The sequence below is a fragment of the Glandiceps talaboti genome, chromosome 20 (genome assembly GCF_964340395.1).
Source record: "Glandiceps talaboti chromosome 20, keGlaTala1.1, whole genome shotgun sequence".
In the NCBI taxonomy this organism is placed as follows: domain Eukaryota; kingdom Metazoa; phylum Hemichordata; class Enteropneusta; family Spengelidae; genus Glandiceps; species Glandiceps talaboti.
In genome coordinates, this window is record NC_135568.1 from 1,838,376 (window position 1) to 1,910,464 (window position 72,089).

Consider the following 72,089-nt stretch of genomic DNA (forward strand, 5'->3'; position numbering starts at 1 on the left):
TTCGTGTACCTGTTGACTTCGGCAATATCTATACCAATGTACTATTGGGGGTGCACAAAGTTTAATATATTACCAATTGATTAGTCACTAGGTACTATTTGTATAGTTCCGCAATTTCCATCAATTAGTCTAGCTACGGTACAGGTCAGTATAAGCTGCCAATACCGTGGCCTGCCCGCTCACAGACAGTTTGACTTCGCTATCTAACCAGGTACAACATCTTCGCACATGTGGGGTCATTTTAGTTCAGACGCGTGTGCTCGCTGTCAGTGGATCCGGTACGAAGCAACCTTTTAAGTTTTGTTTACAAGCGCGAATTCTTATAACCCTCCTCCCTATAATTACCCCAAACATCAAAATATGGGCCTATCTCTTTGATTTAGTGGTCATCTTTCGTTTACCTAATTTTGCCTCAAGCTGCATGGTGCCAAAACTTGTACGTCATTTCAGCGCTCTTCCCTTTGCACAAACTAGTAAAGGGAGTCTAACGACTGCAATACATTGTTATAAGGGTACACTTTCCATAACTTCTCGTCCAAGTGACATGCTAGGCAATATAAATATCGGATATAACCTGCAAGGTTGATATGTATTTCAAAAATTACAAAAAAGTTACAGATACATACATTTAGAAGTTTTCATGGTTATATCAAACATCTCTGAAAAACAACTAAAACTTGAATTTTTTGTCCATGAAAACGATAAATGTAACCAAACAAACACAGTGTACGTGTTTGTATAGAAGGGTATAATATAGAATCATATATATAATACAATATAATTATTATTTCAATAGTATACAGGCCGGCGTATACATGTATGTAAATACTATGTTATCCATGAGTTCAATATTATATTTTCACATACCCATGCCTATTTTGATTGTTTCTGTATGTTTATTATTTATTTATTTGTTTATTTTGGTGTTTGTTTGTTTGTTTGTTTGTTTGTTTGTTTGTTTGTCTGTCTGTCTGTCTGTCTGTCTGTCTGTTTGTTTGTTTGTTTGATTGTTTGTTTGTTTGTTTGTTTGTAAAACGTTTCCTGGGCTTCCCGTGCTTAGACTGTACAATCAGCCGTTGTGAGCGCTCTTCTCATCACTCTCCACCAACTAGGAGAGGGATGTAAATAGATGAATGAGTATTTATTACTTTAACCCAAAACAGAAGAAATAATAGCATCTAAGTTCGCTTTTTTTGTATAAAATGTGTCCATGTGACTAGTGTCCCAAACATGAAATAATCACTACCCATAGTAGTAGGAGGATAATATAATGGTTTCATACACAGACACTGACCACGTAACGAGTGCTATGCTTCAGACTAATAAATAATAAAAAAGACATATAGCCCATCATATGTTAAAGGGTTGAATATGATAATACTGGTGTCTAGAGTCATATAGTGGCATATATCGACCTGATGCAGTTGTTTTCTTTAACTGTGAAATTGTCGTGATCCCTTCTGTCATACATTGGATACATGATAATTTATTGCAACTTATAAACTTGTCACAGATACGTCACAAGTGTCTGTGATTTATAACATTATGCACACAAAATTATTATGATGTCTCTCTCTCTCTTTCTGCTTGTTTGTTTGTTTGTTTGTCTGTCTGTCTGTCTGTCTGTCTGTCTGTCTGTCTGTCTGTTTGTCTGTCTCTCTGTCTCTGTCTCTCTCTCTCTCTCTCTCTCTCTCTCTCTCTCTCTCTCTCTCTCTCTCTCTCTCTCTCTCTCTCTCTCTCTCTCTCTCTCTCTCTCTCTCTCTCTCAAAAGTAAGATATACATATCCATTTTCTTGTCTTTGAGGCCAGATTTTACTAGCAATATATAGCAAACAGTCAATCGTCGTGATGCCACTGCAATTAGATGTGTTCCGAACTTCGGACTCGTTAACGATTCTAACTATATCGTCACTGGGGGCGCTCCCACTTTCTTCCCTGACACGCACTGATGTTTTCTGTTTTCATCGCTAGGCACACTAGAAAAAGTAGGTTACATACACATCGCTGGGGTTATGGTGTCATTATAATAAGAAGGTCCCACCCATATTTGTACCGCTCCCAGTCATTTGCTGGTCTAAAAATTTGCATAGCCAAAACAACTTGTTTTTATCTTAGCAAATAAAATATGCATCAAATTATCATAGTTTGTTTAAAGCTGTAAGTGAGAGCGGTGGACAAAACCAGTATCCATCTGTATGAATTTCTTTTGTGAGCAGTAATAACGATACAAGTGCCATGTACGCTATAACTATCCGACCAATCAGGCACAGCGTTATAAATAACATTCTCTTCATTACTAGGTCAACGTACTAGCATGCAAATAGCTTTGTAACGGAGGCACTAGATTAGTAGGCCAATGTCACCGAAAGGTCGTTGCTTTGTTTCTAGTTCGATTGCCCTTAAAGTGATTCCAGCGAACTCAATGTGCTCTTTGCAGCGCATGTAGTGAGAAAAACTTTCCTCGTCGAAACAAACTTTCCCGTTGGAACGAAGTGTGACCGACATTTGTTCCCCCGGAAATCATAATTGCGTAGACATACCGTGTCCTTGTAGCTCAGTTCAGCCGCGCCGCGCCGCCGGTCGACCCACATAAACAGGCTACATAACTTACGAGAAAATATTCGTCCAGTGCCTTGCTCTCTGTAGCAAACCAGCCACAATTTGCAAGATAAAAAGGAAGACATTCAACAGAAGAAATTAAGACGAAAATGGAGCACATTCCATCAACCATAGGTATGTTTTCGTAATATTATTGCGACTTTTTTTTTTTATAGCGAAAACCTAACCAGTCACGTTCACGCAGAGCGTGCATGTTGTTTACTCACTCACTGGCTGACTTTGGATGAGATGTTCCCCCTCTGTCATATTATGTAACTTTTAGATGTTGTCGAAAGGTTTTAAAAGACGTCGATTTTATGATTTAAATTCGACATTCAACAATTAGAGAATTATTTTTCAACTGCATACATATATTTATATATATTTTGCGCTCCAAATGGCAGTAGTCCGGAGTTACTGTCGCATGTTTCTTTTGTTTTTTTTGCAACAATTTCTTTCACTTTGTCATTATTTTCACGAAATAAAGTAGTTCTGAAAATTTGTGATTCAGGTGTGAAACGTGTTGTTTTACTTTATTCAATTGGCATAATGAAAACCCATAAGCTATTCACAGATTTCCATGAGTCATGTGAATGTGTGTGTGTGTTTCGTTAGAGAAAGTAGGTGTTCATATGGCGCTGTGCCAGAACGTTGTTGAAATGCACCGCGTACCATGTCAAGGCCTGAATCTAGCTCGGTACATGAATCTCTGGATATGACAATTGATATATGGAATCGTACCTGTACAATTTGCGTAATAAATAAAAACAAACTTAAGACGCTGAACATAACAGTTGAAAGAATTAATTTATACTTGTTAGTTGTAACGAATTTATCATTTATGTACCACCGTGACTGGGCACCAGAAGACAGACGAGACAGATTTATCCGTATCGCTGCAGAATATTTAAATTGTCCAAAAGACCTTGGTCGAATCACTTTGCACCATGGTCCGAGACAAATTACTGAAAGCAAACCAGTGACTAAAAAGTGCAATTCTGAATGAGTTTGCGATCACCAAATTATCGAATCTGTTATCACCCTTCTTCAACTGTGCAACTCTGTGTAGCAAAATTTAGTGTGGCCAAAGTCGACAAATCATTCGCGCCAGTACAAGTGTCTGTAAAAATAGTACTAGTAGTAGCGTGTATGATAGCGTACACAGTTTAGTGTGTCGAATATCAGAAACAGTTACTGAAAGAACAAAACGTAAACGCTGTAGAATATTTTTCATAACAGTTACATTTTTCGGTTGTTGATATATCGTGTATATGTGACTGAAATAAATATGTTTTATGCCAACGCGAAATGGAATGGAAGTGAAATGACGTCACATATTGTTACTATACTGGGACGCACAGTCAGTATGGACCGCTCCTGATTTCGAGTAATATTTAGTTCGTCTATAATGGCGATAATAATGGAACCAAAGTTTTAAATGAAAGAAAAAGAACTTTTCTTTGAAAATTGTGGTGTCTTTAAATGTAAATTCTTAATGTAAGTATTTCTTGTGGTGGGGAATGAATTACTTATATTATAAAATCATGAATTAAAATATGCAGAATTAAAGCAAAATTTTGTCAGAATTCCTTACTGCTTTTAATAAAATATTTCAACATTAGCTCCCTCTTTTTATAAGAGAAAATTGTATTTTGATGAACCAAAGATAAAATTTTGAATGTTTGGGAATTAAAATGACTTGAAAATATCAGGAAAAATTTGCAAATTGAACAGAAATGGCTACTGCTTCTGATAAGCATGTAACATTTGTAATAAATACTATAGTTGTGAATGTGAATAAATATTTGTATTTTTAGCAGTGTCTATTTTTAACTTGATAGCCCATATTTACTTAAAAGCAGAAATCCATATGTTTTTGTACATTATTTTCACAATTGAGTGTTTTGATAATGTTTTGGTTGCCATGGAAATTGATGGGTGCAGGAAGATTTCTGTAAAAGTATTCATAGATTTTCATACCCTGTACATGTACTGTAATTTTGGTCTAAAAAACAGAACACTGGTAAATTTTCAAACACAACTTCCGTCCTTAACAGAAAAACAGCCATTGCCTTTGTTCAGTTTGAATTGTGTAACTGATACAAATTGACAAAAACTTGAAGTTAAATCTGTTTATAAAAAGACCCGTAGTGTAGAAAAAGTATAGAAATAAGGGTAATTTCAGACATTTGAGATGTTTTTAGTTTTGAACTTGATAGAAAATGTTCTTTATCTGCATTTTAGATTTCCAATATGACGGTCAAAATATACTGTGTCGTGTATGCGGTGACAAAGCCTCTGGATTCCATTATGGTGTTCATTCGTGTGAAGGCTGTAAGGTGGGTGGAGTCTATTGGTTATTTCCTGCAGGCATTTTAAACTCTCGTTTTATTTTCAAATCAGTTCTATTTCAGGCAACAAATTGCCATTGGTGACAGATTGTTTGTTTGTGTACCCTAGTTAAGTAAGAAATAGGAGAACATTCAGCCAGTCTGTTTTTTTCATTAAAAAATACTCTCTAAGATTTTTTCCTTATTTAAATTATTCAAATCTATCCTACCTGAAAGAGAAACAAAATCAATTTTGATCAGTTTGGATAATATCCTGGTTATCATTTCATTCACCACACTATCAGATATTGAGATAAATACATTGTGAGAATGACAGTAATCACATGTCAGTCATGTGACGTGTAATTTGCATCATGCTGTCAGGTCAAAATTTTAAAAAGCAAATCAAAAATAAATTTGAAAATTTCTTCTACGACTGTCTTGATTGAGATATAACAGTAATTTAGATGAAACCCAGGTACATAGTTTAAGTATCAATCAAATGTGTAAGTGCAAATTACAAATATGTACAGCAAAGGTAAGTTTTAATTTCTTCAAATTTGGGGTTGTTGTCATCTGAAAGACTAAAGTTGAGTTGATGTAATCTGGAAGACTGATGGAAAGGTGCGATGGTTGACTCCAGGAATAGGGCAAGACAATCAGAAGACAGGTAGTGTGTTGATTTATGTCTTTGGGTTTTGTGTGTTTTATGAATTAATTAAAAAAAATCACCAGAAATGCAACTTGTTTTTCCCGAAGTATTTTATGTACAGTGATTTTATTATACACATAATAATAGCTTAGTTTTTATCTACTGCTTTCTCACTCTTTGCAATCATTACCTCTGGTACAGACCCATAAAGCCACAATGACCATTTATACTTCCTCAATTACCTTGGGAGCATAAAATCTATTGCAGCCTGTAATAGTACTAAGGTTTAAAGAATTTACATTGCAAACTCTATCCTACCAGGTCCCCAATTATATACCTGAGTTTAATACCAAACCTTGACTTTAGCCTTTCTGAAGCAAACAGCAGCGGCAAGTCTCAAACACTCACCTTGCAGATTCATAGCCAGTCATTCTAACCATTTGACCATCATGAGTCCAGCAGTTTATCAGTATTTAATAGTAACTAAATTAAAAAAATATCATGGAATACAATGAAATTTGTCAATGTACAACATAACATAAAGTGGGATTGCTCATTGTAGAGATTTCTGTCAAAATGACTTCTGACTCATTTTCAGTTTATACTCTGATGATTGTAAAAAAAAATGACATGAAAACCAGTAATGTTTCTCATTAAAATGTATTATTTCTTGTCACTAAAGATATCCACTCAAATTTATGTTTGGCCACCTTATGTCTCAAATTGTCTACACCAGTTTCAATTATGAGAAAATAGAATTGTTTCTTCACCCTCCTTCCCCGAAAAACAAAAAACAAAAACAAAACAAAGCATGGTCTCGATCCTTTCTAAGTGCTGTTTTCATATTGCCATATTATCTGTATTTATGGCAAATAAAATGTCTCTCCGCCCACCAACTAAAAAGTTTTTCTTCTTGGATGTACATATTAGTTATTTTCATTATGCCATGTTTGCTAGATGTATAAGATATGCCCCCCCCCCCCTCTCAAAACAACTAAAGAAATTCTCCTCCATATTTTAAATTCCTTTTGGCATCCTGTTTACTACACGAATTGCATTCATGAAACACAATACATATACATTGAAAGGTGTGTACAGCTGTAAAGAAACCTAAGTGTTCACAAAGTGAATCACATAGGGGTGTATTGATTGCTGTGTTTGTTATGTTTATCAACTCCTATTGTCATACCTGAAATTTGTCAGGGGTTGACATTTACATATGCTAATATCTGCTGATATTTCTGTCTCGGATGCATACACTCGGGTTATATAAACAGCTCAGTGGAAAATGTCAAACGTACGTACGTGTTGCCACCTGTACACGTACTGGTGTTTACATACAGTTACATTTCATGAATTAATAATTTATTGTGACATTTGTTTGGCAGAACAGAATTATTTAATATGTCACCTTGTCATACAGATACTTACACAGTTTAATTAAAAGTATACTTAGTCAGTAATATAAGTATATCACAGTCAAAATGCACCGTCATTGTTGACCATTTTGAATATTAAGGCGTCCCCTCTGCTGAGATCTGGTCATGCTAACATTTCTGTATTTTTAATCTAGTCATGTATGAACCTCTCAATAAGCATGGAAGGGTCAATCAATTGTATATCTGAGTGTTGTATAGACATATAGTAAAAGCTGTACATCTGTCTGTCTGTCTGTCTGTCTGTCTGTGAGTGTATGTCTAACATATGACAAGTATTTTGGCCTTTTGAATATTTTTGGTACATTTGTAGATGTAGGAAAGTTACATGTAGATAATTTACATATATTCAAATTAGTAGTCCAGTTTAGCAAATTGAAATATTTCAGTAACTTTCTATTGAATTCTGTTGGTCTAACAGACTACAGGGCTTGAAATTAACAGTAGTCCCATGTCCACAGACTACCAATTCTGGTCATGGGGCTACCATAATTTGTAGCTCGTAGCCCACTCAGGCTACCACTGATTATGTGATGAGGATGGAATATTTATGGACATGAAAGTATTTTAGTAATACACATGAACTGTTTCATACAAACTTTCTATTGGTCTAACAGACTGTATTAACCACTGTACAGTGTACATGTATATCTTTAAGTGGTACTCTAGATACAATATCAGTCTGTGTCCAGGATAAGACTATGGAATGAAATGTTTCAGCAACAATTTTTCTACTGGTCTGCTATAGACTACTAACCACTGTATAAATTTCAATAGTCTAGAAAAATGTTTACCAAGTCTACTAAATCTGTGAGCCCTGGACTGATTTCATGCTTGTAATGAGATCATTTTTTGGTCAAAAAACTAACATAACCAGAAATTATTCTGACACATAAATTATGTTATTTGATTACTATGGATGGATTAATATAATTGTCTTGGCTACAAATCTGTGGATTACAATGTTCTGCCGAGAAAGAAAATATATAGTTATCTCAGAAATGGAAAGGGCTGGCTTCACCATAGAAACTTATTTAAAATTACTCTAACATAAGCATTTCCCCTTCTTTATTTTGAGCTTTATTTAAATTTTAATCAAAATTTTCTGAAATCCATTTCTATTCAATTGTAATTCATCAAAAAGTTTAAAACATTTTCATTTTTGAAAAAAAATGTGGAAGTAGGTTAGCTGTCATTCAACCTCTTTACTGTTGTCATGGTATCCAACTAATCCTACTAGACATTTGCTGAGTGATTCTACTGTTCGATATAAATATGTTAATCCTCATAACCAGGACACATATGTCTGCTTTCAGACAGAGATGATATAGTAAAGAGAATCCAACCAAACATATACATACAAAAGAGACTGCTAAAAATGAGTATCACCATAGAATTTCAAAGGAAACAAATGAATAGAAATCTATATTGGGAACCATTGATCCCTAGCATGTACAGTAAAAACTAGTGTTTATGGTTATGTCGCCATTATTGTAATATGTCGTATAACATTTATTGGGGGTTTTTTTTAGTATCTATGTTTTTCTATTTCTATGAGGCATTTTGATGGCCTGAAATAAAGAAATAATAATAATAATAATGATAATATTAATAATATTGATTTTGGAAACAGCAACTAGTGTTTTTGGATGATGAGAGTTTTCTGTTACAGAGGAAAGCCACTCCACAAAATAAAGGCAGTTTCGAAAATTTTGAGTTCCGGAGAGTCAATTCATGATTTCAGCTCTCATAAATTGCACACAGTTGCCAAGAAACACCAAATTGAAACTTGCTTCACATTCATTATCCTCAGTAGCAGTGGCCCAGTGTTTCATCATGGGCGTTAGATGTGTATATGCATTAGATGAACAATAAATATTCAAGACTTCATTTGATGGTAATAAGCACTTAGTGATATTGTACTTTGTGTAGAATTGCAGACTCATAGCTAGAATAACTTCAAATTTAGTTACTGTTTGCCTAGATTAACTTTAAATTTAGTTACTGTTTGCTAGACATTTCAGCTCATTTCATGACATGGCCATGTGTTTCCATCGCCCCGATCATGTGTATATAACATTATAGTATATTGACCATGTTGGCACAGATTGTAATTGATGACAAAATGTAAGATAGTACAAATAATATCAATTCTTCTTTATCTGGCCAGTGATATAAGGCCTAATATAAAAAATTGGTAGATTTTTAATTTATTTTTTTCTGTAATATTTCATATGTGAGTGTCTAGATCAGGTAGTTAAATTTTCCGTTGTTTTCCATATGGTCTCTGTGTTATTGGTTTCTTCTCATCAGATATACAGCCATTACAGATTGGAAGAACAGTTTTATATTGTCTTTTTAAGTTGATGTCGAAAATTGTTTTATAAATTAAAATATCCAAAATAGATATCCAATCCTCATCCATATGGCCACTTTAAAGGAGGGTATCTAAGCTAGGTTTGAAAACCAACGACAAATCTCTGGACAAATACAGATCGTTGCTATGCCACCAAATCTGTCAACAAATAAAAAATGCACTTCATCGGGATATTGTTGGGGACTACCTGGTATGTCTGGATGAAGTGCTCTTTGTTTGCTGAACTTTAAAGTTAATCTACAAATACCTAATACTAAAACTTATCGTAGAATTAAACAGAAATAAGTGTTGGTACAACCTGATAGATAGAGATGATTGTATGAACAAGTGGGGAGGATTTTTTCGATAATCAAAACTGTTGCAGTTTTCAAATTTTGTGTTCCCAAAAATGAAATCACAGTTATTTTTTGTATGATGGGTGAATATCTAGTTAGAATTACCAGTTTCTAAGCATAATCATTGAAGTAGTCCTTCTTTTTCTACACCACTAATCTCTTTCTACACAAGGTATCTCAATACACTTGGTTTGCTTACATCAAGCAGGGTATTGTGATTTGAAAATATCCCCATAAGCTGATTGGTTACAGTGGGGAGTGGTTACATATTTTTGATCTTTCCAACATGCAAATGAAATCATTAATATGTAAATTGATAGAATTCAGTTGTAACTTTATGCCGGTACAGCACTGATGTAACTGTGTATGTCTGAACAGGGTATTAGACACAGATCAGCAATGCAGACTGGCTATCATTTCAGATTGAGAGAAAGGCCATGGACAGGATTAGTTTCCCAGATGATTATATTCATAGTCCTTACTGGAATTAACATCATCCTTTGTTCTCTGGTGAAATAACGTTCATTTGTTCGTTCGTTCATTTGTTTGTGTTCGTTCATAAATCAGGTTATAAGTTTATTGTTTAGATCTGTTTTGGCAACAACAGATCTCGTCTGTTCAGTGAAGTGTCAAAACAAGACCACTATGACCTAGTAAATTAAGTAAGTTCACTACATTTTAAACATCTTCCTGATAAACAAAACCATAAATTTCTTCATGTATTTTATAAGGTCACATGATTTTTACAATATGATTAATTGAAAATTGGCTACATTCAAAAGCTGTTAAAATTTGTGAGTCATAGCCTTCAGTAAATTTCAGTCATGTTTTCATTACTCATTGCATTTAATAGTCCTATTAAGTTTTGAGTTTCTATAAGTTACACAATTTTTGAATACTGCTAGTTACATCTTTGAATAAGCTTAAAAGTGTTGAATTATTCAAAACATGCCTGGTATTGATAATACAAACATGTAAGTTATTTTGCTAGCTAGGCTGGAATGCACATTTTTGACAAACTCCTTGCACCCAGGAGCAGGACAGAAATGTCAGTAGAGATTGCAGACATACTTCTACCATTACCAGATGCGGTTCTACAGAATTCATTGTTTGTTTTCTATTTTTGAATGCCCTTTGCTTGAAAGTACAGTATGAGACAGTGAATGTGCTTATTCTTTGTTCAGTGTTTTGTGGACTTGAAATCCTTTCAGTGGTCTAAACAGCTGGTAAATTCAAACCAAAACCTATCATTATAAAGTTATCAAAGAACTCAAACAATAAACATACACTAGAGCTGAAACTGGCACTTTATTTCCCATCAAGTAACCAAAAATATATTCACTAAAAATGTACAATATTATGAGTAAGTTTTTGTAATAATAATAATAATAATAATAATAATAATAATAATAATAATAATAATAATAATAATAATAATAATTTATTGTTTAAAGACCACTACACAAACATGTCTCAGTGGCCTGAACATTACAAAATGAGAAAGACTAGCAAAAGAGCAACAACAATAATACCTAACAAAACATTTTCATTTTCATTTTTATTTTTATTTTTCAAAAAAAAATTCAAGTTTCAGCTAGTGCAGAAGTTTAATTTTTATTAAAAATATACATGTATATGCTATATTTCTGTAATGAATGTAAACTAATATATGTATTTGTACAATCAAGTTTGCAAAATAACTGGTGAATCATTCTTTAGACATTACAGGCACAAGTTGAGTTGATAAACTTTCTACTCATGTGAACATACTTAGAAAATCACTGTTACTATTAGGATGCTTATTTTAATATAGCGTTTAATGCAGATGTATTCATTCTATAACATTACAATAGGTAACTTGCAAACCTGCCATGTTGAATGTTGCATCATGGGAAATGGGATAATTAAATGCTAATCAATTAGTATTGTAAACAATATTGTTACATTGTTTGTAGCCACAGATAATCAATTCAGTCACTCTGACCATTGTGGGAGGTTTATTTTATCGATAGCTCCAGATTAGTTACTATAATAACCACAGATAATCCCATAGTCCTTTGCATCTGAGCATGCTCAGTCTGGATTGCAATTTCCTTATTGTCTTCTGTCATTGTTAGAAGAATTGATTGCATAATAAGGGTTACCTCAACATTTGCTTTATATACTTAAAAGTTATGCCATTGTATTGTTTATAAGTTATATTTGTGATACTTGATTTGAGTTCAGTCAGTTGCAAGTGATTGTTAAGTTATATTTTACTAGTGTACTTTCAGAATGTCAGGCAAAAAGTACACCCAAAATATTTAATTATAAACTCAATGTTTCGTTTGACCTTTCCAAGCACTGAAATCATGACTGCCTACATTATTAATAAATGTATAGTGATATTATACACAGACTATTAGCTCCTTTGAGTTCCATATACCAAAGCAGGTCATCAAATAAGCAATCTGTCTTTGTTCCTGTTTTCACTGAAACAACGGAAATTGCTGCTATAAATATCTAATATTCCTTTCTGAGGATTCCACTAAAGTAATTCAAATATTTATTAAGATACCAGTCGCCATGGATATCGATAAACATTATCAGTTATTTGAGATAAAGTTACATATTTTTAACGGTACTTTGAAATAAATATACAGAATGATGTCAGTCATGACTCATTATGGAAATTGGGAAATTCAACTGACTATGGCGGTTTAGATCAGTAATACAAAACCAGTCCTGGTATTGCATTCTTGATCTAGATTGAAAGATCCAGTCAGTGTTTCCATTTGTGCTTTAACCTGAGTTAGCAAGCGTAGTCACAGTAAACCAATCATTGGATCTGTCAGAATCATCCAAGGATAGAACTATTAATTTGAATAAACTAATTTCAGATTTCTGCAGTGAGGTAAGAAAAGTGGTTTGTGGCATTTTAGAATTAATGAAATTAAATATAAATAGACAAAAAAATCCCCTTTGATGATTTTGTGCATCTTCCACTTAATGCGTTATATATTTATATCAAATATTAACACTTCCTATGTTTAAACATTAATACACTCTACAAGAATCAGTGTACAAATCAAAAAATGCTATAATTCCACAGCTTTTGTTGATTGTCTAGAATTACTTTACAATATTGTATCTGGGGTGGTAATGTGTCATTGAACTGTCAGCATGTCCTTTTAACTGAGCTAAAGGGTCAGTTGAAAGCGTTGCCCTTTTACTCAACTAGTAGGTCATTATATGTATGCAGTTCATGATTCAACAATTTGTACCAAGTTAGGGAGACATAAAAGAACTATTGACCAGTTAACTTTGCTCATAATTTTCAACCAATCAGCAACTGAGTTGGGAAAATATAACAATGCAGTGTTATTTTGAAGGGTAAAGAATAACGCTAAGTTTGAATTGAACCAGTAAAGTAATGAATGCACTGACCCCTAGTTTAATTCCTCATCTCCATATTTGAAATGGTAGTGATCGAATATATACATGTACATTTCAAACTGGCAAGGCAAAATGTCAAATGGTAGCTAAACAATTACCCAACTTCAGACTGTACTGAGATGTCAAATTGTCTAAGGGGCAACATCAAAGGTTCAATATAATATATCTAACTTAATTGCTTAAGTTAGGTCCCAGACCCCCCCACCCCCCCATCTAACTTAACTGACCTAAAATTGAAAATCGTTTCAGACTCATACTGTATACTTCCACTTTCAAACAACGTACCAATATACTACTGAATTATAAATAAAAACAGAAAACCATTTTAACCGCGTACCGCTGATAAATCGAACCAAGTGTACGCAGTGTTATAGGTAAAAGCAGCCTTGAAATTGTATGACGTTAAATCGTTTTTGACAGTTGAGAAATTAATTTGGCCAAAACACCCCCACCCCCGAACTAAAGCAATTAAGTTTTTTTGTGAACATCGATCTTTTGATGTCGCCAGTAATTTTAGGAGAGATAAATAGACGCCAGAGAAACTTAGCTTCGTTAGCCTGAAATGTGACTAAGACTATAAAATTGATGACTCAAATATAGACACGTCAACATGCTAGGGAGAAGTTTAGTGAATGCTGCATAAGATAAAAGCTACATATAAGGTATCCATCCATCCAGACAGTCAATTCAGTTCAATAGGGAAATTGCAATCCAGACTGAGCACGCTAAGATGCAAAGGACTGTGGGATTATCTGTGGTTATCGTATTACCTAATCTGGAGCTACTGATAAAATAAACCTCCCACAATGGTCAGGGTGACTATGAATTGATTGTAACAATATTGTTTACCATACTAATTGATTAACATTTATTATCCCATTTCCTATGATGCAACATTCAACATGGCGGATTTGCAAGTTCCCTATTCAATATAACTTTTTTGTCCTCATTGGAAACTCTCTTTAGCTTCATCCCAAGGAGACAAAAATATAATTTACAGTAAATTACACGCAAAATATAGACAACTGAAGACTAAAACACTGTATACATATAATAATGGAAACAAAGAACAGAATGTAATTTAGATTAAGATTCAGCACAATAAGATGTTGATACATTAATTCTAAAATACCAGTGGACTATGAACCTGAATTAAGAAAAATGTTGGATGATCGATCCATTTTTTGAGTCATGTGTAATATTAGGACATGACCTCAGGCTATATATAGTGGCATATTCTGTCCAGAGACAAGTTCTACATACACGGAAAACATTCACTTGGTGCTATAGTCAGACTGTTTATTAGGGTAAGGAGTGCATGGACTCAACATCTGGAATGGACATGGGGGCTAGTATAGTATTTAAATTTGCCAAGTCACCTTTCAATTGTTAAATCTTACTGTGTATAAGATAATAATAAAGATGTATAAGATAGTGGAAAAATATAAATTGCAAAATGAAACATCAGGTTTTGTTGACGTGTACTACAGTATTAAGTATATAGTTAAAGGGTTTCATGCCCAGGGCCTGAACATGCCACTGTGTGGTGACATATTACAAACCTGTATACGTGTATGTACATAATACTGTCAGTATCCGCATAGAGATGACAGACGTTGACATACTTTCATATGCCAACAAGTGATATATATATCTAAGTACGTTGGTAATTTGGTTAAAATAAACACAGGTTCAGTATCTGTTTTTGACTGCTGGTCAGTGTTGATTGCTCTGTGTGTGTGTGTCACAGTATGATGGATGTACAATTAATCTGTTTTAGTCTACACTGAATTAAGTATGACCTTGACTGACTGACTGACTGTCTGAAATAACAACTGCCTTTATATCTTACATGATTTGTTATCTGGAGTACAGTATGCCCTACTTGCGTACAACAATGCCAAATCAGCTATCAGAAAGCTCAAACTAAAACTGATTATGTGACATGATGATGTAATTCAACTCATGATAGGCAACTTGTCTGTGATAGCCAGTTTTTCTCAGTCTAAAGACAACCCATGCTGTGTTGTTTTTTTTGTAGGCTTTTCAGCATCTTCCACCGAGGATATTTTTGTTATCTTCTAGAGTGTATTCTGTCTTGGTTTAATACATAGTAATTATAAAGTGACAATAATCTGCATATTACTAAGTAATCTACCAAATGGAACAACAAATTTGATTTGACTCATGTTTGTTGAAATTGAACATCATGGCGATAAACTGAGGCTGACATTTATTTCAAACACAAGAAAGGCATAATTTCAATTTCAGGTGCTTGCATGCTTTTTTGCATTCATAATGAGAAATAATTTTGTGTAGTCAAACAGTTCAGGCACAAATTTTCTCATGTTTTGACCAAAAGTTTAACTCAATATTTGCGCAATATTTCACCAACACAGATTGGATGATTGTCAATTTTACAAATGAGTACCTCAGGTCCTTGATCAGTCATTTTAACAAAACAAAAGTTATTTATATGTACATGTCCATACATGTAGATATACCCAGTTAATATCATTATCACAGTCTGAGTCTGAAGATTACTTCTTCAGAAGTGACATAACAGATTTACCAGTATCTTTGTCTGACCATCACCACTTTTCACCTCAGAATACAGCATTATGCCCTGTCCCTGCCTGAATCGATTCAAAACTGAATTGATTCTGAATCAATTAAATGAGTTTGTAAAGATTTATAATCTGTTAATATGAGACATAGTGTGAAAACTGAGCAATGGATTTGAATGAATTCACTTGTACTTGCATAAATTAACCAGTTTGAAACCACCCCATGAGGTGCTTTCAAACTGAAAATCAGTTCAAATTGGTTTCAGTAAATGTGGGCCAATGAGGAGAACTGATTTGATTTTGTATTTAGATTCAAAATTCCATATGCAGACAGCAATGTAAGGTTATTGTAAAGAATCTGTTATCATTTACCCCATAACTAAATTATAGAAAGTATCATTAGCTGAGCAGCAACTTTTTTCCACAACATGTACAATATTGTCTCCTTCTTGGTTAGGTAACTGTCACAAGAATCTGTTGCCATCCATCACCCCCACATGATTTTCTGAGCAATCATTTTTTGACCGCAAGACAACATGACTCATTCTTTGCAATCATACAGAAACTTAAGACAAGTCTATAGGTTTGAACACACCTAGCCCATTGTTACTAACTTTGATAGATCAGGCAAGTGTGGAATCAGAAAGGTGTTGTTCATTTTTGACTCTTACTCTTACTAAGTCTTAGTAACTGAACAACACAGGTTTTCCTTGGCACCTGCCCAAAGACTAACAACACAGGTCCTCCAACTCAAACACAAAAACAACACAAGTTTTCCCCAGTACCTGCCCAAAGACTAACAACACAGGTCCTCCAACTCAAACACAAGAACAACACAAGTTTTCCCCAGTACCTGCCCAAAGACTAACAACACAGGTCCTCCAACTCAAACACAAGAACAACACAGGTTTTCCTTGGCACCTGCCCAAAGACTAACAACACAGGTCCTCCTACTCAAACACAAGTACAACACAAGTTTTCCCCAGTACCTGCTCAATGACTAACAACACAGGTCCTCCAACTCAAACACAAGTACAACACAAGTTTTCCCCTGTACCTGCTCAATGACTAACAACACAGGTCCTCCAACTCAAACACAAGTACAACACAAGTTTTCCCCAGTACCTGCTCAATGACTAACAACACAGGTCCTCCTACTCAAACACAAGTACAACTCACGTTTTCCTAGGTATACCAAAGTTTCCTCCTGCCCAAACACTAATAACACATGTTTTCCCCAGGCACCTAAGTTTCCTCCTACCCAAACACTATCAACCCAAGTTTTCCCCAGATACTAATTTTTCCTCCTGCCCAAACACTAACAACACATGTTTTCCCCAGGTACTTGAGTTTCTTCCTGCCCTAACAATGCACATTTTTCCTAGATACCAGGGTTTCTTCCTGTGTGAACACTAAGGTGCTGTTCAGTGGTTATATCCTTATTAACCTCCCTAAATTATGTGTGGAATAATGATTAAAATATATATTTATTGAAAAATAGAAATTATATTTTTAAATATATGTCATAATGAGCCGACTTTTGAGATGCTGACACTTGTCATTGTTCCATAAATGAACTTTATGTTTTGATTTAATGACATTCTAGTGCTCTCCAAAGGTATTAATACAAGATATGGACTATATAAATTTTGTATATTGATGTGCTTGGATTACAAAATCCTGGAAAATAACTTTAAAATGCTATAAATATGGCATAAAACTGTTGAAAAATTGGTACAGCAGAAATGGAGGTTATTTTAGTGTGGTGAGCCACTTTTTTTTTTACAGTAGATACATTTCAACACCAGACAAAACAGGACCACACCCACACCCACACACACAACTACACCCACACCCACACCCACACACACAACTACACCCACACATTATCCATCATAATCTTTGTTTCTTATAAAGTGCATTACATTAAAAATAAATACAATATGCTGTACAAAAACAAAACCAAACAAAACTTAAAAGACAAAAAAATACTCTATTTGAAAAACAAGCTGTTAAAATGTCTACTACATTTTATTAATTCCATTCATGAATATGTCATATATGCATCCATATGCAGCTGACATGCACATGCTAATTTCATTCAAACTTGGCAGAAAGGTGACGTACCAAACTGGTTATATTGGCATGTATATCTTCTACTAAGACTTGTTTAGCCTTAAAATTAACTTCCTTCAGATATCTATGCATCAGAAAGCTGAGAGATTAATTCAGCCTTCTGCAGATATACCTGGCAGGCACTGCTGAAAGGTTAAGTTTAGAAAGTTAGGGACAACAATTAGTTTTCCAAAAGTGTCAGTCTGAGATTATAATCTGAACAAATTTCAATTTAGACGAAGTACTTCATGTTCTTTTTACTCTACTACCCATGGGCAATAAGTTTTACTTGCCTGGCAACAGATATCATAGTGACAAGGTGTACTCTGTAACTATATTGCGACATACAATAAAACCCTGTTAATAAGTGGGCACATCATAATCTGTAGAAAGACTGCTTGACCCAATTATACAGTACGCTAATATTGGATGAATAATGATACTAATAATAACACAAATTTATAACGTGCCTTTCCTCCTGAGAGCTCAAGGTGCTCACAATTATTACCCCTGGCACGGATCAACGGCAGCACTCCCTGGGGAGCATACAGTCCATTGCAGCCTTTATAAGTGTATGATTAAATCATTCACATAGCAATCTCTATCCTACCAGGTCCGCAATTATACAGCGTGGTTGACTGAGGCACAATCATGGTTCAAATCTTGCCCATGGACTCATTGTCTCAAGGAACTTTCTTGACTTACACACTATTCTTTGTACATGTATATGTAAACTAATCATATGCATGAAGTCTGTAGATAAGAATGTTTTATTCACAGAAAGTGGCACGTACAAGCTAGCACAATACTCAAGTGAAAATACTTCCATGAAACTTCGATTAAACTACATTTATATTTTCTAGTATAATATTAATGTCAGTACATGCCTTCTATAACATTTCAATTGTCTTCTGGCGTTATTAGAACAGTTGATTGCAGAATTAGGGATTTGTTCAACATTTATATGTGAAATTACACATCATCAGAGCATGTACAGTAATTTCTTAATACCAAATGTGAGTTCAGTTAATTGCAAGTGATGATACAGTGAGCTAACAGTGTAATGTGTAGCAATTATATATTGGATGATAGCAGTATATGCCCCACAACTTATAAGGCCCGGTTACACGATGCAACTCGACGAGCAACACACCACGCAATTCGTTGCATGCGATGAATTGCATCATGTACTCGCTTTGTCGCACGGTCTTGCTACGTCGCTAGGTTCGTCGCAGAAGACTCGACCTCTATGACCTGTAACTTTTATATATCTACGCATGTGCAACAGTTAGCGCTTGCGACTTACCGTGCAACTAGTTGCTTCGTGTACACGCTCTGTCGCAGTTGCTAGCCTCGTCGCATTGCTTCATGAGTTGCATCGTGTAACTGAGCCTTTATGTTCAGCTTGTGCCCCCCCCCCCACCCTTTAATTACATCAGCTGAAAGGAAACAATTTGGTTAAATTGTTTATTGTTTCCTATACATATGCATTCCTTGTAAGTTTGATAGATTAGCACAGAGTTTGTCTTGTAAAACCACCTGTCAGACACCAACAGTATGGAAATAACAGCTGGCAAATCAATCCTTGTGGTACAAATTTTTGGGTGTCTGTTTCAAATATGGAAAATTTCAGACATTAATACTATGGGGTCAGTTTGTACAAGATCTCCTGGTATGTCTAGTAAGAGAATGGCAATGATGTTGAGTGCTCTGTCACATTAGTTTGATCTGATAATGATACCATGTGGTAGACATTTCCCATTACATAGATAACAACCTCAGCTGCTACAAGATAGCTACTCTCAATGTCTGTCATGGCTCAATTTCTGTCAGGCATGCATTGAATTTTGAAGTATTGAAAACATTCTATTTGATAATGGACTGAGCTGGCTATTGCTGGTACACAGTCAAGCCATATTACATGTAACATACCTATTTTCACAGATATGCAAGCACACATGCACGCTCAGACAGCACTCCAGACTAGCAAAACAGGCACCACGCACATACACACATACATACACAATGTATGCACACATATACACTTACACACACACTACACACACACACACACACACACACACACACACACACACACACACACACACACACACACACACACACACACACACACACACACACATACATACATACATACATACATACATACATACATACAAACACACACACACATTCTCTGAATAGTTACTTTTAATCATAAAAAGCAATACTGTTTCTGTACTTTTCTGAAAAAAAAAGTGAAGAGAAAAGACTGATACTGTAGCTATTACAGGGTTCATATTTAACTTTTGGGCTTGGTAGTCAAATTTATCCAAGTATTAAACTGTTTCAGCTACAATTTTGCCTTGATTTCCATTAGTCTAACAGACTACCACATTATAAATTTGGTAGTCTAGATACAATGTTTTGGTAGTCTATATGTCCTACGGTAGGCTACATGTAATTTCAAGTCCTGGCTATAGGATGATAAAAAAATTAGTGAGTACTAGCAGAATTGCATGTATGTATGTAACAAATTTAATAATGTAAAAGAACACCTGTTAGCTGACAATGCTGCAGTGACATGATTTCATTTCTGTAATCCTTTTTAACCGTAATCTACATATCATACAATGCATTGCTCTAGATTAATCAGATATCTACAGATATGAACACTTAGATAATCCTATTAATAGGTAGGTCAACGTGTTTCACTTCTTCTTATCCTGATAACATGGAAGTTGTCTCAGGGTGACACTGTTTTTTTTAATGTTTCTCATTACCTGACAAACCCAATTTTCAGCTCCGACATCAAAATAAAAAAAAAATATTTTTATTTTCTCCCATCCTTAATATTTTGGCAAACAACAAGAATATGCCATTGTCGGGACTGTTCATGTCATCTACAGTTATGGTGACGATGGCGTCACAATTAACAAAGCATTTTTTTTTCATGACGGGATTATTCAATGGGGGGGGGGGGGGGGAGCTGAGAACATGTCAATTGGGGGGAGGGGCTGAGAACATGTCAATTGTGTGGGGAAGCTGGGTATGGGAAAGGGATTGTTACCAAGAATCCAATAAAAAGAAGATAGAGAGGAAGAAAAGGAGAGGTAGCGAATTATGAAGAAGACGATTTTTATTTTTTTTATTTTTTTTAAGCCGACCAACCGACGCATAGTTACCAATGAAAAGTAATGAGAAACAATGTCATAAAAGTAATAGGGTCATTGTTAGACCAGTTGAACTCAATAGAAAATTGTCTGGCGCGGCTGCCTCACGATGATATTGTAGATGGCACGCTCTGCATGGAGAATGCACATAGTGTTCATGTATATGGAACGCACATGCGTAGTCACTACGCCACAATGCATCCTCGGGTAAAACCACCGCAAAAATTTCGCTTAGTATATAGGACGCGCATACGTACTAGTCATTGAGCCGTTACATGGCCACTTTGCGGATGCTGTGTGAGCTAGCAATTAATGCATGACATTTTAATAAATATGATATGAATGTCAATTTTTTTAATCAAATGAACTAGATTCATAGAACTCAATTGTAGCCATAATATTTATGAACTACACCAATATTTAGGTAAACCCAACTTTGATATCAGTTCTGAAATCCAGATGACTTGATTTTGATGTAAATGTAGATATTTTGCTCGTCAAATTTATTCATAATTTTTTTTTTAAATTGCTGCAAAATCAGCTATGTTGGCAGCATATTGTATAGTCAGTTGTGAAAACAATATGGTTGAATACACTAATATCTTTTGATTTTTCACTGAGATTGGTATACGTGTATTTTGCCATATGGCAAGTACTATTAGGAGCATTGTGACTCTCTGAATTGAATCACTATGGTCTTAAAACTAGTACGGGTCAAACCCTTCACCCACATAAATATAAATAATTCTCAATCTGGTTTAATGGAACTTTAGTTAGTAACCATATTATTTCAGCCATGCCTCCATATCTAGGAACTCCTCTATGTTGAATTGTAATAGGTCTCTAGCCAGCTTGTTATTTTTCTACGAAATCAAAATAGGTTTCTCAGTTAAGTACATGTATGTCTGCCTGTTGTGTGAAAATGGGTCGTCAAATTAAATGGATTTGTTTCCTTAAGAGGTGCTGCTGTTAGTAATGATATACTGGTCATATCGATCAAAATAAACTACAATTATTTTACAACTATTTGACTTTTGATATTGGAAATATAAAAAACACCATCTCAAAATATCACCATCTCTAACACCACCACAAGCACCACTACCATCATCACCACCACCACTATCACCATAAACCTTCATAATCACCACCACCACCACCATCATCATCATTACCACCACTGCCACCAAGATCATTGTCATCACCACCACCATTGCCATAACAACCACTGCAGCACCACCATCATTGTCATCACCATCACCACCACCACAACCATTGTCATCACCATCATCATCATCATCATCACCACCACTACCGCCATCACCATCATTGTCATCATCACCATCGTCATCACCACAACCACCATCATCACCACCATCATCACCATCACCACTTAGTAACCATCACCACCACCACCACCACCACCACCACCATCATCATCATCATCATCATCATCATCATCATCATCATCATCATCATCATCATCATCATCATCATCATGCCCGCTATCATAAGTAGCCAGTGACAACACGTAAACACTCATCCAGGTGCCATTCTTTTGATGTATGTTAACAGCTAACATATGGAGTGGTTTTGTTGAGGACAATGAGAACTCGGAATCAACTTCATTTTCTATATAGTTTGTATGAAACACATCCCTACCATTATGGGTACATATAAACAAGTATATTAATAAAACGTGATCACATTTCATCCGTTCAATTACTTTGGGTTATAAAACATAATGAAATTGTCTATTAATAGATGAAACAGTTTTCCATAGGTAATAAAACACATCTAATACTGTAGTATAATTATTAATATGATAGAGCGACCTGAATTATTTCTGTTTTTCAAGACAAGACTGACCTCATATTTCTTTACTCCAGTGAAATAATTAAAAAAATCAATGCCCTCTATGGCAAAAATGAGAGAAAATTCAAGATGGCAAGATGAGGACCTTGAAAGAATGTATTTCATGAAAAGTATCATTCATTTTTGAAATTCTTAGGTGTCAGTTTTACTTTAAGTCATTAAATAAGCCGCTTTTTGTCTTTTGGCAGATCTCGCGAGATCCTGTGTGAGTCATTGCATCCAATATTTTATATGAAATATTTTCTTTTTGCAATATTTTAATTTTCCAATCATAGCTAGTCCTCGACAGTTGTCTGTCAGAACTTAAAGATTGTGTTCGAATTATTAAGGACACACTAATCTGAGAAAGAAGTATGCCAACTTGAAATTTGTGTCAGTGGGATAAAAATGAATGGAAATGTAATGTTTGATAGTAGTTTCCAGTCTAGTCTACCAGTGTTGTGAAATGTTGTGTATTTGAAATTATATTTTCACCAGAAAAGGTCAATTTAAGAACAAAACTAGATAGATAATCCAAATGTTGTTTTTTGTCTATAAATGCCACTACACAGAAATGTAACGTTACAATTGTTGACAAGTATATCCTCAACAGACTGGCGTTGTTCCAAAATGACTACTTTGAACTGATAAAGTATTCAACCTACTTGATTTATGAATATTCATGAGTTCCAAGAAGTGATCTGTTTTCGTACTTTTACCTAGATAACCAGAATAAGGTCAACGAGTTAGAAGCCATGTTATTGTAACAATGGAATAACTTTAGTAGCTTTGCTTAGGTTTTCATGCCCTGGTAACAGAATGAGAGAAATCTGGTAACATTTACATACAATTAGTTCCTGTACAGACTGAACCATAACAAGGAAGAGAAAAATAGACCTGGTAATATGTAAAGAGAACTTGGGTTATAATTTTACACCCTGCTAGCTTACTATTATTACTTGTTTTTCATTCAATATTTCAGTCTACCTTTATGAAATACCTTATAATCACCTCAAAATTACATTGCATTTTTTAAAATTAAATTTAAATTTAAATTAGTGTTGATTAAAATTTTTACAAAAAATCGTATTTCACGGGTTATATTAAAAATCTTAGAAGCAGTGTGCATGTATATCAATTCTTTTGGTGAAAGGAGGGGCAGGCGATTGGGGGGGGGGGGGGGGTGCGCTGTACAGTGCCAAGGAAATAAAATTTGTATCATGAATAATTTATTAAATGATAATCTTCATTTTACATTTCTGCCAGAACTTGATAAATTTAGAAATTATGGAGAAAATAACGTTATCTTAATGGTTTCGAAAAAAAAGATTGCCATTTGCACACTGTAAGATTTTTGAAAGATTTCCTTTCTGCAAGCAGTACAGTGCCCTTAGGAAACAGTAACGCCTTTGTGACGATTATGTAGAATTGGAGATTTTAGCCATTTATTTATTTAGTATATGTGAAGGAAATAAACGATTTATTTGTTCAATGATTGTGTATAGAATTAAAAAGTATATTTCCCCTTATTTGAGGAAGGGATAGGGTCAAACATTCAATGACTCAGTTTTGTAGGCTATGTTGTTGTAATTGTAAACCTTCCTTTGTTAATAATTGAACTCATTGAGAAATGTCTGATCTCTTGTTGGTTGATATATAAACCATTAGGCCTAACAAAAAAAATTGTGTGGTTCTGATTACGCTCAATTTTAGAATAGGTGGGGTAGGTAGATTTTTATTTTATTTTTCATATGTAAGTGTCTAATTCAGGTCCGTTGTTTTCCATATGGTCTCTGTGTTATTGGTTTCTTCCCATCAGATGTACAGCCATTACAGATTGGAAAAACAGTTTTATATTGTCTTTTGAAGTGGATGTCATTTTCTGAATCCACTATTTCTTGCGAGACTTCACACAATTTTTGCAATTTTATTGGGTTCTTTCTCAAATACGTAAAAAAAAAATATTTAAGGTCAGAGTAAAAAACCTAAGTGGGGTCAGGTAACTGGAACCAAACAATTTTTTATTTATGCCTATTAGGTTAAACCTAATTAGATAGAATGAGATAATTCATTAACAAACTGTATTGATGTCACAAAATCACATGAACCCAAATACACACTGACTCTTTATATAGATTGACACTGTATGTATGCCACTACTTGTATCTACTCTACTGATAAACTATGGTTGACTGGAATAGATAAACAAAACTGTGTTTTTCATGTAGAACGTAATTAATTTGAAAATTGAATGGATTACAAACTTGTCCCATTTCAATACATGTGACAAATTGACCATTGTAGCTTGAATACTTTTGTACAGTTGTAAAGATCAGTGCTACTATGTATAGGTGCTACTATGTAGCTGTAGATCATAAAGAGTGCTACAATGTATAGAGAGTGCTACAACCTATAGGTCTTAAAGAGTGCTACTATGTATAGGTGTTAAAGAATGCTACAATATTTAGGTCTTAAGTGAGTGCTACAATGTATACTTCATAAAGTGTGGTTGTCATTTGCATAAATTAGCCTCTTTGCTGATTGGTTGTATATTACACTTGTGTGATTTGCATAAATTAGCCTCTTTGCTGATTGGTTGTATATTACACTTGTGTGATTTGCATAAATTAGCCTCTTTGCTGATTGGTTGTATATTACACTTGTGTGATTTGCATAAATTTGCTTTATGCTGATTGGTTGTATGTTACACTTGTGTGATTTGCATAAATTGATCTCCCTGCTGAATGGTTGTACAGTACACTGTGTGATTCACATAAATTTGCCCGTCTTTGCTCAGTGAGCTTGCAGAACAAATTGTTTACAACAATAATTTCTTAATTTCCTATTTATTAGTAAAATTTATTTGATCAGTTGAGATATAAAAAAAAAACTTACAGAGGAGAAAACTTCCTCCATAATACTGAGTATGTGACTTACATAACACCCAAAATATGTATGTTACTATGAGAGTTTGAGACCTAATCAAACACAAGGTAAACAAGTATTTTTAAGTAAGCAGAAATCGTGACTATATCTTTAATACATATGGCTATAAGTAAAACAAATTAATGGTGAGTCATTTCTCAGCTTATTGTGGCATGATGCGGGTTCATGGGCTGCTGCCTTTCAAAGGTTTTTTAAAGAGAATACCACTATACATAAAACACATCTGTGCTCAGAGTAGACAAATTTAGTCAACCTGTGTGACCCTTTAACAACAAAAAACAACATCATAAATTTAAACATATGGGCAATACATGTATATAAATAGCAGAGTGAACGTGTCAAATAACACTTTCAAAAAATAAAAGGATTGCTTAGGGTTTATAGGAAATGCTCAAGTAACAAAATGAAACACATGTATCCAACTTTATCTATGACTAAGGGATGATCACGCAATGTCGCAAAACCCCCCTCCTCCTAAATGAATGTCCACAAATGCTGCATCGACACATTTATATATGATGTAAACCATGGTGAAAATTGTAGAGGTCACATGGCTATACATGATTGATGTAATGTGAAAAGATGATGGTAAACACATTCAAATACTGCAGCACTGTATATCACATTAGAAGTAAATTTTAATCAACTTATTAACATCTCGGTAGTAAATATATACAGAATCTGTTAGGGACAACTGCACAATGTTCCACCAGCTCAACAATGAACGTCGTTCGCTTAGGTCAAAATTCCCACATCACAAGTGTGACGTTTATATATGATGTAAACTAAACTAACCAAATTTAGTTGGAACATTTCACTCCTTGAATGATAACAGATTTTGTATTTACAACTGAGATGTTGATAAGTTGATAAATTGATAAATTTACTTCAAATGTGAGATGTATGGTGCTGGATTTCTGTAGCATTTATTGTGTTAACATCGTGTTTTTACATTACATCGATAATGGTGTGACCGCTACAGTTTTCATCATGGCTTACATCATATAGAAATGTTTAAGATGTCACACTTGTGAGTATTTGTTTGGGGGGGGGGGGGGGGTATCATGTGACCTAAATGGACAACGTTCGTTGGTTGAGCTTGTGTGACATTGTGTGACCATGATCGTTCCTTAGGTATAGGTGTGATCATTAATTGTCTGCTTTATGATTTCAGAAATATGATGAACCCAGCAAAGTATGTTTGGTAAAAAAAAAAAAGTCAAAGAACTGTTTAACTATTAAAACTGACTTAAATATCACCAGTGGTAATATTTCATTATCATATAATAAATTAAATATTTAGCACCAAGGGTGCTAATAACCTTGAGAAAACTGGTCAGTCTATTTTTACACTTATCCTAGGTGACCTAGATATACTTGCAGTTCATTTACCCGGGCATAACCTCGCCTGAATATTCATTAAGAACAGCTGCAGAGTATTTGAAAACTATCAAAGAGGGTATTTAATACTTGAAAATGTCTAATTGCACTCAAAATGTTGATTCTCTAAAAATTGAAATTGTGGAATTTGATTATTGCATACTGAAGTTTTGAGTGTTCCAGGAAAATGCCATTCATAAATTTAAATGAAAACTCATTAAAAGACCAGCTGCATTTTTGTTCCTAGAAACTTTGAGTTAATATATTACAGTACTAAAAAACATTGCTCTTTTTTTGTATTTTGTAAATGAAACTTATAAAATTTTGTGTAAGGGGACACGAGTTGAGTTGATATTTGGGGGGGGGGTAAGATTTCGCTGTATACTCAAAAGGCACTCATAGCATTCTATGTATTGAAACATATGTAACTATCACTTGTAATTGATTGAACTCAGAGTCATATCAACTTATATATGAGCCCATGACGCATTTTTCATACATATGACAAATGTATCGGAAATCCCTACAGTGACATACAGTATACTAGAAGAATTTAAGTTAGATTTTATGTAAATATGTTCGCTTGAGTTTGTGTCACTTTAGTCTTGGTTACCCAGACTACCACCACTGGGGGCTCTTCTACGAGACCACCCACACGAGAGGAAACCATGTGTCACCTACCCTGCACCGGGGTCACACAGTACATTTCTTACATAGTCATAAAAAATGGGCTTACGAGGCCTATTTGTTATAATTTAGATGTATGTCACTTGAGAAGTGATAACTTATCGCGAAAGTACCTACATCGCTTAGCCTACAGTGTTTGACGTGAAGTATTCCCAGCATGCATTGCTCTGATAGCTACTTCCTGTGCAGGCTATTTGGAATCTTGTTTCCCCAGACTCTCCCTTGTGGTGGTCTCATAGGCAGAGCAGCTGCAAAGGAGTCTGGGTAACCGAGACTTAGGTGTCACTTTAAGTTCCAAGGAAATATCCTTCATGTATAAGAATTTCAGAAAAAACAGCTGCGTGTTTGTGATTTAAAAAAATTGTGAAATGTGTACTACTACTAGCAATAACTTGAAAATTTTACATGCAAAATAGCTGATTGTGAAAATCATCAAATCATGGACTGTAGATACAAAGACAAATGAACCATGGACTGTAGATGCAAAGACAACATACAGACTGTTCATGATATGTCCCAGGAAAATGTCAGTTACATTAATAACACAGATAGTGAGACAATTATTGTCACAATTAGAGATTTTATGACTTCAACAATTTTGTTAAGTGCCTATAAACTGGACTGTGAAAATAAATCACCTCTCTTTTTGCATATTGTAAATTGTTTATCCTTCAGTATCGTGATGTATACAGTTTCATTATGGCTGTATATCCATCATAAATTATTAAATTCCATAAAAACCCTTGTTAGTAGTTTCAATCGATCAGTCAAAATTTTATTGTACCAAGACTTCCAGCATAGCTGTAAATTTCCTCATAAATTTTTTTAAAATGTCCAAAAAAAATGTCAACACTTGTAGATAAGATCAAAGAAATTCATGTATTAATAAAGTCTTTCCATATGATGACTTTGCCAACATTCATGAATTATGAAACACTAAAAAGCTTGTCAGCGTTTTTCTTTCAAAAATATTCATGTATCAGTTTCATTATGACAGAATTATCAGATTGTAAATTGTGAACATGTATGCCATAAAACATATCATCATGTTTGTTCATCATTAAGAGTTTGATGTATTTCTTGCATGATCACATGTTTGCCATGATGAAACTTGTCAGTACCTATTTATGTCTTGGCAGCTATTAACAAAATAATACATGGAACGTTCTTGTATCCTTTAAAATATAGGATGGATGTCAGAATTTCTGTTCAGACTGTTAAAACTAGGTTGCCATGGTAATATATTTAGTTTATTGCTATGCAGAGGACATTAGAAGATGTCTATTACCCTGAGGACTGTTATGTTGCAACTATGGTGGGTGGGAAATGCTAAATAAGAGCCCAAGGTTAATGTGATGTACAGTACGTGTCAGGCAATGAGTGTTTTATATCACATAATTCAATTGCAATAATCGATTTTCCAGGTTCCAAGATGCATTGTGCGAAAAGACATCTTTTATGTTGTTATTGTTAGTCTTGTTTTGTCTTTGAAATAACAATTTCATCAGGAAATGATGGAAAGACATGTCGACCTCTTTAATTATGAGTGATTTTATAGAACAAAGACTAAACACCATCAATGACAGAGAGGGATTTTATGGGTGAACCCAGGGTACGATCAGGTGACAACCATCCCCCTGAGTAGCGCGAACAAACCCCTCAGCACATACGCAATACATGGCGTTGAATAGAGAGACGCGCAGTGCATCTTGGAACCGACAACAGGTCTATTCATACGAACCTATTGATCTGTCAAGCTCCCAAGTAGGACATATTGATGACCAAATATAAATATATCATACGTCAGATTTCTCCTCAACATCTGAGAGCACTATACTGCTGTTTTTGCAAAAGTCTGCAAAATTTCTTTTGAAATCCTTAATTCTCTGTAAGCCTGTGTAACTTTTACCATTTTATGTGGCAACCCTGTGCCTCTTGCATGCAGCAGACAGCAAATTACAAAAACATAGCATAGGGGCTCATGTGCTAACACTAGTGCTAATGCCCTCAGGAAATTTGAAAAATATTAGTACTCACTATATGCAAATTTAGGTCACTATGGGTCACTAGTACATACCATGTGACAAGATCTAAGCCAATCACTTAAGATTATGAAAATGATTTGTTATAAATTAAATGTAATATAATTAGATTTTGCTATATTTGGTATCAATGTGTGCTTGAGTTCCTAACACATTTTGGCATGTTCTTAATTTCCCCAGGAACTTTGGCCAAATACAGAGAGCAAAAAATGTCAGTGCAAAATGTCATTCGTGCTAGTTATTTCATAGGTCATGTGGGTTGTTGAACAGATGTCCTACTTCATGACCCACTCATTTACATAATTCATTAAATATTCATAAGTACATGCAAATAAGGATGTCTATGCAAATTAGGTCAAATTAGGTCAGTCATGTGGGGGGGTCATATTTCAGATCAAATTTCTTTTGTCCAGAATGTTGAGGGAAAAATCTTATTTTTTTAAGTATTAGTTGTTAGTGAGATGTTATAATTACAGTTAGAAATGAAAGAATTAAAAAAAATGGAAGTACAATTTTTAGAAAGAGTAGAGAGTATGTAATTTTGATAAAACACAGAATCAGATATAGGAACTTGAATGAAGATATAATGAAAAAATAATGCAGAAGGAAATAGGTCAACAAGAAATGATTGCAATAAGTTGTAATGCAAAAAAAAATCATTATGAGCAATCACAATTCTGTGTGACCTTATTTAAATAACATTCTGATGTATGTGTAGATAATAGAGTATTTTCTGCCATCATACAATTTATTCATAGTCTACTCAGCAATGCAATGCTTGCCAAGGTGACTCCTGTAATTCATCATCCAGATTACAGGGGTCCAAGTCATTGCCTCAATATGTCTACCACTAGATGGCGCTCTTTATATCAATAATAGAGCATAATACAAAGGAACATGGCTCCCTTGCTTTTCATTCTTATTTTGTATATCAAAAACTAGATTTATTAGTATCTTTAAATTGTTAATCGTTTCTAGGAATTTTTTGATGACTTTGCAGAAGCAATTATGGGAAATGGTGAAAAATCTGAATTTTTAGTTAATAATATTAATATATGTTATTACGACAAGATGAAATTGATCAACGGACTGACATTCCTTATTAAGGAAAAATCATCTTTGACCCTGCATCAAAATAACTTAGGTTTAGGATTAAACTGTGTGCAAGATTTAAAAAGTGAAATATTTGATGCACTTTAACTACTGGTATTAAGGTCATACCAAGTCATTGCCGATAATGGTTGCTATTGAGTATTGCAGTCAATCAATTTTTAAACATTTTTTGATATAGGAAAACAGCATCACTTTACATGATGGTTTGCAGTGATAGCAAGACTGGGAGTTTGGCAATACATTTTGTGATGTTAAAATGAAAAATACAAGCTGTACTATCTGTTACCTTTGATGGTACGGGATGTGGAAGGTTAAAAGTTGAAACAGTGAAATTGTAGACGCTGTGAATGCAAAGTAGAATTAATATACTGCTAAATGTAGGGCGTGTATTGACCTTTTTGTAGTGTTCATTTAGAGTTCATATAACCTTTTCTTGGATTTATGAGCTGATCTGCCAAAATATGGTGTGTTTTTTGTAACATATGCAACATTTGGAGGTTTAAAAAGCCACGTTGTATGCTCTGTGTTATACAAAGTTCAAATTATCATCATTTTCCTGTTGCAGAATGTATTATGTATTGACTAAGTATGAGGTTTGCAGAGTGAAAGAAAACTAGCTATAGGAGGTTGTTAAAGCTAGTATATCCCATTTTATGCAAAGTTTAAAAAGTGTCGATCACTATTTATATGTTTCTGTATCATGTGTTATGAAGCTGAACGTTTTTTTCAGCTTATTTGCGTGAAAATGCATTTTGCATACTAATGGCATTTTATTCTTCAACAACATTTTGAGGTCATGAAATCCAGGTATCTCTCTTTGTACAAAGTTCGAACTGTCACCCTTTCTCAAACTGTCGCTATTTTCTCATATTGCGTCAGCCATTTTGCTCGACTATAGGTTTGTTTCTTGAATCTAGGACACTCTAGTATAATGCTGGGAGGTGATTGAAGCCATTTATCATGTCAAAGTTAAAACTGTTATCATTTTCACATAGTGGAGTATTACATCATTTTTTCAGTCTATTTTATAGACTTTTCAGACTACCAACCAGAAATGTTGCAATAATAAATATATTTTAAAAGTATAGCCAGTCAAATGTGAGAAGTCTGTGGTAATTATATATATGAAAGACACCCAGGAATCTGAATCAGTGGCAAATATACTGGTTGAAACAATGAAATTGTCATCAAATTCCTGAAAAGTAGGTGACAAAATGTAGAGTAGGTTGTTGTTTTGTAGGATATACTGACCCTTAACTAACATCCTTGACTACATAATTCTTATATGAGGTTTGGGGTCATAAAAACTAGGTATTGCATGTCATACAAAGTTCAAATGTTCATTTGTTTCCTCATACTATGGGTCTATGATTTCCTTTACCTGAATACATTAAATCCACTACACTATGGGCGTGCATAGTAATAGCTTACTTATAGTTGTCATGTGAGGAGATATCGTGTTAAAGCCAGGTTGTACTATTTTCTGTAGGGTTACTCAGAGTTCAAACTGTCCCTGTTTTCCTCTTGCTGAATATATTAAAGGTAAAAAGTACATTAGCATCATATCTGCCAGAATGTTGGTTTTGCATACCGATTTTAATATGTGTGTATACTTTCATAACCTTGGGAGGTTAAAGCTAGATTGCATATATTTTCAATGTTATTACAGAGTTAAACTCTTAGGTTTACCCACACTGAATATATTAAATGAGCTCATCTGCAAGAATGAGTTTTGTGTCCTTATTTGACCTTCATATCATGTTATTACAGATTTTCAACTCTCTTTCTGATTTCCTCTATCTGACTTACAGCCCATAACACATTAACAGAGTTTATGTAGGATAAATTAGTGTATTTTTGTGAACTTTGAAGACTACATTAGTTTTAGACTTGGAAACTATCAGACTGTAGACTTTCAAGTTTTATCATGTTTACAATTTAAATGTGTAATTTAGGAAATGTACAAACAAAACAAAAGTAAAACATTGTAACAGTGTATTGCCTTGAAAGAAACTGACGCATCATATATTGTTTGACTGACAAAAGTGGCCATAAACTTCAATATATTTATCACAAAGATAGTGACATTGTTTATTGGCTATGTTTCCTAATTGAAGTGTTCAAAGTCTTGATATATCATACCAATGAACTCTGTATAACGCCAGTGATTGAATGAACACTTTGTCATATATATGCAAATTACAAATATGATTGACACTTTCCATTCAATATTGCGACGAAGTATAATGTATGTATGTTTGTATGTATGTATGTATGTATGTATGTATGTATGTATGTATGTATGTATGTATGCTATGTATGTATGTACGTACATTCATACTTATGTATGTATGTATGTATGTGTCACAGTGTGTATGTGAGTATGTATGTATATGTATGTATGTATGTATGTATGTATGTCTGTCTGTATGTGTGTGTATGTGTATGTATGTTCGTGTATGCATGCACGTGTGTGTGTGAGTGCATGCATGTGCATGTATGTCAATGTATGTATGTATGTATGTATGTATACTTTATGTATGTATATGTATGTATGTATGTATATATATATGTATATATGTATGTATGTATGTATGTCAATTAATGTACAAATTCAGTCAACCAAACATGTCATGGAAAATACCAGCATAAAACTAAAGGATGTATGATATGTATGACAAGCATTAACAGGTGTGGTGTAATTTATTTGTTTGTATGTCAGTCAGTCAGTCCGTATATTAAAGGTAGTAAATCAATGAATTATGTCTACAGTGAATGATTACTAAAACCATGAGTTGAATCTGTACAAATTGAGTTTTTAAAATGTTGACTTTTAATACCAACTATTTTCATTATAAAGTTGTTTTTTTATTAAAGAAACTATAGATTTGATATACAACCAAAAATATTGCTTCCTTGCTCTGAAATCATTATCTTGTAGTAATTCCAAACTCGAGCATAAATAATTTACTGAGCATATTTCAGCTAATCTTGTCTATGTCATTGAATCGTTAGTCTATAGACTATACCGTTGGGTTTGAAATCTTCAGATTCACTGGTCTTTAAACTAATGAATTGTGTAAAATAACAGCTGAAAAGGGCTTAGTGATTCAACCAAATAGTAAATTATTCACACTGCCAGAGTTCAGAACTGTAACTTACAAGATAAATTTGAATTTTATGTGAAATAAATTTGCAAAAAGAAGATCTGATATTTCCCTCAGAATTCCCTTTTTGTATGTATACTGTCCTCTAAATATAAAAACATCCATGTTGTTCCAGAGATGACCTCAGTTTATTGGTTCACCAAAGTGTCATTTCCAATATGCTCTTGACCCTGTCCTTGTATTAAATAGTATATTTACTTAATACCATGACTTCATTGAGGTCAGGGACATCTTAGTAGGTTAGTAACTGAAGGTCAGTGTTCTTGATCATGTGATGTGTGCACTATTACTGAATAAAAAGAACTCAAAACAAAGGTTTTTTAACAAAGAACTAAACCAGTTGTTCAGATCACTCTTTTTACTAGTAAAGAATCATAGCATTAAAGCTAAGAAAAACGAAACATAAAATTGACTTTTACAATAAAATCAAATGTTGAACCAAAAAAAATGACTTTTACAATAAAATCAAATGTTGAACCAAAAAAATTGACTTTTACAATGTGCATGTATTTCAGTCTGTGGACATTTGTGAACAAAGAAGGGAAACAATTTTTCAGGTTACACCTTTTACTGAAAGTGCAGACTCTTAGAATTAAACAAGAAACATAGGAAAATTCGATATTGGACTGAGAACATTCAATTTTAGCACATTTCACTATAATGCAGTCCTGGCAGCAAATTAACCAAAACAAATTTAATAGATTAGATTAGATTAGATTAGATTAGATTAGATTAGATTAGATTTGATATAACTTTACTACAGTCATATTGAAAATTGACAATTCTATTTGGGTATATAAGTGTAAAAAAGTTATTAAAGACACCATAATGAAATACATGTACACTAATGTTATAAGAATATAAATAAAAAAAAATTCTCTTTGGTACATTGGTTCTAAAAAAAATTTGCTTTGTCCTTGGGTAGTATTCACCTACATAATTACAACCATGTCAAATTGCAACTTAATTTTTGCAATTTAGCATAAGATTTATAGAAATAATGTCCAAAGCTTTGATATATAAGTGTTTGACATTTTAGCGCCATTCTTGGTAACTATCAGCCATGTTGTATAAATTCATGTGTGTGAAAGGTGAAAAGTGGGTGAAAAGTGGAGTCTTCTGACAATAACAGCTATAACCTGCTTTGTTTAATTTTATTGCTGTCATATGTCATGTACAGCTTGTAGGCTTTGTACAGTAGTGTGAGAACTACAATGTGTTGTATTATCACTGTACACTAAGTAACAAGTCAACAGTTAGCTTTTCGAATTTTCAATTTAGTAATTTTGAAAAAAATTTGTGAAACTAATTATTTTTGTTTAATATTTTTGAAGTGAATTCATTCAATAGTTCTTTATGTACTACTTTTGTCTAAAATTAAGCTGAAATGTGCAAAAAAAAAGTTGCAAAAGTGAAAAATTTTGTGAAAATCATTGCGATAGAAATATATTGTATTAATTGTCCTGAAACTACATGGATAGTTTAATATTCAACATTAGAAGTAAATCTAGTCAGTGAGGTTGTATGTATTAAATTTGTCCAAAGTTAACCTGCAATATGTAAAAGGTTGTATATAAACAAAATATTTTGCAAAATAGGATTGCAACATAAATGTGATGTATTCTTCAAAAAAGACTTGGGAGCTTTGACCCTAACACTGGATACATGACAAGTTTCTCATCCATCAACCTATTTGAACTCAGGAATCAAGTACATATCTGCAGTACTTCAAACTGGTAGAGTGACAAGCAAGTTCAATAGAGACAAAGACATTAACACAACTGTTCCAATTGTTGTGACCTCAAGTTTTTTGACCTTGGGACTATCAGGGTATCAGTTACATTAATTCACATACAACAAAAAGTACATCAGCCTCCTTGGACAAAAGGGCTGTCACAGAAATCGATAAAACAGACATTGTTTTGACCTTGGAGTTCGTTCTGGCATGTGGTTTGAAGATCATCAGACTATAGAGGGGAAAATCTTGTTGAAATTTACAGCTTTGTATCTCAGATATTTTTTACACTTCCTAGGATAAAGAAAATCACAAAAATAAAGATGAAATATGTATTTATTTTTTTTACATGCATTTATCCTTCATTGTTATGTCTTGTTCTGATTTTAAGACTTAAAAACCTGATCCAAACATAGCTGGAAAATATTGTACAATTAGGAAGATTTATTTGCAAATAATTTTTGTAGGAACAAGACTAAAATATTTTTAAAATTTGCAAAAACTGTTGTATTATTGAGACTGTTGCATTCTTAGACTTAGATATAGTTTTAATATGCTTTGTATCTGAAGTGTGATCATATTATAGTGCTCAAGATTGGTTTTCCAACTGGTCTAAGCCTCAGAGTAGTAGACGTACTAACTTATTAATGCTAAGCCTCAGAGTAGTAGACATACTAACTTATTAGTGCTAACCCTCAGAGTAGTAGACATACTAACTTATTAGTGCTAACCCTCAGACTGAGTCAGAGTAGTAGATGTATTAACTTATTAGTGCTAACCCTCAGAGTAGTAGACATACTAACTTATTAGTGCTAAGCCTCAGAGTAGTAGACGTACTAACATATTAGTGCTAAGCCTCAGAGTAGTAGACATACTAACTTATTAGTGCTAACCCTCAGAGTAGTAGACGTACTAACTTATTAGTGCCATGCCTCAGAGTAGTAGACGTACTAACTTATTAGTGCTACGCCTCAGAGTAGTAGACGTACTAACTTATTAGTGCCATGCCTCAGAGTAGTAGACGTACTAACTTATTAGTGCTAAGCCTCAGAGTAGTAGACGTACTAACTTATAAGTGCTAAGACTCAGAGTAGTAGACGTACTACCTTATTAGTGCCATGCCTCAGAGTAGTAGACGTACTAACTTATTAGTGCTACGCCTCAGAGTAGTAGACGTACTAACTTATTAGTGCCATGCCTCAGAGTAGTAGACGTACTAACTTATTAGTGCTAATATGACAGCGTATAGTGATGACATCAAATATGACAGCGTATAGTGATGACTGTCAAATATGACAGCATATAGTGATGACATCAAATATGACAGCATATAGTGATGACATCAAATGTCAGTATATAGTGATGACATCAAATATGACAGCACTGTGTCAGGGTCGACCTTAAATAACGTCAGTATCATTGGACAAATGTTGAGAATTATGTAGACAATTAACTTGGTGACAGTCTGTGTTAGGATGCTAGTACTCTGTCAACTATTTGCAGACTTCATATTAAACATGGGGAGAGTATGTTAGTGTAATGACATAGTTGAGATATGTGCATGGGAACTCTAGTTTACCAGATGTTATTTAACAATGACTGAATGCCTTCCTTAATGACAGAAAAAACGAATGTCCACCTTTTGATTTCTGTTCCTACATGCATCTACAGTCTATTTCACAATACTAATGTGCAACTTTTGTCTTTGATACAACCACACAGAAACCAAGAAGAAACTGATCATACTACACTTTCATAGCACAAGATTGAATGAATACAATTTCTTGCTACATTTATCTACATGAAATGACACATGCCAACATACAGACATCAAATGAACACCGCAAAGAACATATTCGCTTCATTCATTCATTGGTCTTTAATAGTAAGAAAAACATTGGCGCCAGAATATCTGCATGGATCGAGTTGCCATACATTTAAATGGTTTATTTCATTTAGACTAAATGTAGCAAAAAATTGCGATCTTGCTATTGAAGTGTGGCATGTCCAGTTTCTTGTTGGTGTATTTGTGGTTGTATCAAACAGAAAAGCTGCAAGGTATTGTGAAACAGACTGTGTGAATGAGATATGTGGAAACTTCTGTATTAAATGGGAATTTGCAGATCTCGAATTAAACCATAAATGTCTGTTGTGACTAGCTGGCAACCAACCAATTGTTTGCTATTTAGTTTTTTGTTATTTCACTGTCATAATCTAATGCATTTTTATGAATTATTTGGTACTGTAGTGTACTACTACACATTTTCACACCAAAATTGAACAATTTCCCGCTAAAACCATTTACACTTTCCAAATAAAAAATATTCAAAAATTTTTGATATAATATGTAGAATTTTTTTTTTTAAATATTTTAATTTCATTTTGGAATGAAATCATATAAATAGTCTATATCTATAAATCAATATCAAAATTTTGATTCAAAACATGATCACACTCATAAAAAAATTGATGTAAATAAAATCAGAAGTTATCAATATTCAGTTGTCGTAGCGCCTAGAGTTAACATACACTACTCATGTGTTAATGTCCTCAAATTGACCTCAGTTACATGACGTATCAGCCTAGATTGCAGCCTAGATTGATTTACCACACACAAAGTTGACAGCTGGGCATGTAGCTAGTATCCAAGAAGCAACCATTTTATATCAAATTGATGCGTTGGTTGAAATTTCAATTATTCAAGCAATGTTTAAGCATTCTTGATTTTATGGAATTTATCGCTAATCGAGGAAAATGTAGAAATGTAACTACAGGAGCTGCATAATGGCTGGATAGAATTAAAAAATGCCATACTTAATTTGTTTCTGGAAAGTTTCATAATACGCAATTCAAGATTTAATTTGTGGCGTACGTGGCGTAGCGTGGGCGGAATAGAAAAAAACATTAAAAGAATGTGTTTTGTAATGAGAGCAGTTGTGGTTTGCATTTCTGTACACCCACTCAGTTCAGTCATGGATGCCACGAAAATTAAAAAATGAGAATCATTTGTAAGTGATGGCGTATACTGACTGTATTTATACCCATACATGTGACTCCCTAGCTTGGCGTATGCTGTGTGTTTTTAATATACCAATACATGTGACTCCTTATCTTTGGCTGTTTTGAGATGAAGATTTACAGAGCAAGATATAGACTTTAGATTCATGGTATATTGCAAATGGTCAGACTGAGAGTGAATGCATGGCTTAGAATATACATATTGTCTGGTCAAGCTTCGTAGCCCAATGTACCTTATCTCTAAAAAGCCAATTTGATGCACCATTGATACACAGCTATTTCTTGTGATACACCAAATTTGATGATCCCCATCCTTTACTGTGGGATGACCCAAATGTCCTCTCAGCCAATTTGATGCACCACTGGTACACAACTATTTGCTGTGACCCACCAAAATTTGGTATTCCCATACTATATGGTACGTGGTGACTCAATGTTAGTTATTTTAGGTTTAACCCTCAATAAAACATATATCTTTCACCAGAGGGCACACTACTGCTGCAGTTGTTATTCTTGGCAATGGAGCCACGATTGTGCCCTAATAGTAAAGCAATAGACATATTACAATAGGGACCTGGTAGGACAACAGTTACTAAAAGAAGGACTGTATTTAAGACACCCCACTGACGATGAATCATGATTGTGCTCTAGTAGTAAAGCCAGCGGTATATTACAATGGGACCTGGTAGGACAACAGTTACTAAAAGAAGGACTGTATTGAAGGCACCCCACTGACGATGAACCATGATTGTGCCCTAGTAGTAAAGCCAGTGGTATATTACAATGGGGACCTAGTAGGACAAGGCACTAAATGAAGGACTGTATTGAAGGCACCCCACTGACGATGAACCATGATTGTGCCCTAGTAGTAAAGCCAGTGGTATATTACAATGGGGACCTAGTAGGACAAGGCACTAAATGAAGGACTGTATTCAAGGCATTCCACTGAGGATGAACCATAGGTAGAAATGTTTGTAATAACTTGATTTTCAACGACTGACAAAACACCATATTGCATCCTATACCAGGGAGTTCAGGCTTGTGTCATTATAGGTCCATGCCAGGTAATAATTGTAGAGCAATTTGAGCTACTTAGTGTGTTTATAAGGACTTAAAATTTACATTTACTATCAATTATTATTAATAATAATAATAATTTTTTATTCCTAGACTTATAAAGAAAAAAATGTAAATATAAAACATGTATATTTATATTAAAGAAAAAAATAGGGAAAAGGAGAAAACGGAGTCTGTACCGTGTGCACTCTTATATATGATAGTGCAGAAAACAAACAAAAGGATCCAATCCCACTACACACTCAATGAAAATAAAGTTGTCATGGTGATGGTGAAGGAGGGGTGGGGGTGATGGGTTGCAACTTGATGAGTGATGATTAGACAGAACATATATGTATAGAAGGCGTAATTCCAGATGATAATTTCTACTCTTTGTACAAATAAAAATAGATTCTGTTTACAATATAAACAAAAGCCTAAATATATAATCCTAAGTAATGTATCTAGGACATCAGGGGGTGAGCACTCTTAGCAATTTCACCATTGGAACTGAAATTGTTTAGATATATATTGTTTCTGTCAGAAAATTAGCAACAAAACATTAATTGTTGGCAAAATATATCAATTTAAATAACAGAAACCTAATTATAGATTTACCCAGTAAGTGTTTTCTCATTGTGAAAAAAAAAAACCTTTTTAAAGGCACATTGTAAAGGCTTATTTGGCGTGTCAATTACATAGAAAGTTGTATACCCCTGTATTGTATAAATTATGCAATGCTATACTAAAAGGAAAACTGGACCCCTTAGTCACAGCGTTTCATTTACGGTAAAAGTACATGTATATGTGACTATATCTATCTGTATAGTGCCATGACAGTTCATAAGCATGATATGTATATATGGCATGTGATTGCAATGCATCATGGGAGTAGGTTGACCGCACTGAGTAAACTAGTTACCATAGATACATATAGATGTCTGCCTTAATTTCCTTTGTCTAGGTCTCCATATAGCTTTACATTTTTGTAGCATATACCAAATGTTGGTCTGTTTAGAACAATATGCATGGGCCTAATTTGGAATAATAGTCTGGATGCCAACGTAACTATCCGCCTATCATATTACGCACTCTTTATTGGGCACATCGATATACTACCTACGTGTGGATACCGATCGAATAAGCAAACAGCGTTAGCAGAACCCTATTTCCCCCACCTCCACCACCCCCCCCCCCCCCCCCCCACCCCAATGTAGCGATACTATATAGGAACTAGGCACAGTGGTATGGATTGGAACGAATGAATAAAGTCTATATTTTACAATATACAGGCAACAGATGCGGTACCTTGAAATACGAGACACCACACAGTAAAATCACCACTGTTGGCAGTATTGTGGCAGCATGTGCATTGAAATCACATCACTGTCATATGATTGTCTTTCAGGAATATGTCTAGGTGTGGTCTTTTGGGTGTGGACCCAAATTGCTACCCGCATGTACAGTTACAGAAATACGATGAGTCATCCACAGGTGATTCAATACTGTTCAGGGTTGTCTAAGTCATTGTATCAAATAACAAAAGAGTTTCAAACAAGGTTTCAGTTGTAGTTAATGATGGTGTAAGGAATTTAAAATTAAATAACCATTTAGTTTAATATTTAAGAATGGTATTCAAAAACTTAGATTGTAAATCTATGCATTTGACAACAATTTTGTTAGTACCATAATATACAAACAAACAAACAAAACAACAACAACAACAACAAAACAATACACATACACACACATTATACATACATACATACATACATATACATACATACATACATACATACATACATACATACATACATATACATACGCACGCACTCACACACACACATGCACACACACACACACACATACACACACACACACACACACACATGCACACACACACACACTCAAGAACATGCAATTATATAGTCGCATACAATTGCCACATCAAATATTAACCACACATATTTGTTAGATTTAAGTGGTGGTATTTGCCACTGACATACATTTATTAGTATATATATATATATATATATATCAGCCACATTAATGACATAGAATAAGCACAGTATAAATTCCATATTTTGTTGTTCAACTTGGCTTGTACCGTACATACATTGTAGAATATAATGGATAGTACATGTTGTTACAATTGTATGTAGACATCCATCCATCCATATGTAGGTACTAGTTGTATTTACAGCTGTACATGCCAACCACTGCCTTATATGGAGTTGTTTATATCTAAGTTAAGCAGCTTTGTGTTATTTCTCTAGATGGCAGAATAATTAACCCAGTTTGTTGACAATATAAATAGCATTTGTTTATCAGGGGAATTGTTATGAAAAAACAGATACTAATGATTGATTGGGAGATTAGTTGTTCAGGCAAACAAGTAATTAAAGTGGTCATATGGATGACAAATGGGCTATTTATTTTGGGTTTTTTAAGACAAGTCTATTCTGTTTTTCTACTTGAAAATACAATATGAAACAGAATCAACCGAATCCGTGTTTGTAACTCACTAAATTACAAAAAGCTAAAAAGTGTAAACAGTTTGTTATTGTATGTATAACAGATATTTTACATATTTTTTAATGTTTTGCAATTTATTGAGTTACAGCACTGTACACAAATAATTACTATCTGACCACAAAAAGGATTTCATTCTAGATATTCTGATAAATTATGCAACTAAGGTCTAAAATACATTTTTTTGTACTGAATATACATGCTTCAGAGACTATCAATTTAGAACACTAAATATAGAGGGCATTGTTGTAAACCACAGCCTCGTTTATCGTACCTCAAGGACGCACCATTTTTTCCAATGTATCGCAGAAGAAAAATAAACTCTGGTTTGCAAGAATGGACAAAAAAAAAGGGAGAGAATACTATAGAGGATTTGTATATATTTGATCGGATTGTCTGGGTCCAAATAAAGTGTGGATTCACCTCTATTTAACCTCAAATGAATAGAAGAATGTGTAAAATGTAAGCTAAAGAAATAAACAAGTATGAGTCAGCTGAAATTGTTATGTTAATGTAATGTATTGTCATTGTGTACAACCCTCGGATCCCTGCAGTGTAGCACAAGGGTGGGTGCAGTACATAATGCAGGTTTTTATGGGGTCACCTAGTTTGCCAAGGAACAATGAACCCCAGAGGGTGTTTAAAGGAGTATTATCGTATGTCTGGTTTTTGGCAAACTGGTAATTATTTTCATGGCTATAATAGTGTCCATGATCAAACTGCATGCATGTAGTTGACTTTGATTATAGGAACCTGATTGGTTTAATATCACTATGGTTGTTTTCAGGAGTTGAATTTCATCAGTTGGTTATTTTACTAAAACTGACGTCATGTCATGTCGTGTATTGTAATATACTTAGCTCTAGTTCCTTTGTGTGACCCACTAACCAGCAGAGTACAGTTCACAACAGATCATTGCCCGCCCAGCATTCCAGTGTAGACGATATATATTTATTGGCCAATCACAATTCATATGCTAATCAGCATCTCTGAGAAGTGGGGCAGTGTGTTGTTGTCTCAGTGACCTGATTGAAGGTCATCAGGCTGATTTGTTTTCTGAACTGTAGAGGGCAGTATTCATAGCACGTCGGTTGACTTTTGAAATGCTAATTTCCTACCAGGTTTCTTTGTGACAGTGGTAAAAATGTCTCTCTCCGTCTGTGACAACAGAACAATACCTGGCTGGCACTGGAGAATTCCAGTAACTGTCACAAATTTGAAAAATTCCCCCCCAAAAATATTCAATTCGTGTCATGATGAATGTTGTTAAACTTAAAGTGGCCATATAGCTGAGGATTGGGTAGATATCTTGGATTTTTAATTTAATTAACAATTTTATCATGGCTTACTTCTTGAAAAATTTATTTGAAGCAACATAAACCAAGTCCTTATTTGTAACTCAATAAATCCAAAGATTGATACATGTGTAACTAAAATCTTTGTTATTGTACTGTCACCAATTAGAATTAATTAAAAATTAGTCAAAAAACAAACTTTTTAGTAAAACATTTTTTTGAGATTAATGCTATATTTTGTCAGTTACTTTATCATATTTATGTTTTTTTTTATTTTTCTGTTCTCTTGACAGGGTTTTTTCAGAAGAAGTATTCAGCAGAAGATACAGTACAAACTGTGCAATAAAAATGGTCAATGTTCCATTGTACGAGTCAATCGCAACCGGTGTCAAGCATGTCGTCTGAGTAAATGTTTAGATGTTGGAATGTCAAGAGATGGTGAGTAAAGAATTCACAAACATACATAGTGTAGATTTATGTACGTATGTACGTACGTACGTACGTACGTACGTACGTACATACGTACATACATACATACATACATACATACATACATACATACATACATACATATATAGTATGCATGCATATATACATACATACACATACACACACACACATCAACACACACACACACACACACACACACACACACACACACACACACACACACACACACACATCCTACCACTTTGCCAGCTATCATACCATTCCATATCAATCAAATGTCAACGTCTCCAACACTATGCACCAACCATCAAGGATATAAATTTCTCCTACGTGGAAATATTTACTCCATTGCATACTTGCAAAAGGTTAAGTATTCTGAGTAGATACCAGTACAGTGCTTGTGTTTTCAGGTTATCATGTCTTGCTATGCCAATTTAATACCTGCTGAGAATACGTAGATACATATGATATTAATTTGAACTCAGATGTTTGTCAGCTCATTTGACATTTCAGGCACCCAAAGGTGGCATTTTAACAATTTCCATAGTGTATAGAATTGAAAATTGATAACCCACATTAAAGTTCAGTTCCGGTCAACACCCAGCTCATGATCTATTTAAAATTTTGAGGCATTTGAATACTATGTCTGAAAAACAAAAGAATATTTAGGTTGGCCACTAGGGTGCCATTTCAAAACAGCTATTGGAATGAAAGTGTGGTAAAGATAGCTGAATACTAGAAAAGGCCTTTTTGGAAACTTAAACACAATGATATTCTCTGTCAGTCGACATATACAGTTTTGCTTATTTAGTTTTCAATTACATAATTTCTAGGAACTCAAGAAATTATTTTAGACGTACTTTGTTGACTGTCTTGTGTATAAATTAAGTGATGTATGAATTAACCAAGACCAAAGGTTGAATTTATCTCTTATTTTTCCCAAGTATGGGCACCTTCATATGATGGTTTTTTTTACAAATTTTAGAAGAGTTGGTGACAGATTTCATTAAAGGGGCATAAGCAGAGTTTAGACAGTTTTTGGACTCAATTTTTGTTGTCTATGAAATGTTACATATTGTATTCTACTTACTGAAGTACACTCATTGGTTACTTAATACTGGTATAACTCAATGCTGATATTTAGATATAATATATAAAAGATTTGATGACATAATTGTTGGTACGTATCAACAAATCCCTGTCATTACATGAACAATGCATGAGTTGGGTTGTTGGTAAAAAGTGACACGTCACAGCTACATGAATCGTTGTAAATACTATACTTGATTAGTTTAGCCATGGTTTTATGTAAAGTATTTTGTATTACTAACCAAAGTAAAAACCGTCTAAACTCATCCTGTAACCCTTTAAAGAGACCAATAGAATGAAATTCTTTTACTTTGGGGGGCGGGGATGTGTTTTTTTAGCCATCTTAGATTTCATTCTACAAAAACGATGTAATTACTTTAAGTGGATCTGTTTTGTACCCCGAAATACAAATATTTCTAAAAATTGTCGTCAAATTGAGAAATGGGAGAATTTTTACCATAACAAATACATGGCACTAAAATAAAGTAGTGTCAACAAATGAACTATTTTTTCCTCCTATATACTGGCTTTGTATTCATAGCACTACATACTGATTTGAAATTAACATAATAAAAAATATGTGCTGTCTGAAACATTATTTTCAATTTTTGCCAATTTAGTTGGGGGGAGGGGGTGTTTCTGAGGCCTAACTAAAAGAATTTAGTTTTTATCCCACATTGAAATATTGATCTCACCCCTTACCACTGATGTTTTCTTTATACAGCCGTTAGATTTGGGAGAGTACCCAAGAAAGAGAAGGCTAAGATAATGGCAGAGATTCAGAGATTAACTGCAGAGAAATGTAGAGAAGATGGTAGTGATGAAAGTGAACAGAAACCTCAAATCAGCCTTGTTACAGTACCAGTTGTCATCAACAATAAACGAAAAGCCAAAGAAATGGACAATCCAACTAACCACCAACAGCAGCAGCAGCCACATGAACAGACAAAACCATTTATTGAGAACAGAGCAGAAGAGGGGCAACAGCTAAAAGTACAACAGCCGGAAATACCACAAATACCAGTACCCCCACTTCTAACCGTGCCTCCAGTTACAGTGTCATTGCCACAATCTGCAGTGGTATGCACACCACCTGCAAAGAAACAAAAACGTTCACTTCCCCCGTTTGTTAGCAAGCAAGATGCCATCATCAAGAAGCAAAGAACAAAACCACATAAAGTTATACCAGCGCCACTTAAAGTGATACCATCACCACATAAAGTGATACCATCACCACATAAAGTGATACCAGCACCACATAAAGTGATACCATCACCACATCACAAAGTAATACCAGTGCCACATCATGTGAGCCCGATGACACCAAGTTTTAAACCTCACATTCACAACGACACAGAAATACAAGAATACTTTGTTAATGCCATAGCAATGGCACATTTCGAGACTAACTGCTTGATTCCAGAGAACACACGTGATTTTATATACCCCCAGTTGAACGGCAATGTCAGTCGACCATTTGTGGTAAGTATTTGTACTATAATAATATTTATTGACCATTGGATTGGCAAGAAACACAACATAGATTACACAAACTACAGCACTAAAAACACAATAAGCCATTTTTCATCTCGCAGCAGATCTTACAAGATGTATGAGCCATTGCATTCATAGCAAATGTGAGGGTGGTCAACCTGAAAGTGTGAAATGCTTAGCAACAAACACTATTGTTCTCAACATCATTGCACATGGCCACAGCGAAAGCTTGACCACAATCAGGTTTGACAAACCTTTGTTGCTTGGCATATTTGCATATCTTGCGAGATCTGTAACAAGATGTAATATCCCTTATTACAATGAAATAACTATTGACATGTATACCCAAACTTTTAGCTTTCACTGTTGAAGATTCTTGACTGTCCAAAATGAGTCCAACATGATGGAATCTCTCGCTGTTCACCAGCAAGTGTAATTTGTAGCACTGACTTATCACTGTTTTGTGTTTAGTGCCAATATTTACGACTGTGATAATGCAGTCTTACATGACACTGAGTCAACAGTTGTAAATGCTAGTCACACTACTTCACACTAGTCACACTAGTCTAGTTCCATGACGGACAGTATATACACACTTTTACCATCTAGTAGTCAAGGTCCCAACAAGAGGTATCAAGCGTGTTTGAATCATGGTGAGCGAAGAACAAATTGCACATATCAGTAGTAGTCCATCACAAATTGACAGGCTGTCGTCATCACTCATTAATACATTTGATACAGCTGTTTTGACCATGTTTTGACTATCGCACAAATTTAGCATGTAATAATGATATGCAAATGTCCAACTCCTCCTCCAGTCTGTTTAAACTATAAGATCACGTGGGGATGTGATGATGTCATCATGTTTATATGAACGCTGTAGAAGGGAGCACAGAATTATGTGCAATTGTTGGGGACCTTGACTATAGACGGTAAAAGTGTGTATACCGTCCGTCATGGAACTAGTAACACTACTTTTAGGTATTCCTGAGACATTTTAATAAAAGAAAGGTTGAGTTTAATTCCACAAATTTCCAAATCTTTATTGTACATGTAATTACTGTGGAAGTGGAAATTTCATATAAGATTTCCATTTCTTGATAATAACTTTCATAATTTCTTTTCAGCTTTGTCCTTTAGTTAGTAATGGTATTGCCATAGAAACTGGTGACAATCATACTAGTATTTGGGAGACTTTCACCGATAGGTTCACCACTGCGATAAAACATGTTGTGGAGTTTGCTAAACGTATCCCAGGATTCTCAGACCTAGACCCAAGGGATGAGGTTTGTATTTCTAAAAACTTCACCAGATTTGTGTAATTTTATCACTGTATTTAAATGAAAAATGATTTGAAGTCATCTCTCTGATTCTTATATATATTACAACTGCTGACATCAAACCATTGATGAACAGAACCATGTTACAAACAGGGAAAATAAACCAATGAATTGGATTAATAACACTTGGCACAGCATGTTAGAAGCACAGAAACTTGTATTACATTTCATCTTTTGGTTTCAACAGTTTTATGGCCACTTTACATAAGAGTCCACTTTCACAAACAAATTTTAAACTTCTCCTGGCATTTCATTACATGTAAAGAGGCCATAAAACTGTTCTTATCAAACCATGGTTTGTAATACAAATCTCTGCTGTAAATCGAACTGGATCTGGGTCAGAGTTTGCCGTATGGACAGGTAAATCAAACTGGATCTGGGTCAGATTTTGTAGTATGGACAGGTAAATCGAACTGGATCTGGGTCAGAGTTTGCCGTATGGACAGGTAAATCGAACTGGATCTGGGTCAGATTTTGTAGTATGGACAGGTAAATCGAACTTGGTCTGGGTCAGATTTTGTAGTATGGACAGGTAAATCGAACTGGATCTGGGTCAGAGTTTGCCGTATGGACAGGTAAATCGAACTGGATCTGGGTCAGAGTTTGCCGTATGGACAGGTAAATCGAACTGGATCTGGGTCAGATTTTGTAGTATGGACAGGTAAATCGAACTTGGTCTGGGTCAGATTTTGTAGTATGGACAGGTAAATCGAACTGGATCTGGGTCAGAGTTTGCCGTATGGACAGGTAAATCGAACTGGATCTGGGTCAGATTTTGTAGTATGGACAGGTAAATCGAACTTGGTCTGGGTCAGATTTTGTAGTATGGACAGGTAAATCGAACTGGATCTGAGTCAGATTTTGTAGTATGGACAGGTAAATCGAACTGGATCTGGGTCAGAGTTTGCCGTATGGACAGGTAAATCGAACTGGATCTAGGTCAGATTTTGTAGTATGGACAGGTAAATCGAACTTGGTCTGGGTCAGATTTTGTAGTATGGACAGGTAAATCGAACTGGATCTGAGTCAGATTTTGTAGTATGGACAGGTAAATCGAACTGGATCTGGGTCAGAGTTTGCCGTATGGACAGGTAAATCGAACTGGATCTGGGTCAGATTTTGTAGTATGGACAGGTAAATCGAACTTGGTCTGGGTCAGATTTTGTAGTATGGACAGGTAAATCGAACTGGATCTGAGTCAGATTTTGTAGTATGGACAGGTAAATCGAACTGGATCTGGGTCAGAGTTTGCCGTATGGACAGGTAAATCGAACTGGATCTGGGTCAGATTTTGTAGTATGGACAGGTAAATCGAACTGGATCTGAGTCAGATTTTGTAGTATGGACAGGTAAATCGAACTGGATCTGGGTCGGATTTTGTAGTATGGACAGGTAAATCGAACTGGATCTGGGTCGGATTTTGTAGTATGGACAGGTAAATCGAACTGGATCTAGGTCAGATTTTGTAGTATGGACAGGTAAATCGAACTGGATCTGGGTCAGAGTTTGCCGTATGGACAGGTAAATCGAACTTGGTCTGGGTCAGATTTTGTAGTATGGACAGGTAAATCGAACTGGATCTGAGTCAGATTTTGTAGTATGGACAGGTAAATCGAACTGGATCTGGGTCGGATTTTGTAGTATGGACAGGTAAATCGAACTGGATCTGGGTCGGATTTTGTAGTATGGACAGGTAAATCGAACTGGATCTAGGTCAGATTTTGTAGTATGGACAGGTAAATCGAACTGGCTCTGGGTCAGATTTTGTAGTATGGACAGGAAATCGAACTGGCTCTGGGTCAGATTTTGTAGTATGGACAGGAAATCGAACTGGATCTGGGTCAGATTTTGTAGTATGGACAGGAAATCGAACTGGATCTGGGTCAGATTTTGTAGTATGGACAGGTAAATCGAACTGGATCTGGATCAGATTTTGTAGTACGGACAGGTAAATCGAACTGGATCTGGGTCAGATTTTGTAGTATGGACAGGCTTTTTGCTAGTATTTCCTTTTGATTATCAATATTGGTAAATGATCAGTGTTCTTTCTTTACTATTACTACTAGGTAACTCTCCTAAAAGCTGGTTGTTTTGAAGTACTCTTACTAAGACTATGGAAGTTATTTGACACAGAGAAGAAAACTCTGACTTTCCTCAGTGGACAGAAATTAACTCAAGAAGAACTTCACAGATTTGGTAAGTTTTTCTCTCATAATCCTCTTTTATAATTTGATTTTATGTTGTATGTTTCTAAATCTGTATTATGGTCATTTTTTTTATTGTTATTTGTAATTTTTTCTTGCTGTAACTTTGTATATATTTTCTAATTTTCTTCATTAAGTGAGGTCAAACTCAAATACTTGCACTATACGAAAAGTCAAATTTACCCACCTTTACCCAACCTTTACCCTAGGTGAGACCCACCTAACTACCATCTCTGTCCAGGGGTATTACGAGACACAGTACCACTTTTGACTGTCTACATCCCCCAGGTGAGAGATCACCAAGGGTAAATTAAGTCAAAGCTGTCACTTCGTCTCATACTCACCACATTTACACTTCCTCTGCCCAAGATTTACTCCGGTGGAAAGATATGGTCAAATATGACTTCTCGTATAGTGAATTGTATTGTGAACTATTTTTATCCTCATTTTCCACGTCTGCTCATTTACAAATTTATTTTGTTGTTCACTCAATGTTTATAGTTTCACTTGCATAATTTTTAATCTAGTCGAAATAAAAAAGTTTGTGTGAAATTAAAACCTAGGATATGTGATGAAACTTGCAATGTTGCCAATAGATATTCCACTTGGTTCCTACTGCACCACTCCATATGGTGCCAAGGTGTGCCTGGAAATCAGACAAATTTAATATTTATAAGTTGTTGAGTATATTCTTAAAGAACTTTCCTGTGTTTTCCTACTTTTAAAACAATGTGAATATAGACAAGTCTGTGCTTTTTAACTAAAGAATTGCAAGAAAAAACTACAAAAACAAAACAATTTTTTTTTTTTTTTTTGCAATTTACTGAGTTACAAACATGGACCTGGTCTGGCCAGAGATCACTTGACTGGATCAGGTCTGTGTATACTCTGTGTAGAGTGGCACCGTCTATTATACAACCAGTGACAGGCAAGCATTTACATGCAAAACTTATTACAAACAGGGAAGTAAATAAATGATTTAGATGAATAACACTTGGCACAGCATTTTGGAAGTACTGAGACGAGTATTGCATTCCATCATTTGATAAGAACAGTTTTATGGCCACTTTACAGAATAGTTCACATTCACAAATCAATTTCAAATTTCCGTGGCATTTCATGTACACATAAAGAAAACATAAAACTGTTCTTATCAAAAAATTAAATGTGATGCACATCTCCATAAATCTTCAGTTGTTTTACTTTTCCAGTTTGTAACAAGTTCCACTTGCAAATGCTTGCCTGTTGCTGGTTGCATCAGTAATTATTTGGAAGACAAAACTTACCATCAGTTATTAATTTTTCTAGTTCAAGAACACTTGATAGAATTGTTCCTTTAATCCCTACAGGTCTTGGAAATCTCCTAGACAGTATGTTTGACTTTGCTGACCGTCTCAACAGTATACAATTAACTGATTCAGAAGTTGCACTATTTGCTGCAGCAATACTCGTTTCATCTGGTAGGTAAAAAAACCCACATTTAGGTCTAGAATCAGTTTTCTCAACAAAGTAGTTTTAAGTAACACTTCACTTGCCTAACTTTAAAATGTTTACTGTAACCATAGTAATATTTTTTGCTAGGACAATACATTCACTGAAAATTGTTAAAATACCAATAATCGAACATTGTTGGGGGTTTTTTTGTGGGTTTTTTAAAATAATTTTTTTTGTGATTGGATATATTGTACCATCTTATGTGTACAGGTACACAAATACATTTACTTACACTATTATTTAATACTGTCCAGGGTGTATAATATTAATTATTAGGAGTAAGTCATTCTATCTAACAAACAAACCAGTTGTTTGGGTTTTTTAAAAATGGTCAACTTAAATAAAAATGAAATCAGACTACAAGTCATTTGTTTCTTTCAAAAAGATAATAAGTTATTTGTAAGAAAACACATTGATTCATGTCTGTATCACTGAAATATCATTGTTTTCCCACCTTCCAGTCATGTGACTATCATGTGGGTGTCATGTGATATTAGATGGATGGACAATGAGTTACATGGTTTAGGGTTGGGCTGTGGTTGTCACCAAAGTTACATATTGACAATCACTGAATTACATCATAGTGATTTGAATTATCTACATTACTGAACTTTAGAGTGAATACCTTCTAATGTCTGACATAATTTGTTGTATGATTTAGGTGATAGATTTTATTCTGATTGTATGTATTTAATTTTACAGATCGAGAGGGATTAATAGAACCAAAACCTGTAGCCCAGCTACAAGAGAAGATAGTTCATGCCTTGAAACTTCTAATGGCCCACAATCATCCTAATGATATCACAGCATTTGCCAAAATCCTCGTCAGAATTCCAGACTTGCGAAATATGAACCGAATCCATTCAGAGAAACTGATGCTTTTCAAAATGGATCCTTTCAGTGCAGGAAACGGAAACTCGTCACAGTTTGACCTAAGTAAATTACAAGAACTAAAATGTCAAAGGAAGAACAACAAGAATACTGCTACATTGCATCAAAATACAACAAATGCGGGCGTCAACCATTGCGGTTTCGTAGCATCGCAATTGAAGGAGAAACCAGTACAAAGGGAGTGTCCTGTCCCTTCATCTCAGAGACTTCCTGATGGTAACAAAACTTTGAGCACCATAAATGCCCTGCTGGTTCAACCACAAATGCCCCCCATGTCACTACCGCTTTATTCAGTTTCTGTCAAGTCAGAACCACAAACCACAGGGACATACCATACCTCATGCAGTAAATGGACAAAGACAGCTGATAGACCAACAGTGGTAAAGTACGAAGATCTGCAAACGTGCAACAAAATGATTTGGTCAAACCCTCTGCAGACGACACCAACAACCACTATGAAGGGTGAGCCGCTCAATCTTGTAACTAGAAAACTTTAAATCTATTTTATTTACAACAAATTCATTTTTTTTCGATGGAAATCTCCATCCTGTGATTGTAAAAAACTGGTTTTTGTTGACAGTTTTTGTGTCATGCTTGATAAATTTTACATTATAATGTTAGTTTAACGTTGTTTGTAATATTGCTTAGTTACTAAAAGTTGGGATTCATTTTTTTTAAAGTCATTTTAGTGATTTTGTTAAGATTTTTAAAACCATGGAACAATTGACACAATTTCCAATATATTCTGATTTTTGGTAAAGTGTTAAACAAATGATAACAGGAAGAAATCTGATAAAAGTTTCCTGTACATTCTGTGTTTTTGTTTACATTCTGTGTCTTTGTTTAGGTTTTAAACCTCTGATAACAAAGAGATGGAAATCTGGTAAACACTTCCATGTTTTTCATACATTTAAGTGTTTTCCAAAAGTTATAGAATCCAGCAAACATAGAAAGGGGGAAATGTGTAGAAATGTGCATTTTTTTTTGTTTCACTAGAAGGAATTTAGCAGGGAAACCCTTGAAATTCAAAATTGTGGAATGCATTTAAATACCTACTAATTGGTACACTTTAAACAAAAGCATGGTTTGTTAACAATTTTTATCAGCATTTTCTGTAGTCTAGATGCTATCCATGACTTTGAATCCTCCTCCACATCTAGAGGAATGAGGAACTGAGATAAAGATTCACATTCAAGCAAAGTCACCCACTCAGCAGATTAACGTCACATGTTAATCGCAGAATTCTGTCCAATAGTAAGTGTTTATTGTGAACAGTTACATAATGTCCAAATATGGTATATTTATCGGAATGTCCAAATATGGTATATTTATCAGAATGTCCAAATATGGTATATATATCAGAATGTCCAAATATGGTATATTTATCAGAATGTCCAAATATGGTATATTTATCAGAATGTCCAAATATGGTATATATATCAGAGCAGGATACTACTTGTACACTGTATATTTGTGTCATTCTTACAGTTGAGGTTTACTTTGCATGAACTGCTTCTGGTTCCTCTAGATGTGCAAGATTCAAAGCCATAGACAGCTTCTAGACTATATTTTCTCTGATGTGTTAGATGAAAAATCAAGTTATAACACTGGTAAACATGGTATATCTCATTCAAAGTTGATACTCATGTTGAAAACATTGACTATCAAAGTACATTTATTTTCATTCTGTTGTAGATGTGTGTGACGACCAGGCAAAATAATTTGTATTTGGTAAATGTAGATGAAGTAGTAATTATTGTTAATTATGCATGTGTTGATGAAAGTGTGTATTCATCATTAAGTCCAGAGCTGCGGATTATTTTGTTTTTTTTCTTTTGTTTGATGTTTTTTAAAAACAAAAAACAAACCTAAATAATGAAGAGCTAAGATTTTGTATATAATTCATTATTCATTAGCTCTACCTTACCTTGAAGCAGATATTAGGATGTACTGCTATAAATCAAATGTTTCAGTACTGCATAATACTGGCATGACTGCTATGTGTGTGTACATATTAGGTCTTAAAGACTTCAAAGTGTAATTAGAGGGGGGGGGGGTGATATCTATAGTAATAGCTTAGTACCAAGTACACAGTACATGTAATTTGCAATATGCTATATTACAGTTTCTGGTTACATCCCCTCTTTGATGGGAAGAGTTGCACAAATGGATTCTAGATAAGAGTTTGAAATATTTCGTCCTGTGTCCAATTGTAAGAAACCAAAAATGATGAAATCATAAAGTTACATCACAGGAAATGAGGTGGAAAATGTTTAATCTGAATATCTTGAATTGAAGCACACTTCAGTGATTCAGAGACAAAAACTGCTTCTGAATTGCACCCCCAGTGGCCAAACTATATTAACCTTTTGTTTTTCCAATAACCAGACTATGGCATATAAGCATAGACAATGGAAGGGAAGTATAAGTAGTGTTGTGTTTATTTGAAAAGTTGATTGGTGTTCATGTTAATTACTGTAAACCAAGATATTTTCACTACTACAAAATTATGTGATTTTACAGTCTTCAGCAAGTTCTCAAAGACCAATTTTCTTTAATTACCAGACTGGTACATTATGTTCATGTACATGTACAAGAAGGCAATTTTAGTCATGACTTTAGTTTTGTGTTTTTGTTTTCCAGCAAAATTAGCGAAAATAAGTCTATAGCGAAAATGTCCAGGTTTACAGTATTATGTCTCCAGGTTGGTCAATTAGTGTTCTCCCCAGCTTCAAAGGAGTGCTGGTCTACCATAAATGTTCATAAGCTTAAAGAAAGTGTTAATATTGAAAGAATTTCAATAGCAAGCAACAAGCTAGTGAATAATTTGTATAAACTGTTTGACAGGTTTTTTGTAATGGTTGTGTTTTTGGAGTGTGTTAGGGTCTAAACCCTTATGGTAGTTAGGTATGACCTATGATATCCGGCAAAACAAAACAAAATTAAACTTGTTGGGGTAAATATTACAAATACAGCAAAAGGAAACAAAATTATTTTAGGGGCAAACACGGCAAAACTAAGTAAAATATTTTGGTGAAAATACTGCAAAATAAAACAAAATATGCCGAGGCAAATACTGCTCAATAAGTATTGTTAACTTGTATGTTGACATGATTGATTTTTATGAAAATTGTGTTGTCATGTAAGTTCTTTTATTTTATTTGCTACAGTAACTGAACTGAGCATGCTCAGATGCAAAGGACTGTGGGAATATTCATAGTCATGGTAATCTGGGGTTATTGAGAAGGATAGCCCCCTGCAAGGGTCAAGGGTCAGACTATGACGAGATTATGTATGTTACAGACAGTGTAACGTAATATAGTCTGTAAGGTACGCCGAGACGGGGACGCCCTCAAACACCAGGCAACCCCTAACACCGGTGAGGGCGAAACGTCACGAGGTATCTTACTGTCTATGTAACGTATTGTATAACAAGGAATCACAAAAAACCAACTAGCTAGAGACTTGTGCTATGAATGAACATAATAGTTCTGCTGAAGGCATTGTTTATTTGTGAGACATATTCAACTGATGGATGTAGTGATAGACATGAAATAGAACATTTTACTTAGACTGCCGTTATTTATAGAGAATGAAAAACAAACGAAAAAACACTGTAAACTGTAGAGGGCTCTATTTATTAAATATGGGTTAAGTAAGTGTCATTATTGCCTGGCTTTATTTTCATTGAGGATGTACATTTCATTGTACATTACTGTGAGAGAAATGTATTTTGATATTTTGTCCATGCAAACGTTAAAACGTTAATTTCAACCTTTGCTGCAAGTATGAAAGAAAGAATACTTTACTAGCATTTCATGTTCGGTTGGAAACATATTATGTTTATGTTGAGGTCGTGACCTCTATATTTTGGTCCTGGTTTCCATCCCAGATAAAGATGGCCGACAGTTGTTGAAGTTATCTTGATAGTATTAATTGTGTTCACAAATTTGCCCTTTTATCTCAAATGTTCATTATTATATTGTTTGACGAATTCTGCTTCCTTTGAATCAGATGATTTCTTTTCCTGAATATCAGAAATTGATAACTGAATCTCATAATAGGGAACTTGCAATCAAGACTGAGCATGCTCAGATGCAAAGGACTATGGGATTATCTGTCGTTATCGTAATACCTAATCTGGGGCTACCAATAAAAAAAATTTACAGGGTAACTATGGATTGATCATTCGGGGTTGCAAACAATGTAACAGTATTGTTTACAATACCAATTCATTAGTATTTATTATCACATTTCCCATGATGCAACATTCAACATGGCAGGATTGCAAGTTCCCTATTAAGAACCATATCTATTTTGTCCATCCAAATAGCGCCTTCTATGACAAACAGTTTACAATAAAGTTAACAGTTGTATTTGATATTGCCATCATATTTTGAAATGTACTGATATTTCTGTTTCTATCCAAAGGTGTTTGAAAGTATAATCCCTCTGTAGCATGCGGAAGACCTATTTGTAATTGTTAATGATATTCTTGAATATATAATTAATTTATTCATATCGCTGTGACAGATATCAGAAAGAATTATGGGTAATGTTACTATGACAACCAACCAAAGATACAAGATTGTTGTTGTGATTGGTCAAAGAGACATTTGCATATTGAATAAATTTGTACTAAATACTACTGCAGTACATGCAAACTAATCATAGACTATTTTGCCAAAAAAATCCTAACCTTAATAATTTGAAAAATTCTAAGATTCATACAGTACTCACAGTTTAACTTTTCATCAGTACTTTGCAACACCCCTATATTGCTGCTTGAAATGGAATGACCCTATTTGAAGGTTGGGTTATTACATTATTTAGGGGGTGTTAAAGATTAAACTCTTGCCCTTCCATAGCAAAAAATTCATTTGTCATAACCCATTGCACAGTAAACTGAATATCACACAGGGGGTGAATAAATGTCGAAAGTATCATCAGAGTGGGGAGGAAACACAAAGAACACCCTCACATGGCTGAAACTCATCAAATGTGAACATGTTTTGGTTCATACTTCATTTAGTTGACTTAACAAATATGAACATGTTTTGAGTTCACACGTCTAGTCCTTGACTTAACCAAACTATAAATTAATTATAATGTAATCATTACAAAATCCTTGCATTATACTTTAATTTATGTATTTATCATCTCTTTATTGTTTGCATTGAAATGTTACCATTTTCAGAATGTTTTAAATGTTGGATTTTTTTGTGTAATATTGGAATTTGAGCAAGTTGAAGAGATCAAGCCATTATAAAGATCTGACAACTAATAACTGTAGATTATCAGAGTGCAAACATTCAAACCTGTGATTTAGAACAAGGAATTACTTTTCAATGAATTGTATTTACCCTATTTATTTTCATACAGCTATTTCTTGTAGAAAACTTTTTTTTGGGTCATGTCAAAGTAAGAATGCATGTACTGTACCCTGGCTTTGTGCTTCTCTCACACACTAGTCTGATGTATCACTACGCTAACACTACCTGTTTACCCATCACTGCAGTTTATCCTTACTCAAACTTTCCAGATATAGTACCACACACTAGTTAAACACTAGTAAACATTTGTTAACATAAATGTTATTTTTATGACCTCATTGACCTGTATATTTGCATCAGGATCAAGCTGGCAGATTGCCAATTTTTTGTTTGTTTCATTACTGTTGACAGAAATGTACATCTTTGTCATATAGTCTTCAAGATATGTCGTATTGTGTCATATATCTATCTGCAGCCTAGGCCATTCACTTTGTTGATTCCAGCTGTGTCTGCTCAACACTTCTGTAGACTTCTGTCCAATAATTCTGTTGTTAAACATAGAATTAGATTTTAGTTTCAGATAACAACAACTCAAACTAACTCAAGTCCATCACAAATTCTTTCCCTTTGTGAATGGTTGAATCTGTGTACACTATATTTACATCATAAAGCTTCACTCTCATTCATTCAAATCACGTGATAACTCCCCTGATATCATCCGGCACAGCTGGGGGATTTAAAATCATCTCAGTAATAATTTACAGCCAGTTTTCTGATGAATACTTTATGAAAGTAAAAAGGACATGAACTCAACCAAGTGAAAGAATTACAGTAGGCTAGCTAACCTACCAGTTACCACTTAATTAATTCACTTCGCTGAAGAAATTGGGCTGAACAATACGACATATCTTAAAGTCGATGTTAGAAAGACATATTACTACTACGGAGGGCAAACTAAGAAAGACATGAATTAAAACTATTCTTGTTTAATGTGGTATTTTACACAAATGGATGATACAATACCTGGGTATCCTGTAATCAAGACAGTGTAAACATCAAAGCGTATGGCCTCTTGAGGAAAACTTGCTTTCAGAGATGTCACTCTGCCATTAGTCTAGTTCCAGACAGGGACAGTATTATGTATTAAAAACTTCATCTCTATCCCAGTCTAGTCAAGGCCACAGATATCTGTGCTCCTCCCAACCGTGTTTGTATAAACATGATGACATTGTCGCGTCCCCACATGATTTTAGTTTAAGCAGACTGGAGGTGGGGTCGTGGTTTAACATTTGCATATTATATCAGTCCTAGAAGGAACGATAACGACAGCCTGTCAGTTGGGATGGATTAAATTACTAGTGAAAGGCACCATTCATGCTTTACTCGCTATGAGGTGGAACCACAATAACACATTTTATCAGGGCCTTGACTAGACTGAGATAGAGATGAATTTTTTAATACGTAATACTGTCCCTGTCTGGAACTAGACTACTCTACTATAAGTATATATCATTGTCAGTTGTAAGATTATATCACCATGTTGGATTTATAGTTTTAAATTATTTTCTGACTTGCCATTATTGTAGGATGTTTCAGGACACAGAAATTTAATTTGATGTCTTCATAATAACAAAAATGGTCCAAACTAAGATGCAGGATTTGAAATAAGAACATAGTATTGTCTTTTATTGTGTAAACCTACTGAATAAAGCAATCTTCAGTAATTTCAACAATCCTAATAAATTATATTCAAGGATTCTATAGTTGAAATAAGGGACACAATGCGAATAATTCAACCATTGTAAATGCAGTACATCAACTAATTTAGAAAACTTTCAACTTTTTTTGAAATGACTTATATAATAACTTGTATATCGGCAAACATGCAATGCACATTATAATATTATAATACAAATTATATGTATATAATGTTTTGAATGGATAACGACAGCCTATGATATGTATTGTTCAGTCATTTCCTATCGTAAAGAGAAACACAACTTGCTGTGAAAGAGAAACACTGAGACAATACACGATGAAAATAAGGCTGAGATATAAGTCTCCAAGACATATTGACAGTTCCTTTATTGACACTCAATTAATTGAATCAACTTGTGATTTTCAATCTTTACTTCAAGCTGAATAAAACTGTGTGATAAATGATTTTGGATTTTTAGCCCCTTTATATGAGAGAGAGAGAGAGAGAGAGAGAGAGAGAGAGAGAGAGAGAGAGAGAGAGACAGAGAGAGAGACAGAGAGAGAGACAGAGGGAGAGACAGAGAGAGGAAAGCAAAGACCGATGATTCCCGAAGAGCAAATCACGGTTTTCTCGGTAACCTTCGGCGTAAGTTTGAACAATAGAAACCCTCGCAAACTTCCAGAGACGATTGCAGAGCTTATAAGCCCCCTATTAACACATCGAAACCATACCCATCACCTCTAGGCTTCTATCTTGCCTGTGGTGCTCACTGATTCCCGTAATTTTCTGTTTCATCGCCTCATGAATAAAAAAAATCAAAATTCTTTATTGTGACTTGTCACAACGCGATTAGAGATCGATGCGTGAGGGCGCCTCATCATGGCCAACCATAAAGACAAATTGTCTGATTTTTTTACATCTGTGAAGAAATTGACTTTCATGATGTATACTGCTATCTACCTTATATTCATATTTGTATTTCGTTGAATAATTTCCCATCGCAGATATATATTAACCTTAAATTATCAAAAATCAATTCTAAATGTTATGTTTCTGTATTAAAAACTTCTAACATATTATTGGCCTGGGTCATGGGCACAGGGAAAACAACTTATTACGTAAGAGGTGAAAAATGTCAGTTTCTTTGTTTTGCCAATAGCAACAGGTGATACCAGAATCAACCCATCCCGGCCCGGTCCGGTCAAGTATAGTATGTTGTAATGGGCGCCCTCACGCATTGGTCAGAGTCTAATCATGAGAAGATTTTAAGACATTCTGATTTTTTTTATTCATGAGGCGATGAAATAGAAAATTACGGGAATCAGTGAGCACCACAGGCAAGATAGAAGCCTAGAGGTGATGGGTGTGGTTTCGATGTGTTCATAGGGGGCTCATAAGCTCTGTAATCGTCTCTGGAAGTTTGCGAGGGTTTCTATTGTTCAAACTTACGCCGAAGGTTACCGAGAAAACCGTGATTTGCTCCTCGGGAACCATCGGTCTTTGCTTCTTTGTTTGGTGTCGCTGTGGAAAGCAAAGACCGATGATTCCCGAAGAGCAAATCACGGTTTTCTCGGTAACCTTCGGCGTAAGTTTGAACAATAGAAACCCTCGCAAACTTCCAGAGACGATTACAGAGCTTATAAGCCCCCTATTAACACATCGAAACCATACCCATCACCTCTAGGCTTCTATCTTGCCTGTGGTGCTCACTGATTCTCGTAATTTTCTGTTTCATTGCCTCATGAATAAAAAAAATCAAAATTCTTTATATTGACTTGTCACAACGCGATTAGAGATCGATGCGTGAGGGCGCCTCATCATGGCCAACCATAAAGACAAATTGTCTGATTTTTTTACGTCTGTGAAGAAATTGACTTTCATGATGTATACTGCTATCTACCTTATATTCATATTTGTATTTCGTTGAATAATTTCCCATCGCAGATATATATTAACCTTAAATTATCAAAAATCAATTCTAAATGTTATGTTTCTGTATTAAAAACTTCTAACATATTATTGGCCTGGGTCATGGGCACAGGGAAAACAACTTATTACGTAAGAGGTGAAAAATGTCAGTTTCTTTGTTTTGCCAATAGCAACAGGTGATACCAGAATCAACCCATCCCGGCCCGGTCCGGTCAGTATAGTATGTTGTAATGGGCGCCCTCACACATTGGTCAGAGTCTAATCGTGAGAAGATTTTAAGACATTCTGATTTTTTTTATTCATGAGGCGATGAAACAGAAAATTACGGGAATCAGTGAGCACCACAGGCAAGATAGAAGCCTAGAGGTGATGGGTATGGTTTCGATGTGTTCATAGGGGGCTCATAAGCTCTGTAATCGTCTCTGGAAGTTTGCGAGGGTTTCTATTGTTCAAACTTACGCCGAAGGTTACCGAGAAAACCGTGATTTGCTCCTCGGGAACCATCGGTCTTTGCTTCTTTGTTTGGTGTCGCTGTGGAAAGCAAAGACCGATGATTCCCGAAGAGCAAATCACGGTTTTCTCGGTAACCTTCGGCGTAAGTTTGAACAATAGAAACCCTCGCAAACTTCCAGAGACGATTACAGAGCTTATAAGCCCCCCATTAACACATCGAAACCATACCCATCACCTCTAGGCTTCTATCTTGCCTGTGGTGCTCACTGATTCCCGTAATTTTCTGTTTCATCGCCTCATGAATAAAAAAAATCAAAATTCTTTATATTGACTTGTCACAACGCGATTAGATATCGATGCGTGAGGGCGCCTCATCATGGCCAACCATAAAGACAAATTGTCTGATTTTTTTACATCTGTGAAGAAATTGACTTTCATGATGTATACTGCTATCTACCTTATATTCATATTTGTATTTCGTTGAATAATTTCCCATCGCAGATATATATTAACCTTAAATTATCAAAAATCAATTCTAAATGTTATGTTTCTGTATTAAAAACTTCTAACATATTATTGGCCTGGGTCATGGGCACAGGGAAAACAACTTATTACGTAAGAGGTGAAAAATGTCAGTTTCTTTGTTTTGCCAATAGCAACAGGTGATACCAGAATCAACCCATCCCGGCCCGGTCCGGTCAGTATAGTATGTTGTAATGGGCGCCCTCACACATTGGTCAGAGTCTAATCGTGAGAAGATTTTAAGACATTCTGATTTTTTTTATTCATGAGGCGATGAAACAGAAAATTACGGGAATCAGTGAGCACCACAGGCAAGATAGAAGCCTAGAGGTGATGGGTGTGGTTTCGATGTGTTCATAGGGGGCTCATAAGCTCTGTAATCGTGTCTGGAAGTTTGCGAGGGTTTCTATTGTTCAAACTTACGCCGAAGGTTACCGAGAAAACCGTGATTTGCTCCTCGGGAACCATCGGTCTTTGCTTCTTTGTTTGGTGTCGCTGTGGAAAGCAAAGACCGATGATTCCCGAAGAGCAAATCACGGTTTTCTCGGTAACCTTCGGCGTAAGTTTGAACAATAGAAACCCTCGCAAACTTCCAGAGACGATTGCAGAGCTTATAAGCCCCCTATTAACACATCGAAACCATACCCATCACCTCTAGGCTTCTATCTTGCCTGTGGTGCTCACTGATTCCCGTAATTTTCTGTTTCATCGCCTCATGAATAAAAAAAATCAAAATTCTTTATATTGACTTGTCACAACGCGATTAGAGATCGATGCGTGAGGGCGCCTCATCATGGCCAACCATAAAGACAAATTGTCTGATTTTTTACGTCTGTGAAGAAATTGACTTTCATGATGTATACTGCTATCTACCTTATATTCATATTTGTATTTCGTTGAATAATTTCCCATCGCAGATATATATTAACCTTAAATTATCAAAAATCAATTCTAAATGTTATGTTTCTGTATTAAAAACTTCTAACATATTATTGGCCTGGGTCATGGGCACAGGGAAAACAACTTATTACGTAAGAGGTGAAAAATGTCAGTTTCTTTGTTTTGCCAATAGCAACAGGTGATACCAGAATCAACCCATCCCGGCCCGGTCCGGTCAGTATAGTATGTTGTAATGGGCGCCCTCACACATTGGTCAGAGTCTAATCGTGAGAAGATTTTAAGACATTCTGATTTTTTTTATTCATGAGGCGATGAAACAGAAAATTACGGGAATCAGTGTGCACCACAGGCAAGATAGAAGCCTAGAGGTGATGGGTATGGTTTCGATGTGTTCATAGGGGGCTTATAAGCTCTGTAATCGTCTCTGGAAGTTTGCGAGGGTTTCTATTGTTCAAACTTACGCCGAAGGTTACCGAGAAAACCGTGATTTGCTCCTCGGGAACCATCGGTCTTTGCTTCTTTGTTTGGTGTCGCTGTGGAAAGCAAAGACCGATGATTCCCGAAGAGCAAATCACGGTTTTCTCGGTAACCTTCGGCGTAAGTTTGAACAATAGAAACCCTCGCAAACTTCCAGAGACGATTACAGAGCTTATAAGCCCCCCATTAACACATCGAAACCATACCCATCACCTCTAGGCTTCTATCTTGCCTGTGGTGCTCACTGATTCCCGTAATTTTCTGTTTCATCGCCTCATGAATAAAAAAAATCAAAATTCTTTATATTGACTTGTCACAACGCGATTAGAGATCGATGCGTGAGGGCGCCTCATCATGGCCAACCATAAAGACAAATTGTCTGATTTTTTTACGTCTGTGAAGAAATTGACTTTCATGATGTATACTGCTATCTACCTTATATTCATATTTGTATTTCGTTGAATAATTTCCCATCGCAGATATATATTAACCTTAAATTATCAAAAATCAATTCTAAATGTTATGTTCCTGTATTAAAAACTTCTAACATATTATTGGCCTGGGTCATGGGCACAGGGAAAACAACTTATTACGTAAGAGGTGAAAAATGTCAGTTTCTTTGTTTTGCCAATAGCAACAGGTGATACCAGAATCAACCCATCCCGGCCCGGTCCGGTCAGTATAGTATGTTGTAATGGGCGCCCTCACACATTGGTCAGAGTCTAATCATGAGAAGATTTTAAGACATTCTGATTTTTTTTATTCATGAGGCGATGAAACAGAAAATTACGGGAATCAGTGAGCACCACAGGCAAGATAGAAGCCTAGAGGTGATGGGTATGGTTTCGATGTGTTCATAGGGGGCTTATAAGCTCTGTAATCGTCTCTGGAAGTTTGCGAGGGTTTCTATTGTTCAAACTTACGCCGAAGGTTACCGAGAAAACCGTGATTTGCTCCTCGGGAACCATCGGTCTTTGCTTCTTTGTTTGGTGTCGCTGTGGAAAGCAAAGACCGATGATTCCCGAAGAGCAAATCACGGTTTTCTCGGTAACCTTCGGCGTAAGTTTGAACAATAGAAACCCTCGCAAACTTCCAGAGACGATTACAGAGCTTATAAGCCCCCTATTAACACATCGAAACCATACCCATCACCTCTAGGCTTCTATCTTGCCTGTGGTGCTCACTGATTCCCGTAATTTTCTGTTTCATTGCCTCATGAATAAAAAAAAATCAAAATTCTTTATATTGACTTGTCACAACGCGATTAGAGATCGATGCGTGAGGGCGCCTCATCATGGCCAACCATAAAGACAAATTGTCTGATTTTTTTACGTCTGTGAAGAAATTGACTTTCATGATGTATACTGCTATCTACCTTATATTCATATTTGTATTTCGTTGAATAATTTCCCATCGCAGATATATATTAACCTTAAATTATCAAAAATCAATTCTAAATGTTATGTTTCTGTATTAAAAACTTCTAACATATTATTGGCCTGGGTCATGGGCACAGGGAAAACGACTTATTACGTAAGAGGTGAAAAATGTCAGTTTCTTTGTTTTGCCAATAGCAACAGGTGATACCAGAATCAACCCATCCCGGCCCGGTCCGGTCAGTATAGTATGTTGTAATGGGCGCCCTCACACATTGGTCAGAGTCTAATCTTGAGAAGATTTTAAGACATTCTGATTTTTTTTATTCATGAGGCGATGAAACAGAAAATTACGGGAATCAGTGAGCACCACAGGCAAGATAGAAGCCTAGAGGTGATGGGTGTGGTTTCGATGTGTTCATAGGGGGCTCATAAGCTCTGTAATCGTCTCTGGAAGTTTGCGAGGGTTTCTATTGTTCAAACTTACGCCGAAGGTTACCGAGAAAACCGTGATTTGCTCCTCGGGAACCATCGGTCTTTGCTTCTTTGTTTGGTGTCGCTGTGGAAAGCAAAGACCGATGATTCCCGAAGAGCAAATCACGGTTTTCTCGGTAACCTTCGGCGTAAGTTTGAACAATAGAAACCCTCGCAAACTTCCAGAGACGATTACAGAGCTTATAAGCCCCCTATGAACACATCGAAACCATACCCATCACCTCTAGGCTTCTATCTTGCCTGTGGTGCTCACTGATTCCCGTAATTTTCTGTTTCATCGCCTCATGAATAAAAAAAATCAAAATTCTTTATTGTGACTTGTCACAACGCGATTAGAGATCGATGCGTGAGGGCGCCTCATCATGGCCAACCATAAAGACAAATTGTCTGATTTTTTTACGTCTGTGAAGAAATTGACTTTCATGATGTATACTGCTATCTACCTTATATTCATATTTGTATTTCGTTGAATAATTTCCCATCGCAGATATATATTAACCTTAAATTATCAAAAATCAATTCTAAATGTTATGTTTCTGTATTAAAAACTTCTAACATATTATTGGCCTGGGTCATGGGCACAGGGAAAACAACTTATTACGTAAGAGGTGAAAAATGTCAGTTTCTTTGTTTTGCCAATAGCAACAGGTGATACCAGAATCAACCCATCCCGGCCCGGTCCGGTCAGTATAGTATGTTGTAATGGGCGCCCTCACACATTGGTCAGAGTCTAATCGTGAGAAGATTTTAAGACATTCTGATTTTTTTTATTCATGAGGCGATGAAACAGAAAATTACGGGAATCAGTGAGCACCACAGGCAAGATAGAAGCCTAGAGGTGATGGGTGTGGTTTCGATGTGTTCATAGGGGGCTCATAAGCTCTGTAATCGTCTCTGGAAGTTTGCGAGGGTTTCTATTGTTCAAACTTACGCCGAAGGTTACCGAGAAAACCGTGATTTGCTCCTCGGGAACCATCGGTCTTTGCTTCTTTGTTTGGTGTCGCTGTGGAAAGCAAAGACCGATGATTCCCGAAGAGCAAATCACGGTTTTCTCGGTAACCTTCGGCGTAAGTTTGAACAATAGAAACCCTCGCAAACTTCCAGAGACGATTACAGAGCTTATAAGCCCCCTATTAACACATCGAAACTATACCCATCACCTCTAGGCTTCTATCTTGCCTGTGGTGCTCACTGATTCCCGTAATTTTCTGTTTCATTGCCTCATGAATAAAAAAAATCAAAATTCTTTATATTGACTTGTCACAACCCGATTAGAGATCGATGCGTGAGGGCGCCTCATCATGGCCAACCATAAAGACAAATTGTCTGATTTTTTTACGTCTGTGAAGAAATTGACTTTCATGATGTATACTGCTATCTACCTTATATTCATATTTGTATTTCGTTGAATAATTTCCCATCGCAGATATATATTAACCTTAAATTATCAAAAATCAATTCTAAATGTTATGTTTCTGTATTAAAAACTTCTAACATATTATTGGCCTGGGTCATGGGCACAGGGAAAACAACTTATTACGTAAGAGGTGAAAAATGTCAGTTTCTTTGTTTTGCCAATAGCAACAGGTGATACCAGAATCAACCCATCCCGGCCCGGTCCGGTCAGTATAGTATGTTGTAATGGGCGCCCTCACACATTGGTCAGAGTCTAATCGTGAGAAGATTTTAAGACATTCTGATTTTTTTTATTCATGAGGCGATGAAACAGAAAATTACGGGAATCAGTGAGCACCACAGGCAAGATAGAAGCCTAGAGGTGATGGGTGTGGTTTCGATGTGTTCATAGGGGGCTCATAAGCTCTGTAATCGTCTCTGGAAGTTTGCGAGGGTTTCTATTGTTCAAACTTACGCCGAAGGTTACCGAGAAAACCGTGATTTGCTCCTCGGGAACCATCGGTCTTTGCTTCTTTGTTTGGTGTCGCTGTGGAAAGCAAAGACCGATGATTCCCGAAGAGCAAATCACGGTTTTCTCGGTAACCTTCGGCGTAAGTTTGAACAATAGAAACCCTCGCAAACTTCCAGAGACGATTACAGAGCTTATAAGCCCCCTATGAACACATCGAAACCATACCCATCACCTCTAGGCTTCTATCTTGCCTGTGGTGCTCACTGATTCCCGTAATTTTCTGTTTCATTGCCTCATGAATAAAAAAAATCAAAATTCTTTATATTGACTTGTCACAACGCGATTAGAGATCGATGCGTGAGGGCGCCTCATCATGGCCAACCATAAAGACAAATTGTCTGATTTTTTTACGTCTGTGAAGAAATTGACTTTCATGATGTATACTGCTATCTACCTTATATTCATATTTGTATTTCGTTGAATAATTTCCCATCGCAGATATATATTAACCTTAAATTATCAAAAATCAATTCTAAATGTTATGTTTCTGTATTAAAAACTTCTAACATATTATTGGCCTGGGTCATGGGCACGGGGAAAACAACTTATTACGTAAGAGGTGAAAAATGTCAGTTTCTTTGTTTTGCCAATAGCAACAGGTGATAACAGAATCAACCCATCCCGGCCCGGTCCGGTCAGTATAGTATGTTGTAATGGGCGCCCTCACACATTGGTCAGGGTCTAATCGTGAGAAGATTTTAAGACATTCTGATTTTTTTTATTCATGAGGCGATGAAACAGAAAATTACGGGAATCAGTGAGCACCACAGGCAAGATAGAAGCCTAGAGGTGATGGGTGTGGTTTCGATGTGTTCATAGGGGGCTCATAAGCTCTGTAATCGTCTCTGGAAGTTTGCGAGGGTTTCTATTGTTCAAACTTACGCCGAAGGTTACCGAGAAAACCGTGATTTGCTCCTCGGGAACCATCGGTCTTTGCTTCTTTGTTTGGTGTCGCTGTGGAAAGCAAAGACCGATGATTCCCGAAGAGCAAATCACGGTTTTCTCGGTAACCTTCGGCGTAAGTTTGAACAATAGAAACCCTCGCAAACTTCCAGAGACGATTACAGAGCTTATAAGCCCCCTATGAACACATCGAAACCATACCCATCACCTCTAGGCTTCTATCTTGCCTGTGGTGCTCACTGATTCCCGTAATTTTCTGTTTCATTGCCTCATGAATAAAAAAAATCAAAATTCTTTATTGTGACTTGTCACAACCCGATTAGAGATCGATGCGTGAGGGCGCCTCATCATGGCCAACCATAAAGACAAATTGTCTGATTTTTTTACGTCTGTGAAGAAATTGACTTTCATGATGTATACTGCTATCTACCTTATATTCATATTTGTATTTCGTTGAATAATTTCCCATCGCAGATATATATTAACCTTAAATTATCAAAAATCAATTCTAAATGTTATGTTTCTGTATTAAAAACTTCTAACATATTATTGGCCTGGGTCATGGGCACAGGGAAAACAACTTATTACGTAAGAGGTGAAAAATGTCAGTTTCTTTGTTTTGCCAATAGCAACAGGTGATACCAGAATCAACCCATCCCGGCCCGGTCCGGTCAGTATAGTATGTTGTAATGGGCGCCCTCACACATTGGTCAGAGTCTAATCGTGAGAAGATTTTAAGACATTCTGATTTTTTTTATTCATGAGGCGATGAAACAGAAAATTACGGGAATCAGTGAGCACCACAGGCAAGATAGAAGCCTAGAGGTGATGGGTGTGGTTTCGATGTGTTCATAGGGGGCTCATAAGCTCTGTAATCGTCTCTGGAAGTTTGCGAGGGTTTCTATTGTTCAAACTTACGCCGAAGGTTACCGAGAAAACCGTGATTTGCTCCTCGGGAACCATCGGTCTTTGCTTCTTTGTTTGGTGTCGCTGTGGAAAGCAAAGACCGATGATTCCCGAAGAGCAAATCACGGTTTTCTCGGTAACCTTCGGCGTAAGTTTGAACAATAGAAACCCTCGCAAACTTCCAGAGACGATTACAGAGCTTATAAGCCCCCTATGAACACATCGAAACCATACCCATCACCTCTAGGCTTCTATCTTGCCTGTGGTGCTCACTGATTCCCGTAATTTTCTGTTTCATTGCCTCATGAATAAAAAAAATCAAAATTCTTTATATTGACTTGTCACAACGCGATTAGAGATCGATGCGTGAGGGCGCCTCATCATGGCCAACCATAAAGACAAATTGTCTGATTTTTTTACGTCTGTGAAGAAATTGACTTTCATGATGTATACTGCTATCTACCTTATATTCATATTTGTATTTCGTTGAATAATTTCCCATCGCAGATATATATTAACCTTAAATTATCAAAAATCAATTCTAAATGTTATGTTTCTGTATTAAAAACTTCTAACATATTATTGGCCTGGGTCATGGGCACGGGGAAAACAACTTATTACGTAAGAGGTGAAAAATGTCAGTTTCTTTGTTTTGCCAATAGCAACAGGTGATAACAGAATCAACCCATCCCGGCCCGGTCCGGTCAGTATAGTATGTTGTAATGGGCGCCCTCACACATTGGTCAGGGTCTAATCGTGAGAAGATTTTAAGACATTCTGATTTTTTTTATTCATGAGGCGATGAAACAGAAAATTACGGGAATCAGTGAGCACCACAGGCAAGATAGAAGCCTAGAGGTGATGGGTGTGGTTTCGATGTGTTCATAGGGGGCTCATAAGCTCTGTAATCGTCTCTGGAAGTTTGCGAGGGTTTCTATTGTTCAAACTTACGCCGAAGGTTACCGAGAAAACCGTGATTTGCTCCTCGGGAACCATCGGTCTTTGCTTCTTTGTTTGGTGTCGCTGTGGAAAGCAAAGACCGATGATTCCCGAAGAGCAAATCACGGTTTTCTCGGTAACCTTCGGCGTAAGTTTGAACAATAGAAACCCTCGCAAACTTCCAGAGACGATTACAGAGCTTATAAGCCCCCTATGAACACATCGAAACCATACCCATCACCTCTAGGCTTCTATCTTGCCTGTGGTGCTCACTGATTCCCGTAATTTTCTGTTTCATTGCCTCATGAATAAAAAAAATCAAAATTCTTTATTGTGACTTGTCACAACGCGATTAGAGATCGATGCGTGAGGGCGCCTCATCATGGCCAACCATAAAGACAAATTGTCTGATTTTTTTACGTCTGTGAAGAAATTGACTTTCATGATGTATACTGCTATCTACCTTATATTCATATTTGTATTTCGTTGAATAATTTCCCATCGCAGATATATATTAACCTTAAATTATCAAAAATCAATTCTAAATGTTATGTTCCTGTATTAAAAACTTCTAACATATTATTGGCCTGGGTCATGGGCACAGGGAAAACAACTTATTACGTAAGAGGTGAAAAATGTCAGTTTCTTTGTTTTGCCAATAGGAACAGGTGATACCAGAATCAACCCATCCCGGCCCGTCCGGTCAGTATAGTATGTTGTAATGGGCGCCCTCACACATTGGTCAGAGTCTAATCGTGAGAAGATTTTAAGACATTCTGATTTTTTTTATTCATGAGGCGATGAAACAGAAAATTACGGGAATCAGTGAGCACCACAGGCAAGATAGAAGCCTACAGGTGATGGGTGTGGTTTCGATGTGTTCATAGGGGGCTCATAAGCTCTGTAATCGTCTCTGGAAGTTTGCGAGGGTTTCTATTGTTCAAACTTACGCCGAAGGTTACCGAGAAAACCGTGATTTGCTCCTCGGGAACCATCGGTCTTTGCTTCTTTGTTTGGTGTCGCTGTGGAAAGCAAAGACCGATGATTCCCGAAGAGCAAATCACGGTTTTCTCGGTAACCTTCGGCGTAAGTTTGAACAATAGAAACCCTCGCAAACTTCCAGAGACGATTACAGAGCTTATAAGCCCCCTATGAACACATCGAAACCATACCCATCACCTCTAGGCTTCTATCTTGCCTGTGGTGCTCACTGATTCCCGTAATTTTCTGTTTCATCGCCTCATGAATAAAAAAAATCAAAATTCTTTATTGTGACTTGTCACAACGCGATTAGAGATCGATGCGTGAGGGCGCCTCATCATGGCCAACCATAAAGACAAATTGTCTGATTTTTTTACGTCTGTGAAGAAATTGACTTTCATGATGTATACTGCTATCTACCTTATATTCATATTTGTATTTCGTTGAATAATTTCCCATCGCAGATATATATTAACCTTAAATTATCAAAAATCAATTCTAAAT

General features: G+C 35.4%; 1 protein-coding gene across 1 annotated transcript; it reads left to right on the top strand.

Moving 5' to 3' along the window:
* The first annotated feature begins 2,708 nt into the window (after window positions 1–2,708).
* Window positions 2,709–53,514, top strand: LOC144450734 (nuclear receptor subfamily 1 group D member 2-like). The gene is made up of 9 exons (XM_078141428.1): window positions 2,709–2,733; window positions 4,843–4,937; window positions 44,137–44,281; window positions 46,107–46,544; window positions 46,665–46,864; window positions 48,004–48,162; window positions 50,283–50,412; window positions 51,770–51,880; window positions 52,617–53,514. The coding sequence occupies exons 1-9, from the start codon at window positions 2,709–2,711 to the stop codon at window positions 53,300–53,302; spliced, it is 1,989 nt and encodes a 662-aa protein (XP_077997554.1). The 3' UTR covers window positions 53,303–53,514.
* The last annotated feature ends 18,575 nt before the right edge of the window (window positions 53,515–72,089 follow it).

Excerpts from the sequence above, each read along its gene's own strand:
- LOC144450734 (XM_078141428.1), top strand. The coding sequence starts at position 2,709 with ATGGAGCACATTCCATCAACCATAG. Across the intron at positions 46,865-48,003 it reads ATGTCAGTCGACCATTTGTG|CTTTGTCCTTTAGTTAGTAA; the intron begins GTAAGTATTTGT and ends ATTTCTTTTCAG. Across the intron at positions 48,163-50,282 it reads ACCTAGACCCAAGGGATGAG|GTAACTCTCCTAAAAGCTGG; the intron begins GTTTGTATTTCT and ends TATTACTACTAG.